The sequence below is a fragment of the Chelmon rostratus genome, chromosome 4 (assembly GCF_017976325.1).
Source record: "Chelmon rostratus isolate fCheRos1 chromosome 4, fCheRos1.pri, whole genome shotgun sequence".
NCBI classification, from domain to species: Eukaryota; Metazoa; Chordata; class Actinopteri; order Chaetodontiformes; family Chaetodontidae; genus Chelmon; species Chelmon rostratus.
In genome coordinates this window covers 21,689,734-21,751,339 of record NC_055661.1, presented here as the reverse complement: position 1 = coordinate 21,751,339, position 61,606 = coordinate 21,689,734, and the positions used below count along the sequence as shown (strand labels likewise).

At 42.1% G+C, this 61,606-nt stretch overlaps 4 protein-coding genes across 14 annotated transcripts; all 4 read right to left on the bottom strand.

The window, feature by feature from the left end:
- Positions 1 to 3,456: 3,456 nt before the first annotated feature.
- si:dkey-110c1.10 (unconventional myosin-Vb) lies at positions 3,457 to 16,455 on the bottom strand. The gene is made up of 34 exons (XM_041935377.1): positions 16,429 to 16,455; positions 15,682 to 15,792; positions 15,395 to 15,563; positions 14,740 to 14,884; positions 14,426 to 14,582; positions 14,183 to 14,326; positions 13,978 to 14,059; positions 13,785 to 13,892; positions 13,352 to 13,464; positions 12,950 to 13,218; positions 12,763 to 12,844; positions 12,160 to 12,300; positions 11,873 to 12,004; positions 11,610 to 11,702; positions 11,407 to 11,517; positions 11,220 to 11,317; positions 11,021 to 11,107; positions 10,507 to 10,827; positions 10,186 to 10,342; positions 9,810 to 10,049; positions 9,485 to 9,694; positions 9,214 to 9,307; positions 8,953 to 9,101; positions 8,653 to 8,862; positions 8,418 to 8,518; positions 8,223 to 8,311; positions 7,521 to 7,646; positions 6,248 to 6,399; positions 5,870 to 5,959; positions 5,528 to 5,660; positions 5,147 to 5,444; positions 4,148 to 4,322; positions 3,956 to 4,036; positions 3,457 to 3,872 (listed from the first exon to the last, which is right to left on the bottom strand). The coding sequence occupies exons 1-34, from the start codon at positions 16,453 to 16,455 to the stop codon at positions 3,711 to 3,713; spliced, it is 4,857 nt and encodes a 1,618-aa protein (XP_041791311.1). The 3' UTR covers positions 3,457 to 3,710.
- Positions 16,456 to 16,837: 382 nt separating this feature from the next.
- Positions 16,838 to 25,054, bottom strand: mbd3b (methyl-CpG binding domain protein 3b). 4 transcript variants are annotated; one of them, XM_041934627.1, is made up of 7 exons: positions 24,996 to 25,054; positions 21,978 to 22,137; positions 21,051 to 21,188; positions 20,055 to 20,145; positions 19,174 to 19,351; positions 18,505 to 18,657; positions 16,838 to 18,187 (listed from the first exon to the last, which is right to left on the bottom strand). In XM_041934627.1, exons 1-6 carry the CDS (start codon positions 25,007 to 25,009, stop codon positions 18,510 to 18,512), a joined length of 729 nt encoding a protein of 242 aa, XP_041790561.1. In that variant the 5' UTR covers positions 25,010 to 25,054; the 3' UTR covers positions 16,838 to 18,187; positions 18,505 to 18,509. The 4 variants fall into 4 exon arrangements, with proteins under 4 accessions (XP_041790561.1, XP_041790562.1, XP_041790560.1 ...); XM_041934628.1 differs by lacking the exon at positions 24,996 to 25,054 and adding an exon at positions 23,234 to 23,492; XM_041934626.1 differs by lacking the exon at positions 24,996 to 25,054 and adding an exon at positions 23,138 to 23,491.
- A 210-nt stretch (positions 25,055 to 25,264) lies between these two features.
- Positions 25,265 to 28,023, bottom strand: LOC121605681 (cytochrome b-c1 complex subunit 10-like). The gene is made up of 3 exons (XM_041935709.1): positions 27,947 to 28,023; positions 26,650 to 26,789; positions 25,265 to 25,719 (listed from the first exon to the last, which is right to left on the bottom strand). The coding sequence occupies exons 1-2, from the start codon at positions 28,006 to 28,008 to the stop codon at positions 26,669 to 26,671; spliced, it is 183 nt and encodes a 60-aa protein (XP_041791643.1). The 5' UTR covers positions 28,009 to 28,023; the 3' UTR covers positions 25,265 to 25,719; positions 26,650 to 26,668.
- A 424-nt stretch (positions 28,024 to 28,447) lies between these two features.
- tcf3b (transcription factor 3b) lies at positions 28,448 to 58,604 on the bottom strand. Of its 8 annotated transcripts, none has more exons than XM_041935057.1 (21): positions 58,079 to 58,604; positions 55,014 to 55,110; positions 52,911 to 52,983; positions 46,869 to 46,942; positions 46,109 to 46,181; positions 44,890 to 44,930; positions 44,504 to 44,636; positions 43,678 to 43,724; positions 39,305 to 39,404; positions 39,107 to 39,207; positions 38,390 to 38,513; positions 38,182 to 38,240; positions 36,847 to 36,922; positions 36,261 to 36,322; positions 35,825 to 36,019; positions 34,999 to 35,110; positions 34,587 to 34,734; positions 34,232 to 34,285; positions 33,293 to 33,525; positions 33,023 to 33,174; positions 28,448 to 31,997 (listed from the first exon to the last, which is right to left on the bottom strand). In XM_041935057.1, the coding sequence occupies exons 2-20, from the start codon at positions 55,086 to 55,088 to the stop codon at positions 33,029 to 33,031; spliced, it is 1,926 nt and encodes a 641-aa protein (XP_041790991.1). In that variant the 5' UTR covers positions 55,089 to 55,110; positions 58,079 to 58,604; the 3' UTR covers positions 28,448 to 31,997; positions 33,023 to 33,028. The 8 variants fall into 8 exon arrangements, with proteins under 8 accessions (XP_041790991.1, XP_041790989.1, XP_041790990.1 ...); XM_041935055.1 differs by having other exon boundaries at positions 34,999 to 35,107; positions 35,825 to 36,022; positions 58,079 to 58,603; XM_041935056.1 differs by having other exon boundaries at positions 35,825 to 36,022; positions 39,107 to 39,204; positions 58,079 to 58,603.
- Positions 58,605 to 61,606: the final 3,002 nt, after the last annotated feature.

The following is a 61,606-nucleotide window of genomic DNA, read 5'->3' as shown; positions in this document are numbered from 1 at the left end:
GTGTGGTACTTGAAAGATTGTCCTTGTCCGTCTTTCTGTCCGTCTACCCTGTAACAGAGCACACTGCCTGACACCCTCAATGCCTTCTGTCTCGTTGACCCTCGTGCAGTGCGTCTGCGTCCTCTGCGTGGTGAGATTAATCTGATGAACACTGCGGTTCATCAGAACACACGCGTGTGAGGACGATGAGTGCGAATGTATAACCTGCGTCCGAGCGCCTGCGGAGCTCACAGCGTGCGAGTGCGTTTGTAAGACGTTCAAATTGTTGACCTCATGTAGCCGCCCGTGTTGCCTGTTACCTGCTAATGTAATCACAGGAAGCCATCACACAGAGGGGGGGTGTCCGTGTTCAGATTAGATTTTCTAAGTGTCTCTTACTTTGAGGAGGATGCGTCGTATATCTTATGATGTTTATTTCCATCTTTTGTGCGTTACTGTAAACATTCCACGGCTAGACAGCCCTGTCCTGTGCGTGTGAGAGGTGCACCATAGAAGAAGAAAACCTTCCACATGCTTTTCTTAAAGAAAATTAAAAACCTGCGTGTAAAAAGATGATATAAATGTTATTACAAAACCACACATCCTGCACCCCAGGGTGCATCACTTATGCTCCCTAATGATCCAGCTGCAGATGCTGTACCCCTGATCCCTGATCCCCATGAAGTCAGACCTCTGCTAAAGGGCTGCAGAGCCAGACCACACCAGGTCTGGCGCTGACATTTAAAAGGGGGCCTACAGTTTAGAGGAGATGTGAAGATTTAGAAGCACAGGCGTCTTTAATGCGCCCGTAATAGCTCATCTACACTCTGACCTTTTTCCATTTGTTTTTCAGTAATTGTTTGGAATCACATGACGAGGCCTCAGATCATCCTACAGTTCAATTTATTTCTCTGATCAAGAGTCAGTTTCATGTGAAATGTTTTGGATCGACTCTTCCAGCATGACTCTCAATTTAACTTCTATTTTCTTTTTCTTTTTTTTAAAGATCGATCAGTTTATTTATCTATAAGATTTGTTGTTAGCAAAAAAAGCATCCAGGTGAGGAAATGATGTGGTCCTCAGGACTCAGAAAACAAGCTGAAGAGAGACAGGGTATTTTGCCAGTTGCCACTGATGAGGGTCTCTACCCCCAAAGCACTTGATCGTACATGAATAATTTAACGGACCCCCTCTTTTGAACAAGGTGTATGAACTGAACTCTATGCATCTAATCTATAAAACTCTGTGTAGATGAGTCATTTTTTTGAAGCAGTCTTATAATGTTTACATTGTGGATTATTCTTCTTATTATATCAGCACAAGTGTTTGTCTGATATGTTGTACATGCTGTCTCTATTTTAATGGGCCAAATATCACAGCTGTAGTAGAGCTGATTAGAGGCTGAAATTTGTTTGTACAGCTTCTCTGTGCAGAGGAAAGTAATCTGGAACAATTGTTGTTGATTGGCATTGTAAATAGCCCGGACGTAACAAACACATGTCAGACGATGTGAAGTGAAGTTTGCTGCTCTTTTGTAGACTTGAATTTTGCTCTGGGTGACTGGGCATTTGGGAGTGATGTGTGTGCGTGTGGGTGCCCAATCTGGATATGTAGCTATTATTGAAAGATATGGGAAGGACATGTACACACTGGAGATGAATAATGATCAATTTGCACAAATCTGATTACAACCCCGATTCTAAAACTGTCGGGAGCCCGTGTAAAACATACAACAGAATAGGATAACCTTTTTGACATGGACTCAATTGCAAACAGTACAAAGACAATATTTTTAATGTTTCACCTCATCAGCTTCATTGATTTTTGTAAATATCTGCTGTTTGTGAATTTGATGCAGCAACACGTTTCAAACAAGTCGAGACAGGAGCAACAAAAGACTGGGAAAGCTGTGGAACGCTCCAAAAACACCTGTTTGGCTCATTCCACAGGTAAACAGGTTGATTGGTAACAGGTGATAGTAGCATGATTGGGTATGTCAGGGGCATCCTGGAACGGCTCAGTCGCTCACAAGCGAGGATGGAGCGAGGTTCACCACTTTGTGAACACATGAGTGTATAAAGGATGTTACTGCATGGGCTCAGGAAAACCGTTTGCAAATTATTTCATTCTGTTTTTGTTACACAGCATCACAACTTTTTAGGACTCAGACTCACTCTGTCCTATCCTCGCTTGTGAACGACTGAGCCTTTCCAGGATGCTCCTTTCATACCCAATCATGATGCTATCACCTGTTACCAATCAACCTGTTTACCTGTGGAATGTTTCAAACAGGTGTTTTTAGAGCGTTCCACAACTTTCCCAGTCTTTTGCTGCTCCTGTCCCAACTTGTTTAAAGCATGTTGCTGCATCAAATTCAGAAAAAAGATATTTACAAACATCAATGAAGTTGATGAGGTCAAACATTAAATATATTGTCTTTGTACTGTTTTAATTGAATATATGTCAGAAAAGATTAGCAGATTATCACACATTAGTTTCTACACAGCGTCCTAACGTTTTTGGAATCAGGGTTGTATTTAATGGGCTTGATGAAGAGCCGAACAAAGACACAGCTCGCATCTGACTTCTACACTGGCATTATATGTCGTCATCATATATACAAAACTACCTAAACTAAATCTAGACATGCTGTGTCACTCTCTGGTGTGTACAAGGTCTTTTATTCAAGGGGACATCTGCACAGTCTTTTAATAACTTTAAATAACAGGTACACAACTGTCACATAGCTGGAAATGCCACGAAAAAAATCTTTATTTATTGCTGTTGACAATGATACTTCAGTCGGCTCAGTTTGCGTGTCGGGGTGTTGGACTGGTGTGAGGAACAGGAGTTCAGGGCGAGGATAGATGTTAGAAGCACAACGAAGAGCACATAGACACAAAGCGGGCAGACATGCATGATCTGCTCTGTCCAGCTGACCAGGCCACACAGACAGACAGATAGACAGACAGACGCCTGCACAGCCACGCCGGTCCTGTACTTCCAGAAATGGTGCATGATAGGAACAATAAAACAAAAAGAAAAAAAGTGTATTGTGCCAGCACGCATAATTATTTGATGTTTGATGCCAATTGTCGTCTCCTTTATTTTGATATTTCATTATTGTTTTCTATCTTTCAAATGTTTGTGAATATATAAATATGTATTACTGATGTGTAGTGGTACAAAGTACTCGCATGAGAATTTTTTTATACACGAGATGTTTCTAATTTTTTGGGTTTTTTTTATTCTGGTTGTTCTTATTGGGGGTTGAGGTTACTGGGACTGCAGTCTCATTGTGTTTCTGCTTCCAATAAAATATGAAAAAAAAAAAAAAAAGCATCATGTCATTCCCTGTTTGCCAAACCGTTATGACATATAGCTGCACCATCACTATGTCTGCCTAAATAACTGATTTCATTTTTTATCAAAATCTACTACCTTTATTTAAAAGGACATACTTCGTATTCCTGCATACTATTAGCATTCATTGTATTTTAACCTCAGCAGTTAGCTGAGATGCACATTTTTCACATGACCTCTGACCTTCAATAGCATACAAGACTGATAATTAGCTGATTAATTAGGGAAGTTAGAGCTACCAAAATCAGAGACAGGAATTAATCTCACACCTCTTTGAACTTATTCAAATTTCAAAGGACTAAATGCAATACGTTGGCAGTTAAATTAGCCGAAAGGTTCTTAAATTTGCTCAAAAGAGGACCTGTTTGTTAGACTCGGCGTAGAAAGGAGATCTTGAGGGAATCCGGAATGACTAACTGCTCTGCGTGGAGGACGGGGGGAGGCATGTAGGGAAATGTGACAGGAAACACTCGCCTCACATCCATCAGGAGCTGTGGAGGCTGGCCGTCAGAACGGCCTTTGAGACGCCCCTGGAAGAGGAAAGATAAGAGACGCTCGGATGAGACACTCCACTTTAGATTGCTAAATAAAAGCCTGCAGCCGTAGACGGTACCTGGACGCTACGGATGAAATTCAGTGTGACTCTTTCATCAGCGTCACTCTGGGGGGTGTAGAGGGTCAGAATCTTCACAATCTGTTAAACAAAGCAGACACCGGCAGGAAGTCAAATACAGTTGAAGTGCCCTTTTTTTGCCTCTTCAAGCCAGCTGGAGACAGACAGACAGACAGACAGACAGACACCCACCTGCTGGCTGGACAGGGCAGTGCAGGTCTGAACAAGGGCCTGTGCGTCCGCCTCGGTCTTTTTCCCCACCTGCAGCAGCTGAACTGCCTGAATGAGGGGCTCCAGTGTGGCCACAGCGCCCCCTGCCTGAAGACCTCGGCTCCGCAGCCACTCCTCCAGCAGACTCACATTATAGCTGCAGTGACAGGAGACAGACGGGCTGATCACAAGTGCACTGTAATGCAATATATGCATCGGCTTTGCGATAAAATGTGACTTTATATGTACAGTTAATAGTAATAATAATGATAATTCAAGGAGGTATTGGTGGTATTGATATGGTAATTTTTGAGGCTGTAGTTTGTGGTGTTGGATCGCATTATACAGTCAGGATGTGCATCTAATATTCTCTCCACCTGATGTAAAATAAGTAGAGCTGAAACAATTAGATGACTGATCAGCAACTACTTTTAAATTGCATTTAATTAAGCATGAATAAAAATCAAATCACAGTACCTTACAGTGACAATCAAGTTAAAGAAAAAATCTGTCAAATCAAAAAAAGAAGAAATGTAATCTAATTAACTCAAAATAAATTGAACTAAAATGAATCAGTTCAGTTCAATTAACTCAAAAATGAATTGAAATTAATTGATTCAACTAACCCAAATAAATGAATTCTAAATACATTTGATTTAATTTAATAGTTTTAGTCGTATATTGATCAAAATCATAATCAGTCATGTCGTGTCATAGCTCAGTTCAAAGTTCATTAATGCACATTGACCACTCACTGCGACTGTCAAACACATTGTAAATGTCACGTTATATATTATGCATTTTATATTGTTGCACTATTTAACTAATTATTCAGGCTTCTGTACGTCTTTTATTACGTACTTTTTCCTACAGAAGTACACTGTTCGCAAACTGGAGTCAATTTCCTCGCACATTCTGGTTCTGATTCTGATGTGAAAAAATGTTGCACACATGTTCATCCATGCGTGTATATATGTCTACCGTATTTGCATGCCACGACTCCAGCAGCACATGTCTTTCCTTAGCAGCAGGTTGTTGAGAGCGGAGGCCGAGATGAGGTAGGTGAGCTGGTGGAAGGCCTGCCCCATGTGCGTCGGGGGCAGTGCCTGACGAGACAGAGCCGCGTGGAGGCCTCCCAGCTCCCTCAGCACCGACGCCATGGTGGGAGCATCGCCTCCTACGCCCCTGGGGTCCGAGCCCGCTCGCTTTCTGGACGTTCCCAGCTTCACAGCAGAGCCGGTCAGACCTGGGATGGTCTCACTCTCCAGCATCGCGGGGACTGAGGGAGAGAAGGGGCAGGAGGTAAGATAGGAGGAGCAGTGGAGGCGAGAGCATTCATATTAGCCGGCATTGTAGTGGTACCTATCATGTTTTGTAGACGTTTTTCGGTGATGGAGATGAGCTGCTGGTAGGCCTGGATGCAGAGGTCACTCAGGGCACGGATCAAGTCGCTCATATCAGAAGTCAGTGGAACCACGTCATCTGAGTCAAGGGTCTGAAAGGAACTCAATCCAGTCACACGTTCTTAAAGCACAATGTGTTTGATTGTATTAATTCTAAACTCAGAGGCTACACTGGGTGCAAGATGGGGAAAAAAATCTTTAGGAAGTAAATCACAGCACTCTGATTGTTCACCGTTTTTTAGCCACAAAGATGCTCTCAGTCAGTGAGGTATAAACATTAATAAAAGCATGTTCATCCTACCCGTTTTGGGGAGTGCTGGGTCAGCAGGTCGTGCAACAAACAGGCGTTCTTCAGCCACAGAGCTGTCATATCTACATCGTTACTGTGTTTCTGCAGGGACAGAGCAGATGAAAATATTGCCACTAATGTGATGCAATGAAACACGTATGTGTGTGAGAGACAGGTATACAGCCTTTGTGGTGCTTTACTTTCTCCTTAGGGCCCAGATTGTCGGGGTTGGACACACATGCAGGACAAAACAATCACAGTAAAAAGTCTTTCAAAGTCAGCTGTCGATGCTTCTCTGCAAGCGACAGCCGACCCGACGTGAGGTGATCCGCCCTCGTGCACGAAACCCCAACCATATGGTGCACCGAGCAGATTCAGAACTCGGGTTACCTTCAGAGCGGCCTTCATGGCCGTGACAGCGGCGCCACAGAGCGAGCGGGCGTGAGTTTGGTCTCCGCTGCAGTCGGTCTGACGAACACACAGGAAGAGCACGCTGGCGGGCAGGCCAGGAGGCAGAGACAGGGCGCCGTCGACACGGATGTCTGGAGCACAGACAGAGAGAGCAGCGATGGCAGGGAGAACACGGACGGGTCAGATATGCCACTTACAGACGAGTTAGTTAGAGTAAAAGTTTGTTCTCGGGTGTCACATCATAACCAGAGGCAACACCACAGAGCTGAGGTCTCTGAAGCATTTAATGAATCACATTATAACTGCTGAAGGAGACCATCGAGTCATTCCAGTAAAGACAAGAAGTTTAAAGCCACTATGAAGCTATTTCCTTTTTTTAAATCGCACAAAAAAAGTTTAAAGGTGAAACAATCTGTTGATTAATCGACTGACAGAAAATGAATCAGCCACTATTTTGTTAATAGATCAATTGTTAAAGTCATTTTTTATTTGTTCAAGCTACTCAGTTGTGATATTGATGATTTTGGAGGTTTTGGACTGTTAATTGGGCTTTTTTTTTCTTACATTCTATAGACCAGAAAAAAACGGGCAGATTAGATGATAGAAAAAAAATAGTTGGAGGCCCTTTTAAAATACACTTTACAGGATGAGACAGCTCAAATGTCAATGCCTGATATAAATAATTTCTGTGGGTATAAAAGTTTAAATGCTTCCATGTACCAAAACGTGAACATAATGTTGGTTAATGTTAGTTTGGTTTGTTAACATTACTTTGCTGTGGTCTGCTGTAAAGTAAACCACACATATTCAACCGTTAAGATCCAGAAGGGTCATCAGGCTTTTGCTGTTGAGTCTAAACACTGGAACTCTTTGCCTACTGAGCTCAGACACACTAAGTCTCTGGCTTCTTTTAAATCTCATCTTACACTGTTTTTATTCCTATTTATTTCATCTTATTCACTTCATTATATTGTCTTTCGTTCCCTGTGCTCATATTCTTGGTATTTTTTATCTGGTTTTATGTTTATTTACATTTCGTAAAGCACTTTGTAACATTGTTAAGAAAAGTGCCATATAAATGAAGTTTATTATTATTATTATGAGAAAATTATATTAAAAGGATACATACAATTAAATTGAAAGTTAAAAAGTGTTCTTTCTACTCATCAACACTTTAGAAATTCCAATACTGCTGTGGATTAAAAAAAAAAAGCAGATGAAGGTGAGTGAGGCCAACAGGAATCAGTCTCACCTGTGATGAGGTTCTTGATGAGCTTGCTTGCGTCTCTCTTCCTGCATTCCAGTAAACCAGTGACTGCTGCTGGCTTCGGTCGGGGCGGACAGGAAGCCGTCTCTGGGGCAAAAGCTGATGGGATAACTGGCAACACACACAGAAACTGGAGGGTCAATGCTGTGCGTGTCATGCTCAACTCATGAAATGAACTCTTTAAAGCTAGCTTTTGATCTAATGACAATATTTCTCTGATGATTAATGTTTACCTATTTGTTCTCAAGCACATTCAAAACACTTTATTCCGAAGGTACACAGCAAACCAAAAGCTCTGCATTGAAGGGTTAGGGTTAGGGTTAGGGTGAAGGCGACCTGATGAGATCTCACCTTGTGTCAGGAGTCGTCTGAGTGAGACTGTGTTTTTAAGCTCCTTCAGCTCTCTCCTCAGTCTGACACACTCCTGCTCTCTGGCCTCCAGTAGCTCCTGCAGCTCCTTCACGCACAAACACATCCCCATGTTGGATTTGGTGGTGAGTAATGAGGAAAAAGACAGGAAGGGACGATGGGAGCAGGATAAGATCAGGGGAAGGAAAGGTGCAACATCAAAACATGTCCTGACTCCTCTTGCATTTTTCTCATTTTATACACGGTCTGTGGCCTTCATGCACCACAGACGACTGCCTTAATGAGTCGATACCTGTTGCCGTGCAGCAGAGGAAGAACCAGAGACGGCTTGGCTGAGCTGCCGCCTCAGAGCCTCCAGCTCCTCCTCCCCCCGACTGTGCTGGCCACGCAGCTGGCTCTCCAGAAACCTGCCACAGACGGCAGAGATTCATCCCCCAAACAGAGATCATAACATGAAACTGAAAGGGAAGCAAGTTCATGCACTAACAAGCACGAGCGAGTGCGTAGACTGACTTGTTGGCCACTCGCACGGCGTCGTAAGCATGCGCCAGGTCCTCTCCTTTCATCTTCACTGCCGGGTCTTTGGCCACATCCATCACCTCCATCAGCTGGTCCTGTCGATGCAAACAGCAACACACTGTGACATTTTGACCTAATGACACGCCGAGCAGCAGCAATCATCAGGAGGAAAACACCTCAGGGAAGTTTTGTGACGAGTTTTGTTCTTCCTTCTCCTACATTCTCTCACCAGTGGCGTTTCGCAGCTCCACACAGACGCTCTCCTCTCAAAGGAGGGAGATGTCACGCTGACCCTGCGGACCTCCTCTGGGGAGGGGAAGGCAGATGGGATGGGTGACAGGGAGAGCGGGGTGAGGGACTGGGGTGACAGCAGAGTTGGGGAGAGAGGCTCAAAGCTCAGACTCTGGATGGAGTCTGTCCTCCTGTGGCCCTTGGTGCGCTGTTGGAAGGAGGAACCACAACGGTGTTTTAGAGCGAACCGGTATTTTCAGCAGTGTTTTTAAGTGTGTCTGCGGGTGTGGTTATGAACCTCAGTGAGCAGACTCATCTCCCTGAGGTTGTCGTATCTCTGCTCCAGTCTGGTGAACTCTCTCAAGAGACCCTGATACTTTCTTCTCTCCTCGTCCAGCTCTGCCCTCAGAGCTGCACTCGCCTGAGACACGGCCCTCTGCACACACTCTGCGCACACACACACACACACACACACACACACAGACAAAGAAAAATTAAACGCAAAAAGATGGAAGATGAGTGGTTTAAATGAGAAATAATTCAGCCTGTATGATGCTACCTTCTTGGGCTTTTTCTTGTTCGTGCAAGCGGGCAGACAGATCTTCCCTCTCTTTGGAAAAACTGTCCTTATCTCTCTGCAGGGCTTGCAGCTCCTTAAAAAATGAGAGAGGCTGAGCAATTAAAAATCAAAATGAACTAAGCCTCCAACAGCAGGTCCAGGAAAAGAAAATGTTTATTACGAGGCAACTAATATTCTTCACTCCTAATAATAACACCATCCCCAGTACAGTTTGAAATGTGTCAAGTTATTCTTGGGTTGGTAGACCTACTTGTGTGAGTTGAAGGATCTCCTGGGCTGCCTTCTCCTCAGCTCTCCTCCTTTCCTCCACCTCCTTCTCGCTGATGACGGAGCAGGGCTGAGGCTTCTCGTGTTTCAGGCTCTCCAGCTTCCGTATCGTCGTCCTCAGAGCCTCCAGCTCCGCCCTGGCGGCCTCTCGCTCGGCTTGCAGGGTCTCTCTCAAAGCTACGCCCTCCCTGGCCTGAACACACGCAAGCCCGACTTCATCATCAGGGTACAGAATAAAATCGCCTCCTGACACAGACATGTTAGAGCTTACAAGGACCACATCACAGGACCACACCGCCTTCACCCACCTCCTGGTCTGCTCTGAGCTGCAGCTGCATCAGTTTGACTTCCATGCCCTTGTTGAGCTCTCTGTACCTCTCCACTGAGCGGGCCTCGCTCTTCAGTTTCAGCAGCTCCCTCCTGGCAGCCCTGCGGCGCACGCAGCACTGCATGAACACCACCGCCGTTCGTACTCGCCTGTACGCCTGCCTCGCCAACCACCCCCGCACTCTGGCCTGAAGCAACACCGCGGCCCGCTCCGCCACCAGCTGATGAGGGAGAATAGGGTTTAAATGTATCACCGATTCAGGTTATGTCTACCTAACTTAACTTACTATTCAGAATTGACTTCAGAACTGCAATTTTGAAGAAAAAGTGACAAAAAAACTGTGGTTAAATGCTGACCAGTCTGTATCTGCGGCGCTCCAGTGTGCCCCTGGTGAACGCCTGGATGGTGATGGTGGCCTGTCGGATCATGAGGAATAACTGTCTGAACACCATCATGCGGAAGGTCTTCTGGATCACTAATGCTGCCTTGGAGTGGCGCAGGGTCAGAGCCAGCCTGCAGCCAGAAAGACAAAGAGGAAATTCAAGTTAATTTTGCACTTGACACTATTTTCCTAGTTTCCACAGATTATTGTGCAGTGATGAATATATTGTAGCTCACACTTAGAGAGAAGTACATTCATATCTGTCTCTCACACAAATCTCTTTGTCTATTCTCACCGTCTGGCCAGAGCTCCTCTGCAGTATCTCTGTATAGTGATGGTTGCCCAGCAGATCCTGGTGTATCTAATCCGCGACAGCCATCCTCTGACTTGGGTCTGGATGATCACAGCAGCAACACGCAGCCTCTCGGCTCTCAGCCTCTCCAGAACAGCCACCTGACCGGCCCGGAAAAACACTTTGGTCTTTCCAAAGCAGTACTGGTCTGGGTCTGGGATGAGCTGAGGCAGGGCCTGTCTGCACGAGGCCTGGGCCTGGTCCTGGCTCTGAGGACCTCGAAGCAGGAGGCGGTACCTGCTGAAGAACTCCTCGTACGTCCATCTTGGAGACAAAGTATAGACACACTATTTATGCTGTCATCACTTGGTGACACTATTGTGTTAGATTTCATGGCGGTGCATTCAATGAAACTTGGACATCTGAGACTTGAGAGTGGATATCTTATTTTATATGACTTGCTCTACACTGCATGAGAACTTGGCAGAGAGTTAAATGTCCAGGAAGTACTCAGTACCTGGATGGATAACCTGCAGCACTGATGCGAATTGTCTCCAGCACCCCGCAGGCTCTCAGCTGCTGGACTGTCCTGCTGGGGTCAAACCTAACAAAGCAAGGCTGTTAGCTTGCCTTAGTGCACACACCAGCATCAGAGAAAACCCAAAATCAAATACATAAACTTAAAACTTTCGAAGACGCGCCAAATAAAGACATACAAAAAGGGTTCTTTGAGATCGTTGGGTTTAATACAGCGCACGTAGTGAGGAGTGGTGCTGTTGAGGGTGTCCATGAGCATCTGTAAGGACTGACGGAACTGCCAGGCGCACAACAAACACAAGACGCAAAGTGTTAAAGGCAAATTCTCTACTCACAAAACACAAGGAAGCGGTTATGACAGCTCACCTGGAAGCCCACTGTCAGTCTGTGCTCTCTGGTGGCTCTTTTTCCTGAGCGAACACTTCCATTAGCCACAGAGGACACGTTTCCCTGCTGCTGGAACAACTCAGCCACCAGCTCCGACTGACACACACATGAACACACAGACACAAGTTAGCCATCCCCTGGTTACATAGAAGATAAAAACGAAGTTGTGAAATATGTAACACGTGTCTGACCTGACTGGCTTTGAGAATGTTAATGAGCTCCTCGAAGACTGTATCTCGATTCTTGTCCAAAAAGCCATCGCATTCATACTGCACCTGATGGAGAAGGAAAAACTGTTCATACAAATAATCACACTGTGGAGCGTTTACACTTAATATGGAGTTTTATTCTGGAGGGTTAATTGTTGTTAATGAGGCTGCTCATAGAGAACTAAAATAACGATCCACAAACAGATTCAATCATTGAGTTGATCTTCGTCACGCACCATGTCAGCAAAGTGCAGGACGATGAAGGCGCTGTTGGACATGCGAGGTTTCCGGAAGTGAGGGTGGGGCTTGCTGGTCAGGTGCTGGTCGTACAGCTTCCGCACCCAGCTCTCGTCTGAACCTTTGGGCATCTGGTGATCGCAGAGGCAGGAGCTTAAAACACTATCGCTACAACCACTGAGTTAAAAAAGATCCAGTGCTCAAAAAACAGCGGGCATTTTTAGGTTTAACCTCTGAGATTGAGCCAAATGCATTGTAAAAAGACGAGAGGGCCAGCACGACTCACTCTGCACTCCTCATCTAAAAGATCCAACAGGCCCAGTTGTCCCTCTATGAGACTGATGCACTGCTGATTGTCACTGAACTCAATCCTGCTCCAGGCCAGCTCTTCCCGGACGTACTCCTCCTGCTCCAAGTGGAACACATGCTGCAGGCGAACACAAAATACAAATAGAAAACCTTGAGATTGAGACAAAATAAAAGCAACTGACACTAAAACAAAGTGTTCGAAGAGGCAGACGAGGATAAAAGCTGCTCGGAAAGTTCAAAACAACAAGGCCAGCTTGGCTGCAGAGAACAGGTCGTCCCACTGGGAGGACAGCCTGTGCTTGTTTACCTCACAGCAGCACAGAGGCAAGGACAAAGCAGCACTTACTCCTGTAGTTTGTTACTATGAGGAAGACACAGCTTTACTACCTAAAATCCAAACAATTTAACGTGACACTGCAGGAGAGAAGGAATATGTCACACGTGCATTAAATGTGCATTAAATGGCAAAACCGAGAACAAGCCGGACACTATGATGCACTGCTGTGGTTGCTGAGAGTGCACTGACTCTGGCTGTAGACACTAAACACAGACAGACACGTCTACCTGTCACATCACTTACCCTGTTGAACTGTTGTTGCAGTTTTTCATTCGCATAGTTTATACAGAACTGCTCAAAACTGTTCCGGTCAAAGGTCTCAAACCTGCTCCGAGAGAGAAGACTCGTCAGATTAACTTTCTAATAACTCACTTCAGACTATGGCATAATATTTCAGGTGTGATCAAACAAACTTTGGCTCATCGCTTACCCATAGATGTCAAGCACCCCTATAAAGGATTTGGTCTGTCCCCTCTGGTTGCGCAGAGCAGAGTTGAGCCTCTGGACCGTCCATGTGAACAGCTGGCCATAGATGTGTTTGGCCAGTGCGTCTCTGGCGTCCACAGCCTGCTGAGCGGACATGGGCTTGACCAGCATCTCACCACCTACAGCCAATCTGCGGTGGCACAGCCAGTGGGCCGTCTGAGGTCCATCCACTCCCAAAAGCTTGGAGAAGACAGCCAGAGAGCGGTCGTCTGCCTGAGTAAAAAAACAAACAAACATATATCTCAGGTATACCTGCTGCAGGATGTGCACTGACAGAGGAAACAGGGTGACAGCTGAAGAAGAGCTCCAGAGAAGAGGAGACACGGACTGGAAATACAGTTCTTACATCAATGTAACCCCGGTCAGAACTTCTCCCACTGGCTTGGATGTTGACATTTCCCAGATGCAGAACAGCCGCCAGGATCCTGAAGAGCTCCATCTGTTGGTCAGGCTGCACACCTGCAGTTAACACCAACATGCATGATGCGAATAACACCAACAAGTTTGTTTAATCTTCATAACCAACAACATGATTCAGATCCATAAAAACCTACCTGAGTCGGAACAGTCGCATCCTCAAACGTCTCATTTTATGTGTGTAGACGTGTATTACTCATGTTGTGGGGACATAAATGTGTCTGCACAGTGACATTGTGGGGACTCAAATTGCGCATCCCCATAATATAAATCATTACATTTAGGGTAAAAACATCAGTCTTCAGGAGATAAATGCAAAGTCCTTTGAAGTGATGTGTGCGTGTGTGTGATTGCAACTCTACCCAGGATGGTGAAAGCATTGCGAGTGCGCTCCAGGTCCGACAAATCATCAGTACCAGGAATCTGCATCTCTCCTCCCTGGCTGGTGTAGCGGAAACGTTCAGGTGCATCTGGAGGACACGAACACAGTCAGAATGAACAGGGTGAAGGGAGAAGAAGTGCAGACGTAGTAATATTTTGAGAATAAAGTCTCACCCAGCTTGAAGGACCTCATTTCAGGCAGCTCTCTGGAGGCACACAGCTGGTAGAAGATGTGATAGTTCCTCTCTGCTGCTGCCTGACATGCACATAAACATACAGAGACTATGTTCAAGAATATTTACTAGAGTAACTTTTCACCTTTTAACTAAAGACAGATCCTATGTACAAAAAAAACCATCATTCTGGCTAAAGAGCTTACTTGGAAGACGACCCTTGACTTCTCCAGGAGATATGTCCTCATGTTGGCCGCAATGATGTCCCCTTGTTTGCCGAAGCCGATCTCGATGTACTTCCCAAAACGACTGCTGTTGTCATTTCGAGTGGTTTTAGCATTCCCAATGGACTGCGGACAAAAACGTGGGTTGTTTGTATCTTTAGAGAGCCACAATTGACAGGAAAAACCCTTATTCCTAAGCGACCAATCTGTTCAACCATCCATCACCTCCATTATTGGGTTGGAGGCCAGAACTCTCTCCTCCACGCTGGTCTGCTGTGCTGCTCCTCCAACCACGGCAAAGTATCGCATGGTGAACTTGGCTGAGACCGTCTTCCCCGAGCCAGACTCTCCGCTGATGATGATAGACTGGTTTTTCTCCTCCCTGTACACACAGATAGCTACGACTACCAAATCCTGCAGAGTGAAGCTTGTTGTAGGTATAAGAAAGAGAGTGTAGGAAATATTTTAACTGATGCATATTTTAAATGGTTGGCAAGCACCGGCTGTCATAACATGACCTCTGTCCTTTGACCTCTGACCTGGTCATGGTGCGGTAGGCTTCCTCGGCCACAGAGAAGATGTGAGGTTCCATGTCGGCCATGTCCTGACCGCTGTAAGCGTCGATCACCTCTTCGCCATATATGGGGAGCTGGTCGTAAGGATTGATGGCCACTAACACAATACCTGGAGATAAGTCCCAGTGTGGATTTATTGATTAGCCTTCATAAGAAAGATCATGTAAATAAAAATTCTTTGCAATAGCTGTATTTTTTATTTTTTTTTAAATCCTTTTTGTAAATGTTTTGGAATAGTCCCTGTTCTAACTTCAGACACACAACCTACCTCATTTTATAGCGCTTAAAGATAAATAAATGTAAATTTTAATGACAAAACCACACAAATTAAAAAATAACCTAAAAAACTGATTGTCAAAATGGGCAGAGAGAGTTTTAGAATAAAAACATCTTAATCAAATATGTAATTACACGTTAAAACCAGCAGCAGTGAGAGCACCGCCTGCCAGGCTCAACCTTTGACCTGCTGTAATATAGTCGACATTACGAGCTATAATCATGCAGACAGAAGCACACGGGAGCTGCCTGTTGCTGGCACAGATCTCAAAGACCTTCTGTCGCTCGTGTTGTCCCACTTTTAGTTGGACATCCATCCCTTCCCCCCACGCTCAGCGCTCACCACAGTACGTGTAGATGTTACTGTAGTCCAGGAATCGAACCCGCAGGTTGTGCAAGACAGCGGGCTCGTGGAGGAAGCTGAGAGCTGTTAGATCATTTTCTCCCTCCAGGATGTCGGGGTTCCCCAGTGGTGGGAGATCAGGGGGGGACCCCACGGGGTAATGGACCTCCTAACAATGGAGGAGGACGTTAGGAGCTCTAGTTGTGGGACATTTAAAGTGATCCAGAGAGGACACTGAAGCCTAGCATGGTGCTGTTTTACCAGAGCCAAGATACTGCTCGTCTCACCTTTCCATTAGAGAGATGCAGCCGTAGATGTTTCTCTCCAGGACTGTAGTCCTGGAGGAGCAGGGCTGACACCCAGACTTCATCTGGGTCAGGAACCCATACGCTGGCTCCCTGGCAAAAGAACACAACAGGCTGTGAAGCTGTAAAAATCCTGACTGAACGATAAAGAGGTGAAGTGATGCTGCAGGTTGAACACACTCTGCATGTTCTAAACCCATTTGGAGCTCATGGAGGAGCAGATTTTCATTACATAATGTTGCATTTTCTGTCCCTTTACTGTTCAGGTACTTGTAACACTTCCTGGCCTCACCCAGACAAGACGTTTGTCACCCATCAGCATAAAAGGCTCCTAAACAGTGTTAAAAATTAACACTGGTCATCCTACTCTAAATTACCTGTATGGATTAGCCATTATCACCCTCTAACATATCTAATTTTCTTATTAATTTGTGCATTTTACAAAGTAGGTTTTGATCCATACTATGATAATTCTATATATAATTTACCAATTTAATCATAGCACATCATTAACTGAAAACTATTCAAGAACACACAACAATCAGAAGTTATCATTTAAGCATTAAAGCAGATTTAATGAAACACAAAGCTCACGTTGGCTATACTGTTTCTACATTTAAATCATGAATCTTCTTTTAAAGGACTCATGAATGTTAGACCCTGCTGCAGACAATGATAAATAGCCCATCACCTTACACAATTAAAAAAAGAAATGAAAGTCAGTCTTACCTTGCTGTACAGCTCCAGTGAAGTCATCTTAACCACTTTAAAGGAAGCAGGGAAACATCATTTATTAAAAAAAAAAAAAAAAAAAAAAAAAATCAAACATCTACAGGAACAGTCTGTATCCTCCACACTTCTGCAAGAGAGCCACTTTGTGGTCTGGTGACAGTATTTTGCACTTTGTCCAGGCGCACGCAGAGGCATGAGGACAGTCAGGTTAACTGTTAATCTTTGAGAGGATGCCGTGATTGGATGGACTGCCAGGCATGGTGGCCCCTAAGAAAGCCTGTTTTTAGCGGGGTTGGATGCATCCAAATACAGGTTTAACCACAGTTGTAAATGCAAATGCACAGAGTATTTTCAGTAGGTTTAAAACAGATGAAAAACACACAGTAGCAGCAGCAGTTAATGACATACCGACTCATTTTTAATAAGTAATACAATCAAATTCATTTCAGCAATCAGCCTGCTGATATTCAGAAGGGAATTTCATGATTTGGGCTGCATACATTATTCACCATCAAACCTTGACAAACAAAAAAAGAATACAAAATAAATGAAAAGTCATTAAAACTAAATCTTAACTGTAATTTGCTGTGTCACCAATTTTGTGCGTGGGTGTACGAGGAGGCAGCATGTGTGTGGTAACATTGACACATACAAAAAAAAAAAAAAAAAAAAAAGGTGGACCGAAGCTGTGACAAAGCCTTGGCACTAAACAGCAACGTTTCACGTCAGTAAGCACCTATGATGATGATGATGATGATGATCAGAGTTAAAAACAGTAACAATAGAAAGAGGTTTCAAGTCATTTCTTTCCCATAGTGCTCGGCCCCATCGTGTGTACCTTTCACTTTCCTCATGTGTACTTGTACAACAGCAGAGCCAATAAAATCGCTACTACGATAAAACACAAAGCAGACTTTAAGTTACACGCGAGTCAACCTCCACCCTCTTCTAAATGACATGTCTCCTCTTTGGTCAATACTGACTCACAGGATAACACACCGGACACGACAGACAATATTTCCTTACTTTACTCTGGATGTACACAGGACTCTAACCACACCACCTGCATTAGTAACGCCAGCCGCCTACAGGTCAGCACCGAGGCCGGTTTAAACTAGCTCAGCTCTGCGCAGGTTCCGTTTGAAAAGACGGTCTGTGTGTTTCGTGTCAGACTACTCATGGAGTGCATCATAAAATTCCAGAAAGAGACATGTCAGGAATACAAAACATTCATCTCCAATCGGCCCGAAAACAAAAGCACCCATATCGACCTTTCGCTGAATGTGAAAATGTTTGGATTTGACATGATTGTCACAAAAAACACACACCCATTCAAAGCCTTTCAGTAAAAAATACGACTATCATTGAACACTGAGTTTGACAAACTGTAGATAAGTTATTCTTAATATTTGCAAGTTCATTTGATGTCATTTCTTTTCTTTTTTAAATATTTTAAAATGTCCGAGTGAAAAATCAACTGAGCTCAGAAATACGTCGAGTGATTTAATTGGTGCGGAGGTCGAGGAGTCCCATCCGGTGGAGTTAACGATGAATAGACGCATTTGAGACTCCCAAGTGTCCCCGAGGGGAACACGGTTCTTTAGGTTGAACAGGGCTGGTTAAAGTCAGGTTGAGGTTTAGGTTGGATGCAGATACAAGGGGACAGTTCATCAGGGCTGGACTGTTGTAGGGCTCCTACTGTTCATGGTCGTGTGTGTGCAGGTGTTGAACAAACCCATCCGGATGTCACAAAACCCTACAAAAGGAAAAGATCTGCAATTAGGAAAAAAAAACACAATATCTAGGGTTTTTTTTTTTTTTTTGCATTTCATACTGTGTAATAACCCACAAACTAAGCACAAAACTCATTATATGCTTTAAGCTGCAACAAGCTCATAGAGCTTTTATTTCATGTTTGCAAACTGACTTTAAGATTAAAAATCCTTATTAAATAATGAGTTGTTTAGTTTTCTGTGAGAGCCATCGGTGGGACAGAATTACACAGTCACATGTGGTCTATGCAGCACTTACATCTTAAATTTGCTTATGAGCCAAAATTATCTCTTAACCAACCTGTGCTATACGCTCTCCATATCCTCACTGCCGTTGCCCTCCTCCTTCAGAGCCTCTCCTTCATTGGCAGCCTCCTCGACGTGGGCCAACATATCAGCCATCAGCGCCTCCTCCAGCCTTTTCCTCACACTGTACACCAGCTCCTCCTGTTTCCTACACATGAACACAACAGGAAGCTGTTAGAGTTGGCAGTTACAGCTGCCTGTAACAGCCACTGAATCAGCACACAACAGATGGTCTGTCTTTACACGGTCACTTCTTATGGACTGTGGGATTTCTGAGCAGCCTCCGCTCGGTTATCTTCGGGTGAATCGAGGATGACAAAAAGCCACAATGAAATCTTCAAGGCCATTCCTAATTTGGAAGATTTCACCGTTGTTCCTTTGCTACTCGGCCCTTTCATAGCTGTTATCATGCTTGAGCATATAAAATGGACGGCAGCAGCTCATGAACTAGTAAAACAGATAACATGACACTATTTCCACTGAGTTGTTATTTGCAGTGAAGAAGATCTGAGAATGGTTGACAGGCTCATATTCTGATACATTTTGCTCACAGCCAAAAGGGCAACGAGGGAAAGCATCTTAAATCTGATCAGCAACTAATCAGGATCCAACGCAGTGAAAACAAACAGGTGATACGCGTGTGCCATGTTCGGTGACTGCCCACCTGATGTCCTCATCGGTCACTATGAAGGCCTTGCACAGCGGCTGAGCCGTGTTGAGCCACACTCCTGGGTTCTTCTCCACAGCCGCAGACAGCTGGCCGGTGATGGGAGCGGCGCTGGTGTGCAGAGCGCTGGCAATCGCCGACAAGAGAGTCTTATCTGTGCAGCCTGGACCAACACCTGAGGGACCGACCGGGTGGTTAGAAGACATTCTGAAGAGGATTGTTACATCTTAAGGCCTATTCGCACTGGACTAGTCTTGCCTGGGGAATGGTAGAAAATTGTATTAATAGCAGAGGTTATCTGCGATCTCAATCCTCCGCCATGTCTGCAATTTGTAAAGCAAATTGTTTTTTCTGTGCCTTTTTTCTGCCTGTTTTCCAGGCAAGAATTATGGAGGCTCTATTAGCAACTATAAAAAAAGATTTTGATAGCATTTTGGGTGCAAATTCAGGGGGCCTGTTGTTCTTTTTTGATTTTGTGGATGTTACACAGAGCCTTGACATCACATCCAGGGGATAATGTCACTTAATTTGGGTAAAATCCAGACTTTGCTTTTCCCGTGCGAAGGTGCAACACAAAACACAAAAGTGGTGGTGATGGTGGTGGATTTTTAAGATAAGATAGTCCTTTATTAATGCCACAGCGGTGTTTACAGCAGCAAAGGGGATACTGTAATAGCAAGAAGCATCAGCAAAAAGAAAAGAGTCAAGATATGATACATAAGTAATCAATATCAAGTATCAATGTACAGCAATGAGTTCTGTTCCGTATGATTAGGTTTTAGAAAGATTTTTTAAAAAATGTTGCTAAGCAGAACTCTCATGATAAAAAAATGTGAGTCTTAACTGTTCATTTTGTCTGCGGAATCAGTGTTTATTACCTTGCAGGCCTTTAGGCAGCTCCATTGTTTTCACCAGCTCCTCTGCAATGTCATAAGCATTAAGACCACTGAGTTTCTTCTCCCAAAATAGCTGCGGACATAAATTAAGAGTAATGTTAGCTGCAGGCAGTTTTGACGGAAAGAAAGCCCCAAAATTAGACTATACTGCTAATGCTGCTGCGTCCAGTAGAGCAAACTAGAAGTACCATCTCACGACTGTATGCCTGCGCCATCCAGTTGCAGTTTACATCCATGTTGGTCCAGACTTACAATGTATGTAATGGGCAGGAATTTAATAACATTTTTAGCAGTGTAATGGAAGCTATCACTATATTGACATGTTAGATTCCAGTGAGAAACATGCTGTCTTCAGACTATTTTCACAGAGGAGCACAGAGGGCTGATAGAGAGCGCCATTACATGCTGCAACGATCACCTGAAGTTCATCATCAGCAGAACTAATGAGCTTGTGGTAACTACAGTGATTCAAATATGGAAGTTGCTGCAAAGAAGTTACAAATTTTGAAACACATCTTCAACCGCGGAGCACAGAAGATCTATTCAATCGGCACAGTTTCAAGATTAGTGTCACCAATTCAGTATCTGACCAAATGTGAAATACGGTCACAATCTCTCCTTCTGTTCCTGATTTATAGTGTGGAATAATGGCCAGAAAAGTGTTTTTGCAAAACATTATGATGCCACAGTGAGGTTGACCTTTGACCTTTGGGATATGAAACATCATCCCTTCTTCAGCTCATCCTATGAGACATTTGACTTTTTGACCTTTGTCCAAGTCTGTGCAAGATTTGGGAAATTCCCTCAAGGCATTCCTGAGACATCACCTTCACCAGAAAGGTTATAGTGACTGCAAACCATCAACATGTTCAAACTCCGGTCTGGTGCATCCAGTTCCAAAGACGTAACAGTATCAGATAACAGCTGTTTCAGGTGTATATGGGGTGGTGTTAACAGTAACAGGCGGAGGCGGTTCACCTGTCTGGGCTGATCGACGGCTTTCTGGGGATCTGTCTTCACTTTGTTGTTTGGGTGGTTGGTAACCTTGGTAACAGGCTGCTTAAAGATGGAGGCCGTCTGTCTGACTGGGAGCGATGTGTTCAAGTCAGGTTTGCCCTTAAAAATATCAAACACAATGGGAGGATCAGGCCAGGAGAAATTCCACAAAACTGCTGATTGTAACCACGCAACTGGACATGCATCATTCAGTTTAAGAGGCTCGTGTCAGTGCTAAAGTCAGCTAACTGAAATGATCCTGTGTGAGAAATCAAGTCTGAAAAGAGAACTACATTGCTGCCTTTTATCAACACAGTCATCTGGTGTGCTAATGAAATGCATCCAAGCTCAATATAATCAGCTGTTATATACAATTATTCATTAAAAACTTATTTTATAGCAGACTCATTTGAGACTCTATAGGTCCACAAGAAATATTCTAGTGTTTAGTGTTATCGGTTATCATAAAAGACAAACCTGCTCCTACATTAGTCTCTCTGCAGCTCTGATGTGTAGCAAACTCTTGCAAAGTTGAAATAAGGCATCAGATTAGTTGTCTTTTTTTTGTCTAACCTACCTTACAAGAACATTTATATCTGTACTTTATGGATAGGTATTTAGTTGGCAATATAATGAAAGTTTGACAAGTAAAACGTTGCCTTGTGCCCAGACTTCACGGTGCTGTTGGACTACAACACTTCTTGCTGAAGATGCAACTGAACTCCCACCTATGTTGAAGCTAACAAGTGATTCTAGTCTGCAATTAATGTTAATGTGTGGGTGCTCAGTGATCAATGCATTAATGCTCTCACACCACAGTTAGTGTTTCCCTGCTAAAGACAGAGTCCAGGCCACCACCAGTCGTGTTCGGCAGTCAGCGGCTGCTCATCACGAGCCTGTTTCTCTCACCTTGTTCTGGTTGTTGTTATCATAGCGCAGTCTCTGGCGGTTCTTGTTCAGCTTGCTCATCAGCATCTTCCCTGTGCGGAAATCAAAGGAACTGAGGTCCATCTGGTTACCAAGGTAACGGGCCAGCTGAGGCTTGCTCCGAAACTTCTTCCCAGATGGACTGGCAGGGAGGCAGAGACACCAGAAACCATTACACTGATATCGACGCTTATAAAACAACAACAACAACAGCAAAAGAAGGTCAGAACAAAAGACATCCAGACCGAGAGCCAAACAGATGAAGGCCACTTCAAGAACACGCACACAGCAGACAGAAAAATACAAACAAGGACACAACATGCAACAAGTCAACAGCAAACAGAAGCAGAGCACATCCAAGTGGGCGATGACACTGAAATCACATTACTTTGTGAAATGGATGCAATCTTTGATGAACACTCCACCGAAGCCCTGTTATCCATTACAAGCTGCACACATTTTAGTGTCATAACTGCACAGGAGACATACTGAACAGTGTATACACAGCCTTAACACTGACCTCTGAGAACCAGTGAACACAATGTAAACATGGCGATGCTAACATTTGACCAAATGTTTCAGGATGGAAACATTGTGACTCCACTTGTGGGAGCGACAACATCTTCTAGCCTGAGCGATGACCAACGAAAGGAACACCTGTGGGTGGACTCGTGCTAGCAACTCATGCAAATGTTTCTTACATCACACACCACAGTTAACACTAGTATGATTGTACAGTTAGCCTACCACAGACTATACAACCGACCCGCCTCCCCCCTCTCTTGCCTCTGTTCCTCATCTTGTTCTTCTCCTCTGCTAAATGAAAACAAATCTGGCGTTGTTGATTCACTTCAGTGGGAAATAAAGAGTATTATCTGAAGAAGACACTGAGTTTTATTCATCAAAGGCCCCTCCCGGCGGGAGCTGCCGCTGCTACTATCCTGGACAGGCTCCTTCTTATCCGAACACTTGTGAGAGGAGCCGGCCTTGTTGCCCTGCTAACGTACACCCCCTCCCTTCCCTTCCCACCCCAAACTTTGTGCCGACCACCGTCCCCCTTGTCATACTCCTGCCCGCTTCCGTCCGCAAACTCGGTGTTTCGTGCACCTATGAAGTTTTGAAAGCCTTCGTTCGTTTAGTACCTAAAATAATAGACATCGCTTTTTCCAGCTGACAAACCCGACTTTCTGGTCACTTCTTCCATTTTCCAGCCCTTGGGGAGAGCAGTGCAATCCCACCTTTTCTTCTCCATTTCCCACGCGAGTTGCCTATAAATCCACTTAAAGTTAATAAGCAGAATGGATTTGAGGAAATGTGTCGATTTTTTGGACGGCAGGCCTATCGCTTCTTACGCTTTTGTTTCGACCATATTACAACATGCGTCCTCAGTAATGGGATCTCCCTGCTAACAACATCTCGTTTCTTTGTCGTCGCGCAGATCGTTCCGCCGCGGACCTCAGCCACATCACTACCTGCCTGTCTCGCCGGGGCACGAGGGCTACATCCGCAAGGATAACATAGGACAGAGCGGCTGCGTCCGTGCACCGCGAGGTAGCGCGGGCGAGACAGGAAGTTAAACAGGTTTTCACGTCAGAATAAAAGCACACATTTGTCCAAGCGTGCAATATCGCTTTACTCACTTTTTTTTAACTCTCAAAGGCTGAAGTAAAGCGCACGCATTAAATTCACAACGCTCAATTTTCAAATTCTAATGTAAAAAAACATCATGTCAGTACTGCGGTAAGCGCCTATTCATTATATAAGATTGTGTATATTTTCTAAAATGCTACATGTAACATAAACATTACAAAATAAACCTGTGGAAATTCTCATCATTACAAAATAAAAAACAGAAATACAAGGCTAAAAATGATTTCAAACTATTTTTTAAATGAATAGAAGCAATTATGTAACGGATTGAAAAATCACATGGCGTTCAATGTGAACGATTTGAATGTATGTGAACGGGAACGTTCATTCTGGACCATGGGAAAAGTATCTTAACAAAATCATTATCATCATCATTAACGATTAACTAAGTTCACTTACTAGCTTTTCATGGAGCTTTCAGTGATCTCCATCTTGAATCCAAATATGTTAATAAGTGTTTTTTTTTCTTTTCAGTTCCTCAGCTCTATTGACATCCCATAACTTTGTCTTAATCCGGTTCTTAAATAACAGAGAGAGGTCACGTGAAGGTAATTCCCGTTGTGAAACGCCAAAATTTAGGGCCAGGACGTTGATCTTTTGTTTTGAAATATTTTACCGGAAATCTTATATTTCTATTCTGTTAAACTTGACGCAAGTCACTACATCTACGTTAACCTATGGCAAACATAAATTAGGCTACTGCTGCAAATAGACCTTAAATAGTAATCACGCAGAGGCAGTGACAACAATCATGGCCGTTGCAGGATAATTAAATCTACAAGATGGAGTAAAATAGCGCCCTTCACTTGTAGCTTGCTCAGTAATACCAAAGTTTCATGTAAGCTAGCTACGTGAAATTGGAGAGCCGTTTCACCACGACAATGCCTACCGTTGTCATTCAGAGTTGGAGCGCCGGCTTTTATGAATGAACAAAGTCGATCTTATTGATTAAACACAGTCACCATTTTAAATGCGTGTCATGCATTTATGGAGGCTTTGTGTATTTGACAACGATGCGTTCAAAATACGATCCGCTTTGTGGGATTAAAATGTATGTCGACATCGCAGTGTCGACGCCGTACGTTACACTGCCTCCATGCTTAATTCAACATTAGCTGTAGATATGAGGAGCATTACACCGCGTTACAATGGTGCTAGAAAAAGACGGACATCCTAGCTGAGGAGCACAGCATCGCTATTTGCAAATGCGAGACCACCGAGTGCATCTGTCTAATCGATGATAAACACTTTCCGAATATATTAAGACCACGACACATCGCGCATTTAACGCTACAAATGCAATTAATGTCCATCTCGATTGTTTTACTGCTCTTCAAATGATGTACTTACTCGTTTTTATCCATCTTGAAGACACTATTTCGTTTTCTCCCTCTCGCTATGTTAAATCCCTTCTCCCCTCTCCTCTTTCAGTCCCCTCCCCCTTCGATGGGAGAAATGAAAGACATTATCCACGCAAATTTCGCAGTCCGGCTGATAAAATGAGTATAATGTCTGGCCGAACCTGGCGTGTTTTCTGCGTGCAACAAGGTCCGTAACACCTTGGTGAATATGTGTAATTCAGCATGCATTAGGGATTATATTATCAGAGACTTTACATAAACAATCTTCAATATTTTTTTATTTCACACTACTTTTACAGCACAAATAGTCATGAGCAGTTGGAAAAGATCATGTCTGCAAAGCCACACTTTCAAACCTGCTCCATGCAACAGAGTATTGTAGAGTATATGCAGTTCTTGAGCAATTTTCCAAAAACACACTGGACTTGCATATGAAGCACTGAACACAAATAAAGATTAAAAACCTCTCACTGAGCACTTTGAACAAAACATCTGAACAGCTGGAATTTTGCAGAATAAATGGGCACATTCGGGGAAATTAAAGATTTATTCACATTAAATAATACTCCATGAAGAACAGCATTTATACATAGTGCATCCCGTTGTCCGAACTCCTAACGAGCCCTCAGTGACTGATTGTTGAGCCGGCGCATCCCCCTTAAGTTTGCGTTGTGCAAGCAATCCACCCATGAGCCCATTCCCAATCTCTGGTCCTGTAGGCAGACACACACCCTATTTATTAGCAAAATGTATGAAGACACATATGTTTGAATGTGTGAAAACCACATTCTTTCTGTCTCTTGAGTTTGGATTTCTGACAAGGGGTTCAGGGGGAGATGGTGGGAGTGGCAGAGGGTTTGGAATGGTGTGTGTGTGTGTAAACTTTAATATGGTTTGTATCTATCAATATAATGTCCGTAGTGTGATGTCAGACTGGATATCGTGGATATTTGTCTGAGATTTTGGCTGCAATATATGTATTATAATACTGACACTATACAAAAGCACAAATGTTTAGTCAAAAAGTCAAAAAAAAACTATGTATATTAATCTGTTCAAAATAGTCGAGCTCTAACCACTACACCCCAAAAATACATTTGAACAATTGAAATTCAAATTAATCTAAAATCTGTTGGGCCAGTTCTGCTGAACACATATTTTTTAAAAACATTTAGTCATAAACTGACCCAGGTTCTATTTTTAAAGTACGCTGAGCCCTTCGCAAAAATTTAGATTAGACAGAAGCATAACGCCTTTATGGCTGCACATGTCATCTAACAAGCTTACAAGAGCAGGTTGATCTCTTTGGCCATTACTCCTACAGCCTGCAGTAAGCCTTGGTTAGTGAGCACTGCAGGTGTTTTAGAATAACATGCATATCTGACCCCAGCGTGGGGTCGCCTGTGCAAATACATGACGAGAGTTCCAACAAACTGCCAGGTGTGAGCAAGGTGACGGAAACTATGTATTTATTTGAATGTGAACTTCTAACACATGGCATGGCCTGCACCTGTCTGCATTTTATCATGAGTACATGGGTGGGGCTAAAGCTAATGAACAATCCAAGTGAACGTTAAAAACATGTGTGTGTGTGAATGAAAGCTCGATTACACAAGTGTTGGTTATGATAACAACGCACTCACAATTTAGTTGTGTGGGACTTTACTCATCCGTCTTGAACTTGTTTTTAATGTATGGCACATAGTCTAGAATTAATCGCCAGTCTGTGAAGTGGACGAGCGCCACTCCACCAACTGTTCCCCAGGCGACCAAATTTGGCACCCTAGATGGAAGAAACCAATGGGATTCATAAATCAAACAGTAATTTAACAACACCACCAACTGCAATACACACATTAAGAGTAACTTGGACAATTAGACGCCCGAATTCTGATGGCATGATGATCTTGCAAGAGATGCTTTAGTCAGGATGACATTTTTAAGTTTCAGAATGCATCAGAATCTATGTATAAACAGACAGTAAAGGTGGCTGTGTTTCACCCCCCCCCCCCCCCAAACACTTCAACATGTGGTTGAAGTGTTTCATATGTTTGTTTGTGATTACTGATGAGCAGAATCAAATGAATTTGACACTTGTTTAAGATGTGCATTTGCAAATGTAAATTAGTGATGAAACAAAGCATCAAAATAGAAAAAAAGGTCTTCAAAATCTATAAGTTAGCACTCATTATAACTTAGTGGCCAATGAACGCTGATTTTAAATATTACAACCTTTATAGATCACTCTTCAGCTGTGGTCCTCTGAGTTGTTGACAGTGTGCATTTAGCAAGGTCAGTGTTGTGCACTCAAGATGTTTATACAAGCTGTCAAGTACAACTGATTTACACCTGGCTTAAGCATTTTTTACTGTAAGGCAAACCATCAAATTTGAGGGAGAAAACATTTATCTTCGTGCCATTAACGCGCGTATAACATCACTATAATAGCATAGATGTGACTGAGCTACCCACTATTATTAATCGTGATTTTGAGGTTTAGCAGGCTAATTAACTGGTCAAATACGAACAAAAACAAAGGTGAGATATGCTCCACTAACAATATGCTAGCAAATGAGCAGTTCGAACTTAGATATTGAATAACTGCATTGGACTCTTGATTTTTAAAGTAATTTCGAAATTATTAACTAGCAAATGGCGTGATACACACAAATACACATCTTTACAGGATCAGTGTAATCACGTAACGTGCCCATTTCACTAACCTAGCTTAGCTGTTCCGTTATCAAGGTAGTAAGATAACTACCCCGTCTAGCTAAATCAGTGAAAATAAACAAGCAGGCTAAGCTAAAGTTAGCTCGTAAGCCAAACGGGTCACTCAGAAGGACACAGAGGCGTGGACAGCGTATTTTTGAACATGACAAAAGCCCCTAAAAACAATTCCCACAACTCTACTCCACCTCGGTTATTGACTTAACTTACCATGTCCTTAAAACAGAAATGTACTTGGCACCGACGACTTTATTCAGGACTTTCTGGACCATCCTGACTTCAGTAGTATTTCTCCACTCCAAGCAATATAGTATCGTTTATGGCTGTGAAGGACCCCGGGCTGCCTCTTCTGATGCCTGTTAAAAATAACAAACGGGCTGCGTGCGACCGCTCAGGGTCGTTTCAGGCCACCATTTCCAAAGGCCTGTTTACCACAGAGCCGCTTTAAAAAAAAAAAAAAGAAAAAAAAGCATGCTCTGTCTTCGGCAACCATCCACATATAACTTTGACCCCAGACCTGTTCGTGTTGACTCTATGAAACCAATAGTATTAACTGCTGCCATGTGTCGAATTTAATGTGGTGCCTTGGTAGCAAAATTACAAAAAATAAAAAAAATGAAAAATAAGTCACAAACGCATTTATTTCCTAACCGGCTATGGGGAATGGAAATTATGAACAAATTCATTTTCCGAACTACAATAAACCCTTTATTACAATGTTTTCCTTTATTTTCCTTTTTTGTGTATACAATATTCAAAAGCCAGACATTGGAAAAGGTATAATCTGTTATTAAAAATGGCACATTTATTGCTACATTACTGTTATATACAGGACAGTTCTCAACTATATATATTTATATATATTTATAAAAAGAGAGAGAGAGCGGGAGAGAGAGAGATTGAGTGAGGCACTCGGAGGACCCCGCAGGAGTCAACAGTGTCCTCACTCCATGATGTCAGGCTCTGTACCTGCTAAGTCTCCCCCCCTTTATAGTTCAACAAAGATATGACAAAATTGTTGAAAGCAAGTGTTTTATTACTGCTTTCTCATACCAAAACAAATTCAAGCCCATCAACTGAACATTTTCCATCCTAATGTTGTAATTTTCTGTTGACCTTAATGTGCTCCTGCAGTGGTCGGTTTGCTCTTCTGCAGATTTCAAACTGTGTCCATGTCAAGACTCGTGTTAAGAAATAAGGTTCCCCCAAAGAAATAATTTGAGTAAGTAGCTTGTAGGCTAATGGGATGTTCACAGAATACTAAATGACATCAAGTCAGATTTTCCCTTAGAACAAATCAGCAATATTCAGTACACTTAATAATCTTGTAATCATAAAAAGCAAAACTTCAAATACAACTCTTTGAAAGAAGTGATCAGAACTTCTCACAAAAAGTCACCGTCAACACCATCAAAGAGCTGCAAGAGTAAAAGGTCAGAGGTGAAATTATCTCTGGAGACTAAACATACTGAAAGTCACTGCAGCAAAGGGCTTGCACTCTGATATACAGAAATTTAAAATGCTCCAAGTCATCAGAAGCTCCAGCTACTACGGAAAATAAAACTCACTCCCTACATTGAATTTGAAGCAACACATACACTGAAACATGTTAATGTGCATCAAAAGCAGACAGTCAGAGCCAAAAGCAGCATCTCTTGAACCCTGTAATGTCAATTGGTTTAGCAATATAGGGCAGATAGAAAGAAAACTCATGACCTGGACCCATGACCTTAACTAAAACAGCAGTTTGGACAATATAATCCAGTTGAATAATTAGGGAAAAAAGGAATAAAAACTAAACAAGATCTACGTAACATTTATTTATTTAACTAGATACACTGAAAGAAAATCTCTTTATACCATTTAAACTTCTTCCTGAAAATTGAAAAAAGCATTAGGAGAAGGGAGGGTGGGGGAATGAACAAGTACCTCTTTAATCTCCATGATAAATGAAATGATATGGTTCACAAAATAAAACTGTCTTAAATGAAAATACAAGTTCAGGCACTGATAAGGTATCACTCTCCCATCATGTCATCTTAAGTCTTGAGAATGAAAAGGCCACACTATTGATTTGTATAGGTCTTTTTCTTCATCTCTTTTAGTAGAAATTAAACACACAAAATGTTCTACCTCCCATTTGTGATTACATGTTGGTAAAAACCATTCACAACATGACATGACATGGGAATAACATCACAATAACACTGTTTTGTTCTCCATATTATCCATTACCTTAATCCCAAATACCGACGTCTGCCTCCAAAATTCAAGTGCAGGCTACTAAAAAGTGAGCTGCACACTGAGAGCCACTTGGTTGAGGGCAGATATTAGAAACGGTGAAATGAAAACTACTATACTGTACTTGAAAAAAAAAAACCCGACAGAAACACAACTTTGAGAATGAAGGTGATCCACATTTGTATGGTAGCTACATTCAAAAACCAGTTGCATAATTACTGTTAGAGACAAAAATTCCTTCCCACATTTTCCTCAGTGCCTCACTGTTATAAAGTAAGAACACTTCAACAGGACTGTGGCACAAACGCTGACCACATACCCCCAGAATGGAAAGAAAAAAAAAAATCATATTGTAGCTGATGATAAGCCTTACAACTAAAACTGGAATAAAGGATACACCAAACGCTTTCAACATTTTTCATCTGTCGACCCTTGTCCTCTGCCATCCCGGTCCAATTCTGAATTAACTTTTTGAACAATTTCATTTAAATGACAAATATCCCCTTATTCAGCTCATCTACAATACACTCTAAACTTCAAACTAATATTGCCATTTATGTAAAAAATCTACAATGTATAGACTAACAAAAAATATATATTTTTATATATATTTAATTTTGAAAAATGAAACATATCAGAGTAATGTATGAAGTGAATTTACACGTCACACTTCTCTCAGTAAGAAACGTGACGACAGACTTACTCAGGTGTAAGGTGAGGGGCTGTAATTCAGTGGGAATGCTCGTTTAGGAAAAGAAAGCCTCCGTCACACAAAGGCTTGTCTGCTTCAAACAACTGCGGACTGATGAGATCCCTCCATCAAAAGGAACAAAAGGTACCCAGATTTTTTTTCTTTTTCTTTTTTTTGTCTGTTACAGAAAATCAATGGGGGGGGGGGGGGGGGGGGGGGTTGAGCTGTTAAGTCTGCTGGCATTGTCAGTAAACCATTTCAAGCAAGTAAGAGCACTAAGTGGTGCTGATCACTTAGCAAGTGTCTCAAATGGCTTTTATGCAAGACTTTCAGGGACTGAAATGCACAACAGGTCGACACTTAACTTCCAGCCTAAACCTATACAACTGTGCTTTGTCTTGTCTATGAATGCTTTAGTACATAAAGCAGTACAAAAACCTGAACCTATGACAAGGGATTACTGGAGTAACTCTAGAATTCGTGGTCAACAAATAGGAAGAACAGTTTTGTAGTTAACAGATTTTACCACTTGGATAATTCATAACCTTCAAGGAAGGAGTCTTCTATTCCAAGTCTCCCGATGCCTTGTGGGACGAGACCGGGCTTGCCTCTGGGTCAGAGTTCCCATCTTTCATAAGCTGCTTTTCGACTGTCAAAACTTTGACCTTTCCCTCGTGACCTTTCCATCACCTTCCCCAAACACTTGCTGATAAGATCGAGGAAAGGTCACTGAATTTAGACAATTCAACTTCAACTATGGGCTTGGTTACATAACATATGTAAGACTGTACCATCACGCTGGGAATGACATACATTAAAAATAATTGCTCATACACATAAGCAATCCCTCACAATAAATGTTCCTCACATGTAAAGCAATTTGCTTGAATGTCAAATAGAAAACATGTAACAATTAGGCACAAATCCTTGATTCAATTTGTGTTTGTTTAGGTCTCCTTTCTTTCACAAGAGGACCTCTCGGCAGTGTGTGAAGTCCCAATTTGTGGCAGGACAAAAAGTACTCCGGTGTTCCATCATCTTGTGGAAACCATGAAAAAAAAATCTTACATGTATAAAACAAAGCAAAACTAAAAAAAGTTCTTCACATTTGAGCTTGTAGTCATGGTTGGGAGTGCGACAAACAGGCTGTGTCAGTTTTGGCAGTATGCATGTGTGTACGAGTGTGTGAATGTGCATCTTGAAACTTTTAACGGACAATACACAGACATGTCCACATATACACACACACACACATACACACTGAGAATAATGGGTGGAAGAAATCTGTTAAGGCCACATCCTCTGACAGCCAAGGAAACACCATCAGATCTGTGAAAAGGAAAGACCACAAACACTAAGTTATACTATTCCTACATAACAAGACATCGACATACTGAGGATAATACTGAGCCCACTGGCTCCTACAAACTAATGCATCCTTATTTGAACTTATGATACTCAAGATTTTCATGGAATCAAACCCCATTTTCCAATAATAGTGTTTCTGTGTATTTACATTTTATACAGTACAGGACATTGTTCGTGGTTGCGTGCTGGATTGAAATTTCCTCGCATGAAGGACTCAGAGGAAATTACTGCTCTTGCAAACCAAGCATGTTTTAAACCCACTGCTCAAAGGTCCAGTATGTAGGATTTAGAATGATGTATTGGTAGAAATGGAATACAATATTCATTATGTTTTCATTAGTGTATGATCACCTGGAACCTCACCGCCACTAAATCCTACACACATGACCTTTCACATTAAAAGCATTCAACTGGTGAAACACTGAGTAGCTTTTAATGTGAAGCGGTCACAGGAAACGTAATGTAAAAAAGTACTTTATTAATCTGCTATCATTCCTATCTTTATTGTCAGCTTTGTTATTTCTCTTCTTTTCTACTATTTTAAGTGCCTAATTTTAGTCGCCTTAGTCCTGAAATGTTTTAATCCTGTTGAAAAGTGCTGTTTAATTAGGTTTATTATCATTATTATTATTATTACTAATCGGCATTGGCAGGAGGTAATGGAACAAGAAGGAGTAGCCACAGTGAGCAAGGAGGGGGGGGGGGCAGGCTGCACACCTCCAAATCCTCACCACGGTATTCACACAGCAGGACAGTAAAGACGCTTAGCTACTCGCTCCATGTGCTTCTTTAAAATCATATTGACTTTCGTCTTAGTCAAAACTTACGTTTGTTTGGCTGCACTGTAAACAGATACACTTGTTGCTCTTCTGTTGCATTTTAATCTCAAGGATTGTAACTTTAATGTAACTGTAGGTAACTTGTACATAGTGAGGGTTACATCATAAATAATAACCTCAGTAGCCAATCATTAGCCAAAGTTCTACCTGGTGTTACATGTGGCCAACTGGGTTGTGGCCATCTCCTCCCATACTAGGATGGCCTCCTGAGAGCTGCATGGGTGCTTCACCCACCACCCCAGACACCTTTTCCTCCTCACGGCGTTTTAAACATGCTGCCTTGGGGTTAAGGTTACGCTCTGAAAGAAAAGGGAAAAAACAAAATACAGGCTCCCTAAGTATAAAACGATAGACTGTATTGAAGAGAGGTAAAAACAAGCGTGCTTCCTATGCATCATGTGCTGCTGGCAGACTGACCTCTGACTTGTTGTTCTAAATTGAGGATGACATTGACGGCTTGGTGCAGGATGAGAAGTTTGGTCTGAGGTTTGTCATGACTGAGGTGCAGCTGGCACATCCTCCCAAGCTCCTTAAATGCCTCGTTGATGTCCCGTACTCTGAGACGCTCGCGGGCATTGTTAGCCACTCGCCGTTCCCGTTCCCGCTCCATCTTCACCTCGGGCGGGACGTCCTCGTCATCTTCTTCTGGACTAATTACAAATGGAGACGAAATGATGAAGCCACAGGCAGGAGGAAATTTCAGAACATGCACTCAAGTCAATCTTAGTCAACTGTAGTGTTCATGCTCCTCATGACTAGCATTTAGCTTTAGCTTTGATAGCAGGGACTGTACACCCACAGCTGAGCTTTGTACTGATGGATGCACTACAAACAGGATGTGTGAGAAGTTAAAGCATACCATATAAAAGTGCATGCTGGAAAAACCTTACACAAGTAGCAGCATCTCCCACTTCAGATGATCATCTGATCAAAATGCTTATCCCACAGAAAGTCGGATATGTTCGCTGTTTTGCATTGTTCGTTTGCATGTTAAACATTTTGAAGACAAATCAGGGAAGACATAATGAGCTGTGACTTCGACCTGCACCTTTTTGGGTCATCAAAAAATCTTTGCGATTTGTTTTGTTGTGTGGTTTCAAATTGCAATGTCTAGCTGGGAGAAAATGTTTTCCTCTTGTTTTGCATTTCCATTTAAAACACATTTGCAGCTTAAGCACAGAAATACTGAGAGTCAGTTTAGGATAACAAAGTTCAGGGTGTCGTAAAATTTTACAACAACAATTCTGCCAAACAAAATCAGACTTTAGACACCAGCTTCATGAACATGTGCTTTGAGTGATGTCTGGCAAGAGCCCACAAAGCACAAGAAATCGATCCTCTGTTGGAGAAACTTACTCATCTTTCTGGTCTGAAAGGCCAGAGAGCATCTGGAGGGTCAACGCCTCCTTTCTGAAAACGTGAGATGAAGGGAAGGGGGGATTTCAACATTGTTAAATACCTAACATAGTCTGGGCAATCAGTGGGACACACAGGACAGCTCACACGTGTAACCTTGTAGCAAATACTTTTAATATCAAATGGGTTCTGTTATATTCTCATACTCGGTAATTGTGTCAAGAAAATCTCCACTTTTGTAGGATACAATAATTTGTATTATGGATTTGTGTTGTAACCAAAAACGTTATTAATCCGTTTTTGTTGTGCTTTTAAATTCAAGTACAAAGACTAAATAGAGTAAGAAACTCCTTACCTTGTTCGACTGCGTGCTGCCTTGGAGTCCTTCTTCTCATCATCTGACTTGTCTGCAACAGATGAGTTTTCATCATCCTCTTTGTCTTCTCTTTTGATGTCCGAGCTGCTGGAGGAGTGTGTGGAGCGGGCCATACCACCTGGAAGACCTGGGGACAAACACGCAGGTGTGAGAATTACGTTCTTAAGCACTGAAACCTCTGAGGGGGGCACAGGACACAATCAATAAATGTGGAAAGCTAATACAGAAGAAAAGTATATGTATATCAACGTCAATGTGCACTATCATTGCTACAAAACCAAATTATTGAATTAAATACCCAAATATGACATCATGATGTCACAAAGCACAAGACAATCAGTTTCACTGAACAACTGACATGCTCTACAGTTCAGCATTTATTCAGACTTACTGGTAAAGCCTTCCGGTTGGCCAACTGACGGTGTGGGTCCGGACGCGTGATGACCGTGCAGAAGAGTGCTGCTGGGAGGAAGGCCTGTCGGCTCCTCGTGTTTCCCTCCCTGCTGGTGAAGGTGGAGAACAATGGCGTGAATCTCACAAGGACAGACAGTCGCTACAGTGCAAAAACAACTTGACATGTCCGCAACTGCATGAGAACAAATATTTACTTCATCATGTAGCTAATTAAAATGTTACACTTGTTGTTTGCTAATATTTTTTGTGTAATTTATGTTATATAACTAACTAAAATGATGCATAAAAATACAAATTACTCTTAATTGACTGCACTTTTACTTTTGGCCAGCAGATGGCACAAATGATACTATGACTGACATGTTTTGTTCCTCATGGAAGTACACATAAGTACTGCAATTTTAAACAGTTTTTTCCTCCTCAGTGTTTCTTGCTAAATAGAACAGAAAACTAATTTGTTTCATTTGTTGTACAACATATAAATACAATATGAATTCTACGTACACAGGCAGCCTGAAGTTATCACACACTCAATTAATCAAAGTGTATTCTTTTTCATGTTATGGTTCTTTTCAGCCTTGTCACAAACAACAACTGGTATGTTTATTAACCTTGATACTGACAGTTTCTTAAAGAATGGAATGACCTCCTTACAGGGAGGGTTTTTAAAAGTGTTGATAGATATGATGAAGATTATAAAATTAACCAAAAACATAACTGAACACTTGTTTGCTTCATGCTGCTGTCATTCACCATCAAAAGTCCAAGTCTCAAACACAATTTGAGCAGAGTGGGTGACTCACCATAGCAGGATGTCTGTTGCTGAGGGCAAGGCTAGCATTGGGGAAAGCTGGAGAAAGGCCCCCGAGGCCCCCGTTGTGTACTGAGGACAGCAGGCTGTGCATGTCAGAGTGGGCGCCCTCTAAGCCAGGGCCCTGGCCCACAGCATGGCTACGCAGTACATGGATGGCCTCCTCCAAACGGTCCTCCATTTTACTCTGCTATATAAAAATAAGAGGCATGCACTTAGATCTCAATATTACAAACAAAATACAAGTCAAGAAACAGCTCATAAACACACAGCCTGTTTTTTGCGATACAATTTTAATGATTTAAACTGTGCACTTGTACTTTAACTGTCCACTTAACTAAAATAGCATATAAGCGCAAGAAGAATATATTATGGCAACATCTTGCTTTGAACTAGCTTTGATGTAGCAGAGAAATGTTTGAACATACCAGTGCGTGTGGCTGCCCTTCATAGTTGGGTGTGGTTGGTCTTTGCCACTGAGACTGAGCTCCTGCAGAGAGAAATATTGAAATAGTGTATAGTGGTAATTCTTAACTTCACAGCAGATGGAGCTGCAGACACGTTTCTGTGCTAAAGAACATTAAACATGCAGAGGAACATTTTTGCTCCAACAATTTGAACTGATTCTTTTTTGTGTGCCAAAAAAAAGGTTGCAATCAAACTGAACAAGTTAAATAAATTGGAGTGATGCAGGCATTCTGTGGCTGAAATTGAAATATTATCCAAATTTGTGGTTGCATGAGTGAGAATAAAGCACAGGATAATGAATCTTACATCATAGCAAGGTAGTACCAAACCATCCGAGGAAAATGAAGACGTCTTTAAAGAATAAATAAGGTGTTTATGAAAATGCAGATTTCTTCATATTGATGTTTAAGGTAACACATTACAGGATGATTGGAGATTATTGCCTTTTGCTGCCTTTAATTGCCCGTGCATAACATTTTGACTTTTCACGTATGAGTAGTGACAACTGGATGCTCATATTATCCGTATTTGAGAATTGAACCGTACCTGCAATAGCCTGAGGAGATCCAGGAGTAGATGGAGCTGAGGAGAAGTTATTACTGTTGTGGTCCGACGGGTAAATCTGAAAGAATTGATCAAAACACCAACATTACGGCACAACGCAAGAATACATAGCAGTGACTTTCAGGACAATTCTGTCAATGTGGTTCAAACTAGTGCTGGGCAATACGGAAGAAAGTCCCTACAAGAGCTTGATTGTGGCAAAAATAATTATCACTATTATTGTGGTCACTGAGATCACGATTGTTTAACATGATACCTAACTGATTGATTTATTGAACTTTAAAAAAAAACTTTTTAACAGTGGATTTCCTTAAACATAATTCAACTGAAAAACAAGTTAAAATGTTTATATATAATGTTACAACAATACTACTACTAATAATAATAATAAAATTAACATTAAGACCTACTCAATATATGACACGTATTATAATAATGTTTTTATTTGGTGTATAAAATGTGAGAAAGGATTGCTGAAATGAGACTCTCGTCCTTTTTGGCCGCTCCAAGCACCAGTACTGTAGGAATAGACACATGCCACAGCCTGGCTGGGAATGAGCTTGGGCTTTTAGGAAAGGGCAAAAGCGCACTGCTGTAAAGGAAAGGGGTGCGTTGGATTTATTACCTAAGACAAAACGAGAGCACCATTGCAAAATGGATTCCAGGGCAACAATCAACAAAAAGTTCTATCACAATTATCTGGTTTTCATAACTGTTGGAAGCCAAAATCACAATTGAAACTATTTTTTTATTAATTGCCCAGCCCTACTACAATATACTTTTCTATATGCTACAATGTCCTCTATATCATGCAATATTTATCACAAAATTCATGTTGAATCAGTCAGATGCCCTGTCATAAAACCTTTACTTGTAGAATGAAAAGAGTTACAGCAAATTAAATAAGAAGTAATTAGGTGGGTAATTATGAATCAATAGAATGATTTAAGTTTTGTTAGGCTCAGTTCGAGTGTCCTGGGTTTAATTTTGACCCAAACACGGACTTAAGAATTGTTTGTGCAGTTTAAAATTATGTATTGACAGATTATTACCTTATTGGGATGTTTCTTCAGTGTATTTTACAGTTGCCATTCATCTGTTTCGGATCAGACCATGAACCAAAATAATGCTCAACAACTGGCATTTTTGTCAGCATCGCCATCTTTAGTTGAATTTGCACTTATTTCTTCTTTCTTCACATGAATCATCCAACATAAAAGATGTTCATTGTGTCAGAAGAAATAAAACTCTTGGGAAAATTACTGTAATTGTTTTATTGCCCCACACTAATTTTTAAAAAACCAACAACAAACTCACTGAGGCAAGAGCCTTCCCAATTTCATCTCCTGAACTGCCAGCTGTGGTGCCTCGGTTGGCTGCGGAGACAAAATAAATAATGTGAGTCAGATGACCCGTTAAGTTGTTTTTGAGAGGGGAAAGAGAAAAATCAAATGACCACGGGGGTTGAATCTGATGGACACTACCAAGATACTTATTTGATAAGTTAATGCAAAAAGTCCCGTACCCATGATGCCTTCTCCGTTGATGGCGGGTGTGTGGTTGTAGGTGGTGGGGGCTGAGTGGAAGCCGTTGACTTCGCTGCCATGCAGAGGATAGTTCTGTGGGGACAGAGGCAGGGGTTGACGCTTCTGGAGAAGGGATACAAGTATCTCCATAAGGCACAAACACCCCTCACAGGAAAATAAACCAATGTGACAAATGCATTTAGCAAAAACATTACAAGAGCACGAACACCGTAACATGATAAATACTAGATGCTGGACAGAAGCACTTGTGAAAAATGGAAAAATAGAGTCTGCACAAGAGATTATGCTCCCATGAAAATGTATTCCTATACCACCATGTGACATTTCAGGCACAAGCCCTTCTTCAGAAAGGCTTACACAAGAGAGGTTTTTGTCTGAAACATCACATGGTGGTATAGGTATAAATGCTGATGGGAGCATTATCTAGTGTGAGGACTCTGTTTTTCCATTTTTGCAAATGAATTTAGCTTTGCTAAGGAAGTTTAAGGTTTAATCAGTCAACCTTCTGTAGTACTTAAAATGTTAAAAAATAATTTAATTCAAGCATCTCAGATGATATGTAGTTTTAAGGTCACCACATCATTTTCTTACAAGAAACATTAGAAGATATGAACCCTTATAAAGAAAGCAAAAAAAGAAGAAAAAGAAAACGAAATAGAGTCAGCTAGAATAGGATTAAGGTCATTTCTACCCACCATCCTGTCCTGTGGGTTAATTGCAGAGAAGGAGCCTGGCTGTCCAATGTGAGGAGAGTTACCCAGCATGGCAGAGTAGCCAGAAGATGACCAGGGGTCTTCTGAGAAAAGCAAGACACACGTTTGCACACATGAAAATACCTTCACAAATAGGATAACAGAAAAAATTTATTCCAGTGATATTACGATAAAGGATACCTTGCATATAGAAAGAGCCAGGGTAGACAGCTCCAGGCTTAGCACCGGGATATCCACCATTGTCTCTGGAATACTCATCACCAGATGTGGAGGCATACACCTAAACAAACATGCAGACAGTGGGCAGTTTGAATGTGACTTCTTAAATAGCTATAACATACTTAAATAATGGAGATTTTATGATTCTGGATTTAAAAAAACAAGAACAAAAAAGTGTTTCATGTAGCCCTGAGCATCATGAGAGACAAAGTGGTGCGGTATCAATCCACCCTATCCTTGCTTTTTAAAAACCATTTAATTACACTAGCTTCAAGTGGCCACAAGATGGCAAGGGGGAGGCTGTGGAGGCAGGCCGGCTCCTCGCCTGTGGAGGAGAACACAGCGGCCATGCCATGCTGGGCACAGCGACGGCTTGAATCCCAGTGCACAGTGAGCGCTTCCTCTAGCTCCCAGGACCCCGGTGACATCGCACTGCCTGGCCTGCAGCCCCTCCCTATAGCACACTCAGTATCCACTCGCACACATACCATGCATTCAAGTGAGCCAACACACACCCATGAACACTCCAACGGCAATACCCTCAAACTAGCATTATCACATTCTATATGGCATCAACAGAGGATTGGATTACAGAAAACATGGAAATGGACAGCTCTGATGACATTCAAGATTTTATATTAGCACCTCAAAGAGTCCAATCACACATCCTTTCTACATATTGCTGACAAAAATGGATGCCGGGCCTTCAGTGACACATCTCTGCTCTCCACAGCCACAGACTGAAGACGGACATGAGAAGCCCTCAGTTTTCCCGACACCATCAGCCACCACTCAGTCAGTCTTTTCCACTCCTACTCTGTAGTACATGGCAGATAGAGGAAGAGAGAAAGAGAATGGAAGGCTATGCTGCAAAGAATGCTAATCCAGAGAAGGGATTTTTTCTGTAATTTGATTTAACAGGGAGAAGTGGAAAGGGAATGGAGAGATGCACTTCTAATTACAGAGCCATCTGCCTGTTCCTGGACCACATCCAACTCCACAGGCAGCTGGGCTGAGGAGAGGGAGCGAAGAGAGGGAGAGAGATGGGGGCTGGGATCCAGTCAGAGAGAGGGAGAGAGAGAGGGAGAGAGGAAAAGAGAGAGAAAGAGAGAGAGATTGCAGTGGGTAGGGGGTGGTAAAGGGGCAAGGGGGAGGATTGAGGGGAAAAAAATGAAGGCCCTGATGATTTATGAAATGGGTAGAGAGATAAGGGGTGTTGAGGGGGGACAGGAGAAGGTAATCTAAATGACTTAAACAAAGCTTGATATGGCCAGGGGAGTGTGAAGGAAACAGGGGATTTAAAATGATCACGGTTAATTCAGGGGAAAACATGACGGAGATGGCTTCATTTAACAATAGGCTTTGAGTTGTTCTTTCACGGGGAACAATGTCGAGTGAATCCTGCTGCTCTAGATGGGAACAGAGAACTACACAATGACTGGTGCTGCAGGATAATTGTATTCTCAGGAAGAAAGGGGATTTCTAGGGTAAAATCCTCAACTAATAGGGGTTTAATGTAATTCAGGTTATGACCGTGTAAAGGTCTCTACACTAGCAAAACATGGGTTGTCGCAAGGGGTGGGGAGTAGATGAAGATTAACATCAAACTAACCTCAAACCGCTTTATACAGCCATGAGGGCTTTGTGATGAGTCCACTGGACAACTAGGGGGCGGAAGAGTTTGATTTGATTGTTGTTTTATTGCTACAGGTGAGAGGGGGTGAGGGTGCACGGGGTTAGGGCAAGGATCTTGTGTACAGGTATTGGTGGGTTACAGAAGTCAAGGAGCTTGAGGGGAGTGAGACATGGCCTTTACGCTGCAGCTTTCATTTGTCCACTTACTGATTTAGAGCCACATGATTTAAGGAACAAAAGTAGATGAAGGGAAAAAAAAGAAGAAGAGAAGAGGAGCATGTTGAAGGGGTGGTGAAGAGAAGCAGGAAGGGAGGGGGTGTAGGAGGGAGGAAAGACCACAGGATCATCATCGGCAGTCATTAATCTGGGCTCAGACACGGGGCTAAGAGGCCTCGCAAGCACCGCGCCTCACAACTGGGTCACTCACAGGGGGAGGCCCACCCAGGCCATCATGTGGTGAAGCGTAGGCGGAGGGCTGGGCGAAGTGGGGGAGGGGGGTTCACACACACACACATCATTCGCATTAAAACCACGCGGCCATCGTTCACACTGCGGGGAATAACTGAGGTTCAGACAGTGAGAGAGAGGGGGCCTCGGCCAGACAGAGTGTTCACACTCAATCTCTGTGATGTAGTCACCGCAGCGAAGTATGTCGACATGCAGAGGTTTCAGCGGCCACTTCAACATGACAAAACCCACAGGTGGAGGACAGCGCCAATGTCTTCTTAAAAAAAACAGATTCCGCAGTTTCTCTAATGAACATGGGATCAAGAAACGAGGCAACTTCGCCAGGTCCAACGCCCAGTCAATGCAGCCATCCACAGTAGCTGCATCTGTTGCAACTTTATTTAAAACTAAGACAGCATCAGAACACAACACTATTAATGCATGACTTCACTTCCTGCCAGATTACACATTCACGGCTCCGTGATTTGGACCAAGTCAGCCATATGAATCCTCTGAATTTACTTCACCTGTGCGTTGAAAAAATATATCAGCACTGTCATGAGTTGATTTCCATTTGACTTTTGTTATCAAAATTTGTGCAGATGATGAAATCACAGGGCAAAGAGGGAGCATGTGTGCAGGCATTTGACCCATTTTCCTCAACTTTCAAAACATAAAAGCACATGCACACCCAATATTTACAAAAACCAGTAAATAACTCCATCTCGTATCCTGAGTCGCTGGTGTACTGCTTCAAGGCTCCGTGCTGAAACACAGATGCCTCAAGTGAAGAGATGCAAAGACTCCATACCCAGTTTCTTTTAGATCACTCTTGTCATCTGAGAACTACAGTAGCGCGAGGACTGGGTTACAGACAATGTTTGTGTAACGGTGGTATTTCATATTGATGATCTAGCGGCAGCTCAAGCAGCAAGACTGGACTCTAATAGCCAACAGCAACACATGGTCACCTACCCATCAGGGTCCTTTTGACTTGAAATATCATGTTTGCTATCTTACAAAGTCATGCATCTGCTGGTTCAGGACCATGACTAACATTCATGTATGTGCAGAGAAAAATATTAATAGACGTTGGTGTTGAAAATACAATGCTATATTCAAATTGAGCAAATGGCCTCTGAATCATCTGTGGTCTACTGTAGCTGTAACTGAATGGAAGGACTGGCTTGTAATCAACACACGGGAGTCAAATTTAGCCAGTGGAAATAATCTGTATGGGAATGAAGTGGGCAACTGCAGAGTGATTCAATTCTTTGTCTTTAAAGTAAGAGGGAGATTCATGCGTTACATATTCAAACATGCAACAGTGACTTGTGTTTCCAGCTATGTGTGGTTGCCATCATCCACACACATCAGCTACATCAGCTGCTGGAAATTCTGGGCCCACTGACAAAATGCGACACTTGGTACAGTAAATCAAAGCACTATATGAGACGTCATACTGCTCGGATCTAGGTTTGGGGCTCGATAGCACTCCAGTATCAAATCCGCTTGACAAGTTGAAATCCGACTTACCTTCTAGCAAATTTTAAGGAACAGAAGTTACAAATAACCTCATATTTAGGAACTAAAAGTTTAAGATTGCTATTCAAAGAAGTGAAACTTTGACCAGACAGATTAGATATTTGCGATTCAGCCAAACGACTTCCTGAATGGTTTCTACATTGTTATTTGCTATTGAAAAAACATAAGTAAAAATGATATCAATAAGAGATTTTGAAAACTCAGATCTTCCAGGCATCTTGTCATTAATTATGACCCCCAGAATCCAACCTACTTGCAGTCACTCCATGAATTACATACACCTTCATTCCCCAAATCCAGGACCTCTGTGTTCTTTACAAAACCTATAATTCAAATCGGGCCACTGAGGAAGGCAGGTTACTAGACTTGACAAAGTACCTCAAAATCTTATAAATTTGCTCGTCTACATGACAACCAGACCCTGAACACCACTTGAAACCACTTGAGTGTAGTGTACAGACAACCACAGTGATGATGTTTATTGGGTCCTGAGCTGCCTGACTGTCAGCTCACAGAGTCTGACAGAGCAGAGGGTCTTTACCCCTGTCTGTCACAGAGCTGCTCAAGCAGAGTGGGGAAAGCAGTGTCTAAGAGTGTGTGAGTGTCTATGTGTAGCAAGTGTGTGTAGTGAGAGAGAGAGAGAGACAGAGAGAGAGAGAGCAAGGACTGGCTCTGAGCTGTGAAGGCGAGCAGAAATAAGCTCTCACCGAGGACGGCAGGCCAGGGGGTTTCCGAATCTTCTTTGGCTGGGTGTCTACATACAGGCAGGCGGACACACAGAGAAAAGGTGAGAGAAAAAAAAACACAAATAAGGACTTAGCAGGAAAAAACAACGACAAAAAAAGGAAAAAACACACTCTGCAATGTTACGTCAGTTCAGGTGCAGTTTCTTCGTGTGCTCTAATTCCGACTGCAGAGCGCAAAACAGAAAACACTGAACACACCGCAGCACGTGTCTGCTAGCGTGTGTGTGCATGTCTGTCAGTGTGAATGAATGTTGCTGCGCATTCGTCTGTATATCGAAAAGGTATGTTGAAACCAACAAAAACAAAAGAGATACACGATTGTTCAAAAATGTTTATGTAAAAATAAGAGAGCCATATTCTGATCTTGTCAGCTTGAATTCATATGTATCGTCCTAAATTTGAGGACGCAAGCTGAAACATTTAGTTGATTATTCCATTAGTCAACCGCTACAAATTGACAATTAAGACAATCGTTTAAGAAAGTTCTTGAGCAAAAATTGCCAGATTGAGTCCATCCAGTCTCTCAAATGTCTAAAATGTATTTTTTCTTATGCATCAAAATTAATATACTTGAATTTTATTCATTTAACCACCCTTGCCTCTGGGAAACTGTCATACTTTCTGACATATTTAAGCGGAAACAATTATCAAGAAAATAATCAGCAGATTAATTGAAAATGAAAATAATCATTATCTGTAGTCCTAGCACAAAAAATAAACAATTAAACACAGGAATGGTTAGCTGAGGAGGGAAATTACTGCCCCCTGTCTCGTCCAGTTAGCTTACCTATACCTCCATCAGGCGGCCTTCTCCTGGGGTTGTTGGGGTATGACGGGTAAAACTGGGAGCCAGATTTTATACCAGAGGGGGACATGGCATCTGGGCTGGGCATTGCTATGTCACTAGGAAGAAAACCAGGCTGTGAGGAGAGAAAACAGAGAAACATGGTTTTACTAATAATACTTACAGGGGCGTGAGAGAGCACAGCATAAACCGCTTCTCTTCTAAGAAGACAGTTAATTCAAAGTATTTAACATGAAAAGAGAAGTGAGAAAACAGGACTTCCTTTATACTGACTGACCGACCTCTATACATCACATGAATCTAGCTCTCACATACATAAACATACAACCTCGTGGGAAGATGCAGGGAATAAGCTAACGGCAGCGTACCTGGCTTCCAAAGGGAGGGTACGGTGGCCTCTCATTTTTACCTGCAAGATAAAAGTGAAAGATTCAACGTTAATGAGAGTCAAACCAGGAGATGTATACACACTTTAAGAGGCAATGGTGTGTGCTAAAACAAATGAAAAGTAGGTTTTCTAAAGTACAAAAAGTCCAGAGATGCCCTCCCCTTTTTCAGTACGCTCAGCTGCATAAAGCCGCCTGCCAGACAAAACCCTAGGGAAGGTTTCTGCTTCAGTGCCCTAACATCCCCAACACTCAACGAATGAACACAGGCGTGCACACACACACGCACACACACACACACAGAGAAAACAATTGGCCATACAGTATGCACAACAGTCGACTCGGCCATTATCAACATGATTATTTTAAAACTGGAGTGTGACAAGGCAACATTTCCTCTGGCACTGAGCGGTTAATTTATACACTCATTCCACTAAAGTGCTAAAAAAAAAATTCATCAAGCCGTTTTTACCATACAAGAGTCACTTGTTGGCAGAAAGAATTGGGTACTGAAATTAGGCACAAAGTGTGGAAACCTGTATTGAATATATTCACAGCAGTTCTTTAAATGCTCGGCACACTTTGATACAATTCAAATCGATTGCACTTCTCTCCCACTAGTTTGGAAAAAATATTCAGAGATGCTTCACCCACATGTATGACGTAAAAAAGATCAAAGTACTCTGTTTCATCAATTCTTACAGAGTCATAGGTTGCAAACTTTTCTGGATATTTTTTAGCCAAGGCTTTTAACATGGAGTTCCCCCCACCCTTCTAACTGTGCTATTCAGGGTGGCTGAGCCTGGTAGAGTGAAGGATAGGTATGAAGCTCAGGCCATTTCTCTATCCACACTGCTGGCCAGGAAACTGTGCTGCAACAGTTCTGGAAATCTAAAAGTTCCCAACGTTTGATATGTGGCTGAAGCAGAAGAGAAAACTAGATTCACTATGTTAAACAGAGAGGGACTCTTTGTTAACCTGTCTCTCGTCTGATAGAAAAACTAGGGTGAATGGTTAAACGTGTATACCGTGTAACTGTGATTAATTATATTTACTTTTCCTCTTTTGTTTGCCGTTTTTCTTGTGCATCTTTTCTCTGTGTGTTTGCTCTGCTGTATATCCATATCACTTTTGACGGATGTTACAAAAAATTAGAGTCACGTGTTAAAAATTATTTTAAGAAAGCCAACAAAGAACATACCTGCAACGCCTGAGCTGATGAACGGAGAGGACAAGCCTTCATGCTCACTGTAGTGGGATCCTTCAGCATAGCCCTGCAGGAACAATGGCACACAAAACATGAGTACCCTTGAAAAAAAGCTCAGAAAAACGTAAACAAGAACAAGCAGGCACTAACATACACATGGACCTAAATGATACGCATTCTTTATGGCCATCCCCATCTTGTTAACACACCTATATGGCTTAGTGGTTACCCTCCCTCTGCTTTTCTGTCTAACTAACAGGATCCATGCCAAACAAATCTGCATCAGCTCGGGGGATTCAAACCGACTTTCTTAATTATCAACTTGTGGTAATCAAAGCCTGCTGCATTTATTTCACCCCCTGTTCCTTGTATTTACACAGAGTTGTGCCAAGACAGTTACAGCGGATGTGAAGCTGCAATTACCGGTGGGCTTCCACAGAAGTTCTGGGCTACCAGAGAGCTTGCCAATGCAGGATCCAGAGCCAAGGTTATTAGGTAGAAAGTAAAACTACCACTTGAAATCAAACATGGCACACGGCATGAAAAACTACTAAGCTGTTGTGGTGGTTGGGGGAGAGAGGGTGTGTGTGTGTGTGTGTGTGTGTGTTCATCTATGGCACAGTGATTAACTGAACATGTGTGACTGTGTGACAATATCATGGCATCTGGTGTTAATGCTCAGATCCCCAAACTTAAAATCGTGTGTGACTTAAGAGTGTGAGTGTGTGTGTGTGTGTGTGTATTTAGATCTTACCCGTCCTTGGCTGAAAGAGGGGCTGTTCTGTTCTGCCGAGCCCCAAGACCCAGAGCTGCTGCGCTCATCTATTGCTGTGAAAAGACATATTGTTAATAGATACAGGTAGGGAAACCAGCACGTTTGTCTGAAGAGATGAAAGAAACAAAATGCAAGTTGGACTAATGCTGTGAACGATGTTAGCTATCCCCAAATGAGAGCATAAAATTATTATCCAATGTGTCACTGCAGATATGTAGAAATGCCCTGACGTTGGAGTCATATCAAGAGAACCTGTCACCGTGTCCTAGTCTGAACATTCAATGTACTTAAGTGGCCACAATGGGCTGACACAAGGCAGGAGAGAGCACCACTATTGATCAAAGACACCACTGTTGCATTCAAGATGCAATGCAATGTTGTGGAGGGAAAAAAAAAAAAAACATAGGAAAAGCTGCTCAGTGTACCCATTAGTGTTTATTACGGTCACTGAATAGCAGAAATTAACCGTTCACATCCCTAATGTAATCTAAGAGGATGAAATGTCACCCAAGCCACATTTAAATTCCACTCAGTCACTCTGACACATAGAGACACATAAAATAACACTAAACAATATGCATGAAGCCAAAACATGAACCGCAATGTTTTATGTAAAGAAAGAACCTGTGTGGCACAAAGGAAAAACACAGCCAAAAGACTGGTGGAGCAGAAAACTCCAAAATACCCCCATCATCCCCTTCTCCCTGTCTTATGCACTAATGCTATCCAGGCTCTCTGGAGACACAAGCCTTAATTGCATGCTGATTTGCATAATTGTGCATATTAATGCAGTTTCCTTATGAATATTCATATTTCGTCTTTGATTTTTGCCTAATTAAAAAAATGTGTGTGAGAAAGCAAAAGAGAGAGCGAGCGGGTGGAAGGAGAAAGCAAGGGGACGAGAGGGAGAGGGAGAGAGGGAGGAACAAGAGGGAAGGCAGAGTGAGAGGGGTCTGGGCGAGATCAGCAGCCTGGCTGATGAGTGAGAATGAGTGATGAGACTAACAGAGCGGTGCAAGCACCTACACACGCTGCGACAGCCGTGATCTATGGAGCTGATGCCAGTGGCATGGAGAATCAGGCGAGAAGGGAGGAGAGGGGAACTCAAAAGATCAGCCTCGCTCACTGTCAGATCAGCCCTACTGAAAGGCCACAGCACTAATGAAGTGCTGTCCACCACCGTCAACCATGTCCAATGGCACAGGACACTGGTGACGGGCTTGCTGCTAAATAAAGATGACAGTATTTGTATGAAGATGCTTCAGCTAAAGCTCAGTGCCATGGAAAGCAATATTAAATTAGCGAGATGAAAATCCACTTCACAGGAGAGTCGTTAACAATGAGCTCGTCTACTTCCAGCCTAGCAGTGAATAGATGCGTTTTAACTCAAACACTTTCCTTTTTTTCTCCCCCACTTCAAGACGCACTTGTTCCATCCAAATTGCTGGTAGACCACAAAGTGTTTTCACATGTACAACATGCTTAAAAACTGTAACAGGTAACCCACAAGATTACACATCATCACTGACGACAACAACAACCTGCACTGAAAAGGCCAACCAAGCCACCAAGCAGAGTTCAGAGAGTAACTTCATAATCTTCACAGCTATTTTCAATACACCACTCATCCGCCTATGAAGCCTCCATTTGGCCAGCGGGGGTGCAGAGGATAGAGTGAAAGCACGGCTGTGCAGGAGAAGTCTGACAACATTGTTTCACACTTACTGGAGTAATTAACTCGGAGGCAATTAAAACAAGGTGGAGAGCTGCTGAGGTGACACTGACGCTCAGCCAGCCTAGGAGAGCCCAGCTATGCCAGAAGAGAGATCTTTCTATTGTTGTTAATCTCTTGTCATGTGCAATATTGAGAGACAACCACAATGATAAAATAATGCAAAATAAAGTTCTTAAAATGACCCACCAGGCGTCACATGCTGTTAAAAACAATAACCAATCCCCTACATTTGAGATGGTATTATTTATGCTGCTGTGTTGCTCTTGTACGAGCAAGTAAGCAAGTTTTAAAGACTGTAAAAACAAGATATGTAGCATTCAAAGTAGGTCAGCGATGTACCCCTACATCAATTCTTTAGGCCAAAAAAAATATTTTCAGTACTTTGTTTTAAACTAACCCTTTGCCTGTGACCTAAAAAAATGCTCTAAACACTTTGGGAGTCTGCATTCTCAATGAAATTTAAAAGGGACCAACACAAATCTGCCCAATCGGGGCTTTATTTCATCCTCATTTCATCACTTATTTCACTCTTGAGCTTTTTATTTCTCTGGTTGCCTAGTAGTGCTGCTGTCCAACACATTCACAAAATAAATAAATAAAAAAACAAAGCTCTCTCATTGCAGTTCTCAGCTACTGTAGATGCATTTAAAATAGCTGCAATTGATTATCATGACATATAACAGGCACTGTTATGCTTACATATCAGTGCTTACACACCTCCTTATGTCTTTATGTTCTATCATATTGACAGAAGAAAAAAAAGAAGCTTACAATACCATTCAGATATGTTGGATTACAAATTTTTTTTTTTTTTTCACTTATATATTTATTCAGTTTTGCAAAAAGGAAATCACACCATTCATATAAACAAAACAAGAAAACAAACAAAAACAACAAGGACAAAGCTGGGTGTACATGTAAATTACTATAACAGTATTGTTGTGCATCACTACTACAAGTCCCTGCATGGATGTATACAATCAAGGTGAGTGGCACATTAGGCTTGAGTGCTGGTCAGTCTCCATCGTGTTGCGCAAGATGATCTAGAAAAGGCTGCCAAATCTTATAAAATGCCTTCAGTCTATTTAGCAAGCCGTATCTGAGTCTCTCTAGGTGTAGCACACCTGTCAGTTCTGTCAGCCAATCCTTAAAAGTGGGCACAGTTTCTGATTTCCACATCCTTAAGATCAATCTCTTAGCAATTATCACTCCATACATGAGAGTATTTTGCACAGAGTGGCTTTGAGTCAACAGGGACAGAGAATATCCAAACAGTGCAATGTTGGGATCAGGTTGGATTACAAATATTGATGAATGCGTTAAACTTTTTTCCATATTTTTTATGCCAACTGTGAGAAAAAAGGAAGCAAAATGTGAATGCTAAATGTCAATGTGCCCTTTCTGTGTGTAGCTCTTACTAACAGGACATCAAAGATAATTTGAAGACAGCATAACAGACTTAAGCACTGTAGCTCATGCTAACTAACAAATCCAAAACCAAAATCTGTGCCAGACTGAAGCTATATAAAGCTCAAAGTGAAGCAAGTCATGAACGTTTGAGCAGTCAACTGACATGATGACCAAACTGGGAAAATAAGATTACGATTGCAAGTGCTCTGAATTATCTGCTAATTAAACACACACACGTAAGAAATGTAAAAAAGGCATCTGGTTGGCACGGAAACAACAGGTTCTCTGGACATATATCACATCCTTCCAGATTCTGGCATGGCTAGCGTGAATGTACTTCCAGTGAAAGTCACATGGCAAGACAAATACTGACTCACAACCAGAACCCAGAAAAATATTTATTTTCTGAGCCACAAAGCCTTCTCACGGCTGCAGGCTCTGAAAACATCTAATTTATTTGAAGAGGGAAGCCACTCTCCTTTGAGATTTCCTCTTTCTGAGGGCTTAGATTTTCCCAACTACAACCCACCAATGCACAGTGAAATACATGACACAATACTGCAGGCGCGTGCAGGTACACAACTGGGAGTGGTGAAGATAAACACGTAGCTAGTAAGCTAGCCACCAAGAGAGACCACATGTGTAAATTCGCAATGTTGTTCGATGTGACCTAAGGGAAGCGAGCCTTTCGCTTCTCGTGTATTTGTGTGTGTGAAGGGGGTTGGAGACGTTGCCAGCAGCTGCAGAGGTGACAGAGGGGACGCCTGCCTGAAGGCTTGTGGGCTTGGCCAGCTCCCACCACACACCGTCACACTCTGCCTCCCCTACTTCTCAAACATCCCTCACTTCTTGCCAATCCTCTCCTCGACACACCCTACCCCACACACACACACACACACACTGGCCACTGAGGAAGGGAGAAGGACGCCTAATGCAATTAGCACCCCTCTGAGCACTTTTGTGTTGATGAATAGAGGTGGTCTGGTGGGCCACTAGGCTGCTCGCTGCCGTTCCCGCGCTGCTGGGTCCCTGAATACACAAGCCGCCTAAGTGACGTCATAGATGGACATTGCTCTTTAATGGTCATCATTTCTATAATAAATAGGTTTCCTGGCCCGCAGCCATATCGCATTTTGGAATAATAAGCAATCTTCGGGCTGTGTTTCAAAAGATGATCTTGTAACGCAGCCATTAGATTAAAAAAAATATATATATAATAACAATAAATTAGAAAACGTACATCTAATCTTAAGCATCCAGTTTCTTCCTCATACATACAGTGTGCATACATGAGTTTTTCCTTCCTCACATACACACACTGGATCCTCTGATACCATGTGTGTTATAACATGACACAGACCTTCCACAAACTCCTGCGCAGGAAAGCACAGATGTTAGCATTTTGACTCTGAAGTGCTATCAGAGGGTACCTGCAGATCTCCCAAAGTTAAATGGGACAGCTTGAAGTATCGCATTAAAATGGGTGTCAATGACCGAGGGCCACACTTTAGGACATGAGGAGGGGGGAAGGAATTAACTCCTCACTGCTTAGTAATTGCCTGCTGTAATAGAAACAAACAGAATCCTGCCTTCCACAGGCTGATCCCTCTATTCAACAAGCTCCCTCTTCCACTCTGGCCACTCACTGCATGCTGGGCCAGTTTAAGAGGCTGCGAGCTGGGGGTGAGGGACATTGTCTCGGACTCAAGCCATTTCCTGCGGATCAGTGGGGGTAAGAGCTCTGTGCCGTGTTGGGGGAGGAGTGTTTTACACTTCAGGGTGGGGGAGTCGTTTCAAGTCCATAAGCCCCTTTTTTTGCCTTTGTTCCTCAGTGGCCAAGTTCTCACTCTGGGGAACACTGGGGAGTGTGACTTGATTTCACACGCCAGGTTGGCAGGGTGACAGAGGAACGAAAGTAACACGACTTACTAATAACATTCAGGAAGAGAGAAAAGCTCTCTCAAAGGCTTCAGGTGCTTGGGGGGGGTTAACTGCAGACACTTTGCACTTTAAAACAGTTAAAGACTATGTAAAGAAATGAGTAAAATGATCAGACAGATGTTCAAATTAAACTCATGCAGACATATTAATAAATGTGCACAGTTTCAATTCTTCATACAAAGACTACTTAAGCTACAGTGCTGTGTTGTTTCTCTTTCTCAAACCAGTGTCAATGCTACATTTAAGGGCCAGGGTTAACATGCAAATGAATTTTTTCTATACAGATAAGAATCAACAAAAAAGCTCTAGCACATCACTGAAAAAAAAGAAGAAAATTCTTAATAAAATCACTCACGCTACTCAATCTATTACAAATGCTAGAATAAACAAATACAACACTTTTCTTACATTTTTTTCCATTGGTAGAAAATTATTCCAATGAAATCTGTTATCAGCAAAGTCTATGGATTAACCGTTCTGGAAATTTGTTGGGCTCTTTGAGTCTTTCAAATGCAATTTTGTTAAGCTTTCAGAACACAAATAAATATTCACTTCTATTGTACCTGCTGAGGCATTTGGCAGAGATCTCAAACTTAAACCGTCTGCACGCTAGAAACCTCAAGAGCTACGTTGAGATTTGGGTGAGCTGGCTTTCGCCGCTCTTGCTCTCTACGTTGTGAAGACGTGTTGATTTGTGCTCCATTTTTGCATTTACTGTGACTGCTAACAGTGACGGGTTTAACATTAAATGAGTTCATTGTTGCTTTGCCAGAACTTTCATGCAGCCACGGTAATGTTAGTTTTAAATCACATGGGGAAAACAAGCATGTTTACATCAACAAAATGACACAGAAATGACAACCAACATTTGCACAGACATACAGTATTAAAGCAGAAATTAAGTGTAGGCTTTCATATCAGGCTAACAAGCTTACCTGATCCACCAAACTGACTGCTGGCGAGTGTCATTGTCCTGTTCTTCCCATTGGCTACTGGAGGCGCGAACATCTACAAAAGAGGAAAGATACCGTAACTAACAAAGCAAAGGAAGGCACACTTCACACATCCTATTTCCACTAATAAATGACATCACATATACATGTCGCTCTGTTGTTGTGTGTTGTTTTTTTCTTTCCTCCTTTCCTTTAGGAACAGCCTAAAGTAAACTATTTAAAAACAAATGATTCCACCGTTGATTAAGCCACTTCCAGCGTAATGGTAAAACATGTCATGTAAAATGCAAAACCTCAAAAAGTTAAACATTCCTGTGATCTTTTTTTGCAAAATAACACATATAAAAAGTAATCTCTCTAATTTATATTTAAAAAATCTAGATGTAAGTTGGGTTTTTTTTTAATCAAAACAGATAATCAGCACTTTGAAATGAAACTTTTTAGACATATTTTCATGCAGTATCAACTTTAACTTTAGGAACTCTCTGATGAGGCCATGGGTTTTGTCATCAAGCCACTGTGGGCTTTACCATGAGGCTGCGGTGTGATCTAAATATCTGCTATGTGGTATCTTTCAGTGACGTGGCCAAACTCTACTATACAAACCAAAGCTTTTTGGAACTAGGACACCATAACACAATCTGCCACTTCCACACATGATCTCTCTGCTTTTAACGGGGTAGAGTCTACACACTCCAGCAGCCGTTGTTTCTGTTACATATACTCTCAGGCATCGCAAACATTTTTAGTTTTGCTTTACTCCGCGTCCAATCTAGCACGCGCTTCTTTGACTAGCCAGCAAATAAACAAGGAGAAGGAAATTTGTTTTGTGCATTGTTCTACAGTTTCTCACCCAATTATCAATGTCAAATTTAGACGGAACATCTGCCGACACAAATTGGCAGCTGATCAATCTGAGCTTTTCTAACACAAACCCAACTGTCTAATGAGAACCTCCCACAAACCCCCTTCACAACAAGGAGTGTTTTTCTTCCATGAGGTAAGGTTTCCTTTGAATACCGATGGTGTGGCAGAGGATACGACTACAATAACAAAGCAGCTGACTGAATCGCAAGTCATTATAATGGAGCTCCATCAACAATATTCATACACAACGATACTTAAAAAAAAACCAACTCTAAAAAGATAAAGCTAGTCCTGGTTCTCCCCAGTGTTACACATCATAAAATGTCAACGACTCTTGCAATCGTATAAACACTTCAGTATTCGTCAACTTTACTTTGTCAAAAGAAATCTCACGGGACATTAAGTCTGCTGACAAACATTCATTAGGAGTCACAGTTTGGAATTACCTGTTGTGCTCCATATATCCAGGGCTGGCAATTTAGCCCGACCAGCTATTCAATTTATTTAAGAGGAAAAAACTAACACATCTCCATTGGGCCTATGAGATGTTTATGCTAGTGTAAAGCTCAACAAAGGCTTCACAACAAAATGAAACACAGGTAAATAAAAGCTGAACAGAACACCTCTATCCACTTTGTAGGTAATGTCTGGAGGATACCTCTCAAAGCATCTCTGTGAAAATGTCTGACAAAAAGAAATGCTGAAGCTGTCGGCTCAACGCAGCACATATAGAGCAATATTTCCCCCTCAGACTCTGTTAACAAGACGAACAGGGGTGAAATTATTTCTAGTTTCCTGCAGTCGTTCCTGATACAGGTGGATACCAGCTCACTGAAGTAAGGATCCACGTCCTTATTGCTGAGTCTCTGCGTCACCTACATAATTGAATAACCTATATTTAAGACCTGAACTCATTTTCACCAGTCACCCTGAGGTATAGCTGTATATTACTTTGATGTAATCATCGCTAAATCTGCATGCCAAGAACGAAGGAAGAAAATATCTTGAGCTGGCGCGGCCTATTGTTAAAAAAAGGATTGCAAAAAAAATTTCTGTTGCAGATCTTCCCACTTATTTTCTTCCCTCGCCCCTTTCCCCACTTCTCTCATTCAGACCTCCAGCTCTACTTTGCCCATACCCAGACCTGTATCGCACTCTCTTTAGCTGTTCCTCCCAATGCCACCCAGAACCACCCAGACTGCTCTCCCACTCTCTTACCGCACTGAAATCCAGGAGGTCGCTGAGTTCCTTGTCAGTTCCCACTGCAGCCATTCTTTGCTGCTGTTCGTTCATACCCTTCAGTCTCTAATAAACCCTATGAGAGAAATTTGCAGATACAGGATTTTAATGGCACTAGCAAGCACAAAGAAGTTACATGTAGCTCTTAAAAAATAAAGAGGATAATGGTAATGAATGATTCAAACTACTCTACCTTTGCTATATCACAACCCTAGAGATGATTCATATTGGCAAGTTGTTAGTCCCCCCTAAGATACCAATGCAGGGCTAAGTCAGCATTTGTCTTCAAAAAAAATAAAATAAATAAATAAATAAAATGCAACCAACAACTTTATTATTGTCACCCATCAAATGTGTGTTTGCAATGTTCAGTAAAACATTAAAATACATGTCCAGGTGAGAGGTTAAAATTTTGTGCATCTGAGAAGTTGCATGTGAAAATCAATGAATGTCTATGGAGTCTCAGCTGGCCCAAACATAAAGCTCGAATTACTGCCTGCCTGAAACACGGACCGATGAGGGAAAACAGACAACATTAGGCTACTTAACACTAAACGCTGTAGCCGGGTCTACTTAAAAATGCTAATTTCAGCCAGACGCCGCCTTCCCATCCAAATAGAAGAGACACTGCCATGCAATGATGAATACTCTGCCTTTAGTCAAATTACTACCAAGTAATGACTTAAAAAAAAATGTCTTTCATTTTACGCAACCCTGGCAAACACCACAACCATATGTCGATCATTGCAACATAAAAGAGATTGTAATACATTTACAATTGCAGACATAATTGGGACTATTGTTAGCCCAAGGAAATAGGGGTGAAAGGCAGAGCTAATGACTGTATGCAAACACGTCATTACCAAATTACCATATGTCAACTCAGAAAGAACCTTGTCAAATGACACAGTGAGCATGAACACTGGATTTACCCTGTGTTTTGCATTCCAACGCAAGCCCGAGGCCGCTCTCTGATGCTGAGCGGTGGCTCTGCAAGCTTCACAGGGAACTCGTGGTAAGGGGAGCGAGTGGAGGAATAGAGGCACTTGGACACCAACAGGTGGTGTGCTTTTACAGCCTCTTTTGTAATATAGCACTAGCATAAATTGATGCAACCAAAAAAAAAAAAACACACACAACAATAGGTTGATGTTTTAAAAGAAATGTGAGTTTTAAAATGTAAACAAGGGGAACACTGAATATACAAATATATATGACGAAATGAAAACAGGAATTAGGAACCACTCGAAAGCAAAAGAAAGTAAAGTATTAAACGTGATAAATTATTCTCTACATGTATGAAAATAATACAAGTCACTTCATTGGTGACAAACAGTGCAGCCCAAGTCTGGTGAACTCGGGCGAGCAGAACTAATGTAACCTTGAGACAAGGAAAGGAAGTGAAGGCACACACACAACACATCGCCCCAAGTGCAAACAGGCTAGGAACATGGCTGTCATTGCTTTTCCAAACCTTTGGATAAAGGTGGCCAATCAAGGACAAAATAGGTCATGCACGCCACTAAAATAAACTTAACATGCACAAATGTTATTTAACCACTGTGATAAATGGAGGTGAGCACATGGAGGGGCTTAATGTAACAAAATGGCATCTTCAGCTACTGCTGGATCAATATTTGAAGCAAGCAGATTAGGGGTCTTTGTCACCCCACACAAGGCAGAGGAGGCAGGTCATTCTCCACAAAAGAGCCTGCACCTCCAGTGAACCAAACCACAGACCCAAACAGATGCCTCACACCAAAAACTTATCCTTAACATAAAACGTATACCAGCAAAAACACGACTTAAATGTATTGTCTTGACCACAATAAAAAAGGCCAAATTAAGTTCCTCCTATTTGCCTTACAAACATGTAATTACTTGTGTTTAACTGTTGACAGTTAAAAAAAAAACGTGTAATCTGAAAGCACAATTCCGTCCGCGTGGGATGTGCACGTTTTTTGCCGCTATTAGTGCTGTCAGACGTTAAAATAAAAGCCAAAGTAACTGTAACATGTGTTCATGTCAATGCTATTACTGCGGGAACAACAAGGGCCGCCGAACTGAACAGAAACGCAAATGCAACTGTTGATTCAAACACTGTCCGAAAGAGACGGATGCAAACGCCAGAAACAGGCTATTAGAAATAATAAGCAGTTCGGGTCAAATAGTTCCTAACAATGACAGTAAACATCTCGGGCACCACAGGATGTAGGCTGTACATTATTTGATCATCTCCGCTAGGCCACATCCAGGGGCCAAGCTACTGCTGACAACTAACCCATTCACCGTTTATTTTGAACTATGTTGACATCATCCTCAAGACGAACAAAAACCATAATCTTCAGCCGTGCCTACCCGGTTCAAAACAAATGATGTGCAAAGCAAGTGCAACGGCCGCAAACCTGGAGAATAAGAGCAATGCTCCAAACTTCATGCAACAAATGCGGAGCTCTTTCTTTCACATATTAGGGTTCAAGTCGTGCATTATGAGGGAGTTCAGTGGAGGAGACGGTGGGGGTGGGAGCATGTGGAATTTCCTGCCAAATGTGCAATAAAATAAAGTCTAGCTGGTGGCCAGACACTTCCATAAAGGAATGTTTAAAGGGCTAGCAAAGGGGTTTTATGGAAAGTTTGTTTCAGGCTAGTGTGGAAAATACATGTAGGCCCACCAACAAAGTTAGCTAAAATGCTCAGCAACGTTACACAACGTAAAGATTTCGTATTTTCACACAGTGGCTAGAGCTAGTGGCCGAGACAAACGGCGAAAAACAAAACGAGGCTCGTTCGGCAGGACTAACATTTAACGTTAGTCGAGTCTTTTTGCAGAACAAAGGAGTAATTTCCTCCTCTCCGTGGTCGATGCGGAGACCATCACACACTTGGCTCGCCACCTCAAACCAGACAAAAACTTACATCCCCCGCTTTAACCACACATTCCCAAAAACTTTTCGAAAATCGCAGGCGTCAAAATACGTGTCAGTGAAACCAATCGAATTCATGCAACTTCCCCCGAAACATGAAGTGAAAGAAGGTGTTTTTACCTCTCCTCTCCAAGTGTCTGATATCCAACAGTAAAAAGAAAAGCGGAGACTCGCAAGGGGAAAAACATAAAACTTCAAGAGAATTTCGACCTCAGTGCATGAAACGCATTGGAGCACCGCAGATGTCTTCCTTTTGTCCCGGTAAGCCTGTTTTTCACACAGCGCCCACGTGTTTGCTTCAATGTAACAAGTCTGTGTGCAAACAAATCTATTATAGTAACTAATCTCGCGTCTTCCTTTTTTGTTGTTACAACTGAGATGATTTCATTCTTCTCGTAGACATCTTCACCACCTCCGTCCACATTGTCAGACGCAACACCGTATCCCTCCGCACAAAAGTGAGGGCCTCAATGCCAGCGGTGTCCGATTTCAAACGCCTTTGAGAGACGGGGTGTTTTTACGGAGAAAAAAAATGCAGATTCAACGTCTTCCGATGGCCAAAAAGACGGAAATGTATAACGACGAAGCTCAGTTTTTTGTACTGTATCTGTAATCCTCAAAATGCGGGAGCGCTGCGAGCACTAGGTCGTCCAGCGGAAGGCTATCGTAAGAAAGTTACCTGCGATTACACAGCAGCAGCTTGACGAGATGGCACGATAAATGCGAAAGAGCTCAGCCAATGGGAAAGCGTGTGCACTTGATTGGCAGCAACGGCAGCCAGCGAACGGCTGGAAATCCGACATGTAGCCGCCTTATTCTTGACGCTCACTTTCCCTGTGTGCTCAGGGAGGCTGGCTGAGGGGGGCTCCAACATGCCCGCTGACATCATTTTAATACTTTGGTTGGTGTGCCCCCTTTTCCTTTTTTTAAAAAAACAAAACAATACATTTAACACACAACAATAAATTATTTTAATGTAATGTAATGTAATAAGAGCATCTGTAGGCTACATTAGCTTCAGGTGTTACTGTAAAATTTTGTCTCAATATTTCAATGATGCTACATGTAAACCTAGCTTAATTACTAGTACTTACTACCGTTTTATTTTCTCTATCAATACAACTGTATAACATTACCTGGATGTTTTTTTATATATTTTTTTTAATGTATATATTGATTTCCTGATGTGTGGGTTGTTAATAATAGGAACTATTCAGACTTTTTTTTTTTTTTAACCGAGCACTTCAGTGCATATAGCATGTGGGGTTAAAATTAACATTGTCTGGTTCCAAAATAATATCTTGTCCAACTAGCAAGTCTTAAAAATGACCGACCACTGTAATCATGAAATGTTATTTCCACTACGGCTGCAACTAATGTTTATTTTCATTTTTGATTAATCTGCTGCTTATTTCCTCAATTAACCAATTAATTGTTTTGTCTAAAAAAAACTCATTAAATGTAAAAAAAAAAAAAAAAAAAGGGAGGGGAAATTGTAATTTACCAAATATGAGACAGAAATGTTTCACATTTCACATCCTCACAATAAAAAAGCTGGAGCCATCACATGTTTGGAATTTTTGCTTGAAAACTGACACACAATGAAATAGCTGCTGATTAATATTCCGTCAGTGGGCAAATAGATTAATCAGCCAATCGTTCGTGCTCTACTTTTTATATATCCAGACTTTTTGAGAATGGGCTGACAAACATAAGACCAACACAGCCCTAGTAACTGCCTGCTCCAGAGCAGAGGGGAGAGGAGGGAGAGCAGAGAGTATAGGATCACAGAGTAGTGGGGAGGGGGGGTGGGAGTTCAGAGAAAACAGTTCAAACAGGGAGGGCAAACCGGATGATCAACGCAAATGTGTTCAAATGTTAAAATCAACGTTAAAATTCTGCTTTTACGAGATAAGAAGACCGATAGATGGATATTTGGTCCCCATGATGATGAGGAACTACTTTCAATGGGATAAGATTAGATGACCCTGATATGTAACTAATATGTTTCCTGCCTTCATTCAATATGCACACAACATCACTGACATGAAGAAAAACCACACACACACACACACGCGCGCTCTTTTGAAAAGTGTATGTAGGTGTTGGACAGCTGTTGTTTTTAACCTGAGGGCAAACCTTGTCAAAGAACAGGGAAGTTAAGATGTCCCCTCTTTGTTTCTGAACCTCAACCTCCAAAACTACAATTTTTCCAGACTTAGATTCCAGATATATAATATTTAAGAGAGATGGAAAACCACAGAAACCTTCAGATAAAATTTTATCAACATGTAAGCTCACCGATGTCACTATTGACAAAGGCCACACTGACTTGAGTATCATTTAAGTCTCTAAGTGGCCCATGATGCCTATGTCTTGGATGTGATGTATAACAAGATTAACATATGGCAAATGCAAATTTTACATTGCTGCCTAGTGTTATTATGCACCCTAATGCCTCAAACTGTCTATTTGCTGAGAGGTTACCAGTGGGCAGGGGGATTTGCTGTCAATAGGACATATAGGTAAATAATCCATCGGGTGTCCCCTGGGTAAAGGAAAAGCCTCGGCACAGAACATTAATTAGTCTCACGGACCGTCTTAGGAATGTAATGGGGTTACTCCTCGGAACAAACGCACATATGGGCCATAAATACCTTCACAAACATACCCTGCACACATCCACATTTGGTCACACGTGCACATACGCAGACATCCACACGCAGGTACTCGCACACATTCACAAAAAAAAAACAACAAAAAAAGAGCAGACAGCCGTGGCATCAGGAAATAATCACAGCTATCAAAGAAAGGGCATCTTGAGTTATTTATCTAACACCTATTTGGAATCCTTTCATTGAGGAATGTATTAATCAAAAGATTAGATTTGAACAGATGGAAACATCTGTTTGGGGAAATGAATTTCTAGTGGAGGCAGAGAAAATCTCTAATTTTCTCGCTTTTTCCAGTAGACGTTAGGCCTTGAGTAAGAATAGTGCTGTTGTCTGTATTAGCAATGAGGCTTGTAAGCCCTCCAAGTAGTTTGTAGTAACAGCTGGGTCTGACATGGAGAGCATGTACAAGGGCAGCCAGGCTGAAGAGAGGGAGGGGGGCGGTTGAAAAAGAATTAAAAAAAACATATATAGTGAGGATCTTCACCTTAATGAACACAGAGTGCGCCTAACGGTGACATGAGGTTAAATAGAAATTGGTTGTATAACAGGAAGCCGAAGACAGAAGAAATGTGTTTTGAAGCGCTGTCCTCTCTTTCACTATATTGCCATCGTACCTATATGTATTTCCTACACGTGAACTAGAATAGTGCCACTTTCTCATTGGAGCCAAAGGCAATAGCTGCTTTAATGTATTATTCCTGATACTGAGCAATGCAATTTTACATTCAGCTGTTACAAAATAATTAGTGCAGCCTAGAATATGTGAACGCTATAATGCTGCTGTCCACTATTTTGTTTGTTTCCTAATTAACACAGGCACAAAATAACACAAACAGACTTCTAAAAGCTAATTTTTTATGCTACAATTATGTTTAATTATCCACAGTGACTATGGGTATTCTACCACATGGTAACCTAAAAGCTTACAGCATCATTATACTGGAGGACCAAACAAAAACACAAACATGTCCTC

Bases quoted from the DNA above. Each gene is read 5' to 3' on its own strand.
- si:dkey-110c1.10 (XM_041935377.1), bottom strand. From the start codon at position 16,455: ATGACTTCACTGGAGCTGTACAGCAAG. The intron at 12,301-12,762 runs GTAAGTGATGTG...GTTCGCCTGCAG, and splicing joins TGCAACAACAGTTCAACAGG to CATGTGTTCCACTTGGAGCA. The intron at 5,661-5,869 runs GTAGGATGAACA...AGTTCCTTTCAG, and splicing joins CCCAGCACTCCCCAAAACGG to ACCCTTGACTCAGATGACGT.
- mbd3b (XM_041934626.1), bottom strand. From the start codon at position 23,247: ATGGAGAAGAAAAGGTGGGATTGCACTGCTCTCCCCAAGGGCTGGAAA. The intron at 21,189-21,977 runs GTGAGAGAAACA...GATATTTTTAAG, and splicing joins ATAACAACAACCAGAACAAG to GGCAAACCTGACTTGAACAC. The intron at 19,352-20,054 runs GTAATAAACACT...TCGGTCCCTCAG, and splicing joins GCTGCCTAAAGGCCTGCAAG to GTGTTGGTCCAGGCTGCACA.
- LOC121605681 (XM_041935709.1), bottom strand. From the start codon at position 28,008: ATGGTCCAGAAAGTCCTGAATAAAGTCGTCGGTGCCAAGTACATTTCT. The intron at 26,790-27,946 runs GTAAGTTAAGTC...TCTTCCATCTAG, and splicing joins ATTTCTGTTTTAAGGACATG to GGTGCCAAATTTGGTCGCCT.
- tcf3b (XM_041935054.1), bottom strand. From the start codon at position 55,088: ATGAACGAACAGCAGCAAAGAATGGCTGCAGTGGGAACTGACAAGGAA. The intron at 38,241-38,389 runs GTACGGGACTTT...TTGTCTCCGCAG, and splicing joins CAACGGAGAAGGCATCATGG to CCAACCGAGGCACCACAGCT. The intron at 36,323-36,846 runs GTACGGTTCAAT...TTCTCTCTGCAG, and splicing joins ATCTCCTCAGGCTATTGCAG to GAGCTCAGTCTCAGTGGCAA.